Raw genomic sequence first — 72089 nt, 5'->3', positions numbered from 1 at the left:
GAATGTCTTCCAGACAGTAATTCCTGTTCGTAATTTCCGATGTGCATTGACCTTGGAGGTCGCCAGTTGACTGTTCGGAAATATGCGCTCACGTATCAGATTTGTAAAAAAGATTTGTAACATGCCAATTCTAAAGAAAATTCATAATCAAAATTTCATTTGACTGGCATATTTGCGTAATTATTACTTTCTTGCATTTATAGTACTTCTAGGCATTCATGAAACGATGTAAAACAAACGAAATATATGTAGATATTCACGTCTTTTTCCATCTTTGTATGACCATGCATATGGTCTCAGCAACCCGATTATGTTCGGCAATCATCGTTTCCATGTCTGATTATGTTCGGCGATCATCGTTCCCGTGTCCAAGTGTATGACGATTGCGTCTGAGACTGACGGTTTTTTTTTCGAATCGTTCATTGTAGGTATGCTCTCAAGCCCTTGTTTATTTTGTTGAATTTTTCATCAGATCTTAAGGATGATATTAGTTATACTGGTAGGTTTTAATTGGTGCATACTTGGATAGTTGAAAAAATGCCGTCAGTTACAATACATATAGCTGTAACTGACGGTATTTTTCATCTATCCAAGCATGCACAGATTTAGCTGGCCGACATATTCTAGAAAGAGGACTCAATTAAAATCCTGTGCCCGCATAAATGTACTTGATCTAAATGTCATCTAATATTCATTTCTTTTTTGTCGAGTTTGTGATAGATTGCACTTCAGAATTGCTATCAAAAATACTAATGCACAGCCATATTTCATGTAAATAACAGAATACACACCCCCTAGCGCTGTTGAATTTAGAGTGCGACTTGTCAGATCTTCGAATTGTCAGATATTTATGTCAACTTGTTAGATCTTTATGTCGACTTGTCAGAAAATGACCACCATTATCTTGTTATTAAAGCGTGTTAACGCCACTGACTGCCATATACTTTTCATCATAATATATCATAAGTCGACATAATTTTATGACAAGTCAACATAATTTTATGACAAGTCGACATGATTTCCTGAAAAGTCAACATGTCGACTTGTCAGATAATTATGACGACTTGCTGGTAAGTGATGTCAATTTGTCAGATGATTATGTTGACTTGTGATATCTTTATTTCTACTCGTCAGTAAAATATGTTGTCATCTGGATGGCATAAATTGGGCATGGACACGTTTTCACGTGAATCTATAAACACATGAATGACAAGTCAACAAAAAGATCTGAAAAGTCGACATAAAGATCTGACAAGTCGACATAATTATCTGACAAGTGGTGGCAGACCTCCATGTATGCAACCATAGGAACACACCCTCTCCGACTACATTTTATTTCCCTTGGCGTTTTGAATGACTCAGAAATCAAAAGCATTCCTCTCCCAATCCACCCTCTCTGTGACAAACAGACTCTGAGAATAGTCTTTATATATATTGTCTGAAACATTGTTCTGAATGCACTTGTACAAATGTATACACACGAAAGCGTGTGTTTGTAAAAGGAAAGAATTTGATGAATAGAATATAGAGAGATGTTGGTCTTTTGTTAAAGTTAATTAGAATAATTTTTATTTATTTCAAACTGCGTTGTAATAAACCTTTTCCAATTATTATCAATTGCGATTTACTAGAATTAATTCACTGTTATCAACTTCAGAATAATTTCAATTATTTAAAGAAACATCGACCAAAGGATTTCTTTTTTCCATTAAGATATCGCATATTTGCTCTATGAGTAGATCGTTTAGACGAAATCAATATTAGGGTACAAAGCAGAAAAATACGTCATATAATATTTGACAATGAGAAGAAATGTTGATCCGCCACAGAAAAAAGTATTGAAGAGGCTGTGGAGATGACAGGAAATTGTTGCGTGTTCCAGGCAGAAAGACGAGATCAACTGGCTGTTAAATGGACGGGGATCAATTTGCTGGTTGTCTGATCTGCGGCAGTGTAATGACCCGTCTCTATGGCGCTGGCCCATTTACCGTTAGCACAGGTAGAAATATATATGTGATAGATTAAATTTAATCTCTTCTGGAACAGTTCTGTATTTTTCATGTACGCAATCAATCGAGACCTTTAAGTGGAGTGACATCCGTTTGTAGTGTTTTGAGGTAGCAGAAGGAAATATCTCACATTCTCGTACAGGTAACATAATTGTCTTACTTCTTAATCTTTGACACTTCTTTGTATTTCCGACTGTCTCTTAATCACTACGCCTAACATCCGTTGTAATCCAGAAACGTTTACAAACCATTATATAGGTAGACTGTCCACCACTGAACTACTAGTATTTACCATTATAGTGTGTGTATTAGAACGTCTTGGCTGCTGTTCAGTCATTAAAATGGAATTCAAAACATTAAATTGATTTCTTAGTTTAAGTTGAAGGATGGTTATGATCTCAGAGATATTTTCATCAGATCGTTTAAATTTTTGTTGTAGGAAATCTTTAATATTGTCAAACTATTTGTAAAGAATTTGGAATAAGGCGGACAGTAAGTCAGAATCATGCGCTGTAGTAACTACGTGTAAATTTTTAAAAATGGGGGGGGGGGAGAGATTCTACATAATCAGTTACATTCAGAAAGGGTTGATTGAAATGAATTTTGTTATTGATGAGAAAGGTTCGGGGAGATATATTTTCAAGATAGTGAAATTTAATACACACAAAAGGGAGAAAGGTACTCCCCAAGCTGAATAGCTTCCAAATTATTCGCCTCAGTCTCCTGTAAAACCAGTTGCTGAACAAACCTCTGAACATATGTAGATTACATGTATTTCAATTTGCATGTAATTATTTAATTTCAATTTAATCAAACCACAGAAGAACATTTTGAAGTTTGAATTCTGTTTTAATACAATATATAGGGTGATATTCTATATTTAAATTAATGATTAACCTTTTATTTTAGAGTAGGCTTGATCTAGTGTTCATCAATATTTAATCACGATTTTCTTTTGTCATTTCAGGATTAAACAATGAATTATTCATAGACAAAACTGAAAGAAAACAGACATTTTAACAGAAAAAAAAAAACATGCCTGGGCCAGGTTTTCCTGTGGCCAATAAAATCCTTTATAAATACGAGCAGGACCGCGCCTATCGACTTCACAGACAGAAGGTAAGAGGGCAGGGTAGGGGTAAGAACTGTACCCAAAAAGCCACAAAGTTACTCTTCAAAAAGACGTGTTCAATTGATTCTTTATGTCTAGATGAATAATTAAGCCCATGCCATCAACATTAAACAACATATTTAAAGTAGTTCATTTAAAAAAAGCTGTCTGCTACAGAAGTTTTCAGGATGTATTTTATCAAATGTCGAAAAGTCCATACCCACGTATATAAGGTAAATTTTGCACAGTGATAATAGTAAATGAACACCGATTGGGATTTAAACTCGTTAAAGTAGAATTGTAATTCTACCAACAAAATGTATACAATGGAATAAATAAAGAAGTTGGTGAAGACTTTTCTAATAAGTAAGAAAAACAAACTTTTACATTTCAGTGAGGGCATTAGACGTTCTTAATGATTTATAATCATTGGAGCAGAAAGTCATATTTTAAAGAAGCTGAAAATCCTTTCAATGTATATTCGTGTAGGTGTCTCCATGTGATCTCCCAATCCATTCACACCTTACTGTAACCCATGCTGGGTAAACTAAATAAAAAGAAGCAAAATACCGAACTATAAAAGCTTGTGGAACAATTTGAATTAGTTCATTATTTTTCACAAAGTGGGGTGTAATCATTAAAGGAAATTAGCTTTTGCCGTCCTTCTTAATATCACGGAAGTTAGTTGACTTTAGCTTTTATCAACTGTTTTGAGTTGTGTGTTGTTGTTTTTTTTCTAATTATTTATTTATTTTTATGGTTTTACTCTTCAGATATATTATCATCTTTTTGACTCAATAAATTTCCCTTTCACCATAGAAATTTATGCAGAAATTGCAGATAAAAACCCCCCAATTATATATTTCTAAGATGATACCCATGTATATCCCCTTTCTGTCTGTCAACATCTGGTTGTCTGAAATTTTCACCAGGACATTCCTCACTTGCACTGGATCAAACTCGTAGTACAGTTGAGTAATGATCACCTACCAGTGATTCAAAACGCATGCTCCCTGTTTAGAATGAGCCAAACTCTTGGGTGGTTAACTGATTCAAATTTTGAATAATTATTTATTTGTTTCAAGGTCCATGGATCAAGACCAACCGTCCAGAACACAAAACCCAAAAAATACCCCCACTTAGTTCTTCAACTGAAGAAGATTCAGGTGTGTACATGCATTTTTCATGGAGTAAGATTATATTTAGAATAATTATGAATAGATTCATCATTTGCTACATGTGTATTAAGACTAGTGTTGCTATGTAGTGTCTGATGTTACTTTGAATTGGTTTAGTTGGAGGAAGAACGACAAGCAGAGGTGGATCATGAAAACCGTTTACTTTTACAAAAAATGACTAGAATCATGAAGGAGCCAGCCAAGGTTGATTCCTGGAATGAATACCATTCGAAAAGGTTTGTCGTTGTTTTCTTCTAGTGTTTCCATTCTTACATTATGAATGTGTCACCTACTAGTATACTATGTTTTGTTTAGTTTGCAAGGAATAAATAGATTTTCAGTTGCAGTATCTTCAAAATAATTCCGTTTCATTTTAAAGCCTTTCTCATCCTTGTTTCCACATGTGTCTGTTGACATGCCTATATAACCCTTCCCCCTCCCCTCTCTTTTGTTTACAAAGATATTAGCAATGGAATGAATGTAATAATTATCATTTAATTACTCGTTTTACTATACGTATGAACCAATAAGTGATTAAAAAATGTCATTATTTTGCACCTTCAATATATCTCCAAAATTGACGTTATACAGTTGTTATATACTTAGTCAATTTTGGAGATATATTGAAGGTGCAAAATAATGGCATTTTACGTGAAAATGGGTACACTTATGGTATTACTGATATTTTTGTACACTAGTGGTTATAGCTAGGTCCACTAGCACCTATATAACTTTCAGATCCTACGAACTTTATTCCGAAACCGTATTTTTCTAGCTGTGCACATTTAAGAAATGAATTTCGTGTAGGGTATGAACTGCAGCGCGTTAGCATGCCGGCGTGAAGCGTTGCAGTTCATACCCTCGTGTATTTTCAATAAAGAAGTACATTTCTTATATTTGCATTCTAATTTCATTTCTGTCGGAATTCCCAACCGTTTATTTATATCCAGATTTATATACGTACATTGTTCACAACAGCGTCGTATTCATGAAGTGATGGTATACAACTGGTAAAGATGTCAAGGTCAAAAATACTGGAAATTTAAATATAATGGTGTACTAACAGCAAGCGGAATCAACAAATAAGTGTGTATTTACCATCATCAACAAATAAGTGTGTATTTACCATCACCAACAAATAAGTGTGTATTTACCATCATCAACAAATAAGTGTGTATTTACCATCATCAACAAATAAGTGTGTATTTACCACCATCAACAAATTTTCTTCCTAAAAAATACACCAAAGAATCTTTCCTTAGTAGATCAATGCATGTAATGCAAGCGAGGTTTTTTTTTAAAGTTTCAACGCCGTACATTTTCTTGAAATGTTGATGATATCAATCTAAAATGACAAATCTATTGATCCCGAGGGAGTATATAGTACCGCGTTACCGATAATCAATGAGGTTTTATTTCCCCATAAGATCCCATTGTTATCAGGAAAATATTAAAACTCTGTAAATCTAGTACCTTGGGGATCCGGAACGGAACATGATGACAGAAAACCGAATATTATAGCCTTATTGAAACTAAATTTAAAGCCGGGGAATTTTGTATCAACCATCGGAATATGCATGAGGCTATTCGAAATCACATTTTAATCATGCGCAAATAATTCTAAATATACTGCATACATTGAAAGGAGAGGGATGTAGCATTACTCGAGAATTCATCACTGAATGTCCCGCTATTCCGTTCCACCGAGACTCCAGTTACACGCAATGGAGAATTTCAACTGACAATGGCATGCGTATTTATATAAGTATGACATAGCATATTTCAGATGCCTTGTGTAATCAAATGTAATGTTCTTAGTTTGACTTAATCCTATACCCTATACAAAATTAAATGTTTCAGATTTAATAGTAATACACCAATTGGTGTCTTATACTTTGTAGCAAACGCCGATTAGGTGCGCTGGACTGGTCATTTCTGAAACATGGATTCTGAATTTTATAAAACATCAATTGTTATTTCTTTACTTGTGTCTTATAACACAGCTAGTGCTGAAAAGTTAAACCCTTCCATGACCATCATAGATAGCAAGGCCCATGTATCGTGTATACAGATCAGCGTCATATATTCTACCCGTCCTTCTCGCTATCACATGAGACAAATGGATGAAAATCCATAGCTGAGTTTTATGTATCTAATATCTATTGAGTGTTCAGAATTCACTGGAGGTAGTAAATAAAAGAATCTAGGATGTTGAAAATGGAATGAAAATTGAGAACTATAAAAGAAATATGTCAGGAATTTCATCGGCCATAAGCAACGCGAAACAAAATGCGGATAATGCTCAAATTAGACACAGGAATGCATCCCAGTTTTGCAAATGAGAATTACAAGTCTTGAGATGAATGAAAAATATGGTGGCTGATTTGTGCCATTTTACAATTTGTCGGTTTTTTTCGTTATTTTGAGGCCACAGATCACAGAACGATGATTAGTTACTTTTCGCCCCGAAATATTGAAAAGACGACAACCCGCCATGCGAAAAGTCGATAAATCGACAAAATACATGCGAAAAGACGATAAACAGAACCAGTTGTACCTCAAAGCTGACATCAAATCTGAAATACATGCATAATTCTCATTTTATGCGTCACATTTCTTTCAGATAGCCTCGTATATAACCCTAAATGTGATTGTTATACTTAAATGATTTTCTAGCTGGACTCAATCAGTGCCTCTCCGATAGTGATGTATAGGGAATGAGAAACAAATGAAATCACCTTTCAAAACAACGTACATTGCTCTAAAATTTCTTGTTGTGGCCTTCAACTTGACATTCAGATATAACGACGACGTTTTATCTATTAACAACAATAATTTTCATTCAAATGTGTATTCGATATATCTCAGTGATTTATTCGATATATCCCAGTGAACTCGAGATAAAATACACCCCAGAGTCCTCCACGCCTGCTTCGTACTTAGAGATCTACACAGAGTCCTCCACGCCTGCTTCGTACTTAGATATTTTATTGAGGATGGATCTCGACGGCAAACTAACAACTCAACCATATGACAAACGGAATGATTTCAGCTTCTCCGTCATCACCTTTCCATATATATGTAGCAATATTCCATTATCACCTGCATATGGTGTTTATATCTCTCTACTGATCCGATACGCAAGAGCTTGTTCTGCATATGATCAGTTTTTAAATCGAAGCAGGCTACTTACAAACAAGTTGATGTTACAGGGGTTTCAACAGTCTCGTTTAAAGTCAGCATTTCGCAAATTCTATGGTCGTTACGATGATCTAGTTTTCCAACACAGCATACCATTGGGTCAAATGTCTGACTTGTTTCATACCGATCATTAGGCCGTTCTTTGCACACTGATTTTGACCACGGATTACTCCGTTTACATGATCAAGATATAGGGCTCACAGCGGGTTTGACCGGTCGACAGGGGATGTTTACTCCTCCTAGGCAATTGATTCCACCTCTAGTACATGTATATACTAGGGTCCGTGTTTGCCCAACTCTCTATCTTGTACTCCTTATAGGAGTTATGATCACTGTTCGTTATCTTCACCTTTCATAATGCACGATTCAAAATGTGCAGATGATTACATACAACCATGAAAAATATCAACTGTGTGAAAATACAGGTATTACATGCACAGTCCAAAATAGACAGTTGATTACACAAAAACATATATAAAAAGGAATTCTAGTATATAGGCGAAAATGCAGCTTTCAAGATGTGTTGTTTCTTCGAGAATTACATAATTATTTACGGTCACTTTGCATGTACGGATATACATACATGAACATATGTATTTATGGATTGAACGTGTGATATATATATATATATATATATATATTTCGATGTACACTGTAATTTCACTGAAGGAAAGAAAATTTATCACTGGTATACACGTATATATACAATTGTAATGAATTTTTAAAAAACTATTTTAAAATTTTGTATTGACAATATAGTGAACACTGCAAGAGTGGCATCTGTGCTCATATTTGAATTCATCACTGGCAATAAAAAAAATATTTGTTTGGGTTTGGACCTAAAATAGATTGTAAAGTACTGAAAGTCTATCAAATTGCAGGAAACTCTAAGTATAACAATTTTTGGTATTGAGATATACAGGCACGTAGCATCGCTTTTTAAAGTAGGTTAGGGGACAGCCGGAGTTCATTCTACATGCGCATCAAAATTCTTGACAAACAAGAAAAAATGGATATAGGCAGGCACCAATAGTCTATCATATGCACAGGTTCTCAATATTTGATTGCGTTGTCTTTAAATAATTTTCTGTAACCGCTTTTTGAGAAATGCCGCGTCCGAATGATGCTCAACGGAACAATGCGATTGGTTATTTTGTCTGAAAACCCTGATGACTTACAGCAAATGATAATCTCATTATATAAATATTCTTTGACATGGAATCTAACGGTCAAGGTACCCAAAACAAAAATTGTTGTATTTAGAAATGGCGATAAAGTGTATGATTATGAAAAATGGTATTTGAATTCTTTACTGTTTAACGTCCCTCTCGAGAACTTTTCACTCATATGGAGACGTCACCAATACCTGTGAAGGGCTTCAAATTTAGGCACCGCCGCGTGCGCCTCGGGGCGCATGCGGAAGACCGGGGTTCGTATCCCGGCAGCGACAGACATAGGTCGTTAAAACAGGTAGTGATAGTCCCATCGCCAAACGTTCAGTGCCAGGTGTGAATGTCACAGGCCCTCAGAGATTACCTTAAAAACAGATACCCCGTGTCACAGTAGGTGTTGCACGCTAAAGAACCCTCACTGCTTAATGGTCGTAAGCGCCAAGCATAGGTTTAAAATTTGAAACCTTTCACCGATATCGGTGACGTCTTCACATGGGTGAAAAATTCTCGAAAGAGACGTTAAACAAGATACAATCAATAGATCAATCTTTAGGCCTATGCTCGGCGCTTACGGCCATTGAGCAGTGAGGGTTCTTTAGCGTGCCACACCTACTGTGACACGGGACATCCGTTTTTAAGGTCATCTCCGACGACCCGTATGCCAAGCGTTTGGCAATGGAACTGTCAATACCTGTTCTGTCACGGCCTAGATTCGAACCCCGACCTTCAGCACGCGGGGCGATCGCTCTATCTTTAGACCCCCGCGGCGGTTTACAAGAAAAGAAAGAAAAACATACTGGGGTACGACATCTTTATAAGGCATTAATTATAAAGTTTATTTGCAGTCTTAACCTTCCACTGAGGGAGAAGCAACTCCGAGATATCCAGCTGGAGAACATAGGCCTAGCTAAGCGGTTAGAACACACGAGACCTGTGATAAGAGCAGAAGATATGGTATGTGTCAATTATGTAACAATCAAAAGAGTCCATTTTGTGGCCAAAGTGTTCATATGGAATAGGATTTCCAATTTCTTAACTGAGTATAAAGTCTTTATTTTTTCAGTGGAATCACTACATGTACTTTTAAGGAGGTATTTTACATCGTCATAATGGCTGACTTCCTTTTAAAACATGGATGAAAATATAAATATCAGCAATATTTGTCTTTTCATTTCAAAATCATCGCCTAGCAGAGTAACTCAGTAGGTTAGCACGTCGAATGGTGAACTGTAGTTCGCGGGTTTGAGTCCAGCAGGGATTTTAAATTTTCCCCCCAGATTGTTTTCTACTAAAACTACATTTTTGACTAAATAAAGTTTGAAAGTTTTCAATATCAAAATATTGTTGTACATATCCTTCACTTTTCATTCATATCAAATTTCTCTGGTGTAGCATACCTCCTTAAGAAGACTTAAATTCTTTTTGTCAGTGTTTAATGGTTGGTAAAATCGAATCTCTTTTCTCTTAATTGTAGATGTATTTCGTTGAATTGAAAGCATGTGTTAAAATTACAACCGAAGTATTATATGTAATAGTTTCATTTAGCTCACCTAAGCTGAAAGCTCAAGTGGGCTTTTCAGATCACTCGTTGTCTGTCGTCCGTCATTGTAAACCTTTCATATTTTCGACTTCTCCAGAACCACTAAGCCAATTTCAACCAAACTTGGCAAAAAGCATCCAAGGGTAAAGGGCTTTCAAATTGTTTATATGAAGGGTCATGTCCCCTTCAAAGGGGAGATAATCACAAGAACCACTGGGCCTGAAAAGTTTACATTTCCATGAAAGCTTCCTGACATAGTGCAGATTCAAGTTTGTTAAAAGTATGGCCCCCGAGGGTACGTTGGGGCCACAATAGGGATCAATGTTTTATATGCGAATATACAGATAGGGAAACTATTTGAATATGGGCCAAGATGAATCAGGTGAGCGATGGGGCCTATGGGTCTCTTGTTGAAAATACCAAGAGTATGAACTGCTACGCTTCACATCGGTATACCTTATGAGGCGCATTATGCCGGAGTGAAGTGTTGCAGTTCATACCCTCATGTATTTTCTAAAATGAAATTTATTATTTATATTCACATTCTACTTTCATATTTGTCGGAATTCCAAACTGTTTAAATAAATGTACTATATTTATCAATATTCCTACCGACATTTTCCACAACTGCATCACATTCATGAGGAAATGACTATCATTACAAATTATCCAAGACAAAAACATTGGAAATGTAAATATTATATAATATCTATTTGTAAGGTTTCGACTTTTTGGATGTGTACTATCAATACTTGCTCATATCCACAGACAAGGTTTTTATTAAAGGTTCAAAGGATCGATATGATTCATGTTTTTAAGTTGCCCATTTCTCACATTACTTTATTTTCAAGGAAGAGGAATATCAACAGAAAAAATACCTCCAGATGTTGTGGAATGAAAATTCTAAAGACTACGACATGGTAATTCCCCGACACCAGCGATACAGACAGCTGAGGGTAGGTTTTCAACACATTGGAAAAGTATGCTACATGTATATTGTCCCATGTAAATATAAACAATGTGATTTTCTTTCTATAGACATCAAAATAGCCTCAATGAAAACAATATTTGCTCATTAAAGGCATCCAATGAATACTGAAAATTACTAAAAATGTATCATTTGCAGAAATTGAAGGAAGAAGAACTCGCCAGAGAAAGAGAAGAAAATGCAGCTGCGGGAGAAGATGGCAAGAAGGAATCACTTCCTCCAATCGTATGTATTTACTTCCTTCTACTGTCTATATCTATTTCCTTCCATTTCCTTCTTCCTCATTCTGTATTCATTCACTTTTACTGTATGGGTATACATTGTCCTTTTGCATGTGTAAACTCCTCTTTTGGTAATTGAATCTACATTCTTTTCTTATATGTTTTCCCAAATCATTTACTTTCTTCTATCACATGATTTCCCTTTATTACATATTTACATCGCTCCCATTGTACAATGTACAGTATGCATATTGGAATGATGTGTATCAGATTTCTCCTTTAGTATGTGTTTCTTCCCCCACCCTCTCTCTCTCTTTCTTAATTTGATGTTTCGGTTTTTATGAAAAAGTGAAGATAACAAACAATGATCAATCTCATTATTCCCACAAAATCAAGAGTAGGGCAAACACGAATCCCTGCACACACTAGAGGATCAGTTGTCTATGAGGAGTAAACACCCCCTTTTGACCGGTCACACTCACCTTGAGTCCTATACCTTGACCAGGTAAAGGAGTAATCTTCAATCAAAATCAGCATATAAAGAACTGCCTAACTATTGAAATCCCTATAACATCATCTTGTTTTTGTCAGTAGGCTACCTCGATTTAAATGCTGATCATACGCAGAACATGCTCTCGCGTATCTTGAGAGACATGAACACCTAATGATATATTGCTACATAAATATGGGGAGTTGCCTTCACCCCATCGTATTTACTTCCTTCTGCTGCGTGTTCTGCTATCTGATGTTTTACCAACACACTCTGTATGAATGCATCATCTCCTATTATGTGTATTTAAAACAATCTTGCGCATTCTTGACTGGTATTCAATTTTACACTTTCCACTCTAGTCACTTCCTGATATTCATTTGTGAGCCTTCCTCTCTGGTCACTTACTGACCAGTAGTCATATATGCATTGTCCCTCGGTCACTTTTCGTATCTACCCTTTCTCCTTTAATCATCCCCAGACTGGTACCTGGTATTTTCACATTCCCCTCTCGTCACTTCTGACTAGTATTTATATTTGCACTTATCTCTCCTGTCACTTTCTGACAGGTATTTATGTTTACACTTTCCCCGTGGGGATCCGAGTTAGAATAGATCCTCAGTACCCCCTTGCTTGTCGTAGGAGGCGACTAAATGGGGAGGTCCTTTGGAGACATCAAAAACCGAGGTCACGTGTCACAGCAGGTGTGGCATGATAAAGATCCCTCCCTTTTAAAAGGCCGTAAGCGCCGAGCCTAGGCCCAAATTTTACAGCCTTTCACCGGCAATGGTGACGTCTCCATAACAGTGAAAAATTCTCAAGCGGAACGTTAAACAATATACAACCAACCAACTACCCTTTCCCATTTGGTCACTCCCGATGGTCATACCTAAACCTTTCTTTCTGGTCACTTTCGACTGGTATTTAGAACATAAACTTTCTCCTTCGGTCACTCCTGGACTGATATTTCTCTCTGGTCACTCTCTGACTAGTGATTACTGGTTCTCCTTTGATCACTTTCGACTGGTACTTTCCACTCTGGTCACTTCTACCACTTTAACCAACGGACCTTTGCACCATTCAACTCCATTCCGTCACATGCACTCCTACTGTATTTTACGTATATTCCATTTGTCATAGCAACTTTTTTCAGTTGTCCTGATATATTTCTGTATCAATTTTCTAAACTACACTACATGTGTACCAACTTTTTAAGTGATATTTATCAATAAACCTCTTCACACCTCATACTTAGAGATTCTTCTAAACAATCAAGTTATTTCTTAGCGGTTGCTTGAGCTAATCATGTAAGATATTCTTTACAGAGGAAAAACAGTGAGCCTCAGGTACATTGATACAAGCTTTTTGAAGATGCTTATTAAGGCTTACCAGCTGTGAAATTATTTATTTGCGTGAGCTGTGAAATTATTTATTTGTGTGGCGATGGTGGTATATTTTTCATTGTTTTGCGACCGGTTTATCTGCATTCACTGAACAAAAAACCCCGCTATTTGATAATGTTATATAGCATTTTTACTTCCGCTAATTATGAGAATCATACCAACATAATAATTGATTTCACAGTACATATACATGTTCATTTATTGCAGTGTACATGGAGCTATTGGGAAAATGCCTAATTTGCCTCTTTTTTAAAATTTGCTTATAGATGTTAGAGATATTTTCTGCAGAGTACTTGCATTGTTTTACAAGAAAATTTTGCTTTATGTATTTTATTTTTACTAATCATGGATAGATAAAATAAAAATGTGAATATCGTTATTATGCATTATTTATTTCCTTTCCTTTATTATGGATGAATAAAGATATGGATATAGTTTTATCTATGAAATAGATTACGCTTGATAGACGTGCTATTATTTATGTATTTATCGAGTGCACAGATTTTTATCCAAACTGAACACAGCATTTAGCTGCAGCAGCACGTCAAATACTATTTGTGAACATACTTTAAACAGTTATTGAATATTTATTGCAGACATTGATATTTCAAAGAAAACCTATAGTTTCCTGAGAGCACATCAGTGCGTGGATTTGATTTCTGAGAAAAAAATTCTTACGCTAATAGAAAACGTTCTTTATGGTTTGATAAACAATGTACAGCTATTCACACCAGTCCTGGTCATTTGACATGTTTGGATAATTTGGTATGATATTTTTCCTTTAGACCATTAGATATAATGCTGAAACATACCGTTCTACAAAAAGTGACAATGGCGATAAAGAAAGAAAGGTAATAAAGAGTATCTAGAGTACTATCAAATAGTAGTTGTTACTTTATTTGCTTATATTAATGGCTTTGATGCTTATTGCTTCGTTTGCTTGTGATTTAGACATATAATTTAATGCATGTTTGGTTTTCTTTTATTTTTTCACTTCTTTATCAAATGAAATTGTTATTCTTGGGATATAACCTATTGTTTGAAACACTTACCAGCAAATTTGTTTTTAAATTAACAAACGGAAATTGATCTAAGGCCTGTTACATACACGTACATGTACCATATTTATTTATCTTATTTTGTAATACGCACATGCCTGAACTTGCATACTAATCATAACATAATCCAATTATTTCTAGAAACAATCCAAAATCCCTGCTAGACTTTTGGATATTTAGAAAAGGGTATGTAGTTTGGTGAATACGGGACTGGATTGATCATGTTGGAAGTTGCACCAAGAAGATTTGTGGGAATCTTATTCATGGAGCACTACTGTTAGAAAGCACAAAATTGTTATATTCTTCCTTGTCAATATAAGGGTGTTTTTATGAATAGCTTCATTAACTTTTTGCTGCTTGTAAAGCCAGTAGCGTGAAACCACAGACAATTTATCACTTGGGTTCGAATTCACTATTAAAGTGGAAAGGTATAGAACTTTAACCATAGGGTACCAAAATTAGCTGATCGTGTAAAAACAATAAACCAAATGGTATAAAATTCTACTCTGTATTCTAATATATTCATACATAATCAATCTACATTACTACCAAAGATCTGCAGAAACGAATTCGGAAAATTGCCTATTATTTTCTGGTCGACTATTAGCTGGGCCCTGGTACTATACGACTAAACGGAAAGTTTGAGCATTGCGACAAGCTATTACATGGAATGTGCAGCATTATATATCATTTTTAAGTTGAATTTCTTAAGAGTTCTATATCTTTACTATTTAATAGTAAATTCGAACCCAAGCGATATAAATGCCTGTGTGTGAAACATTGAGGGTGCACTGGAATGCGACTAGAAACTGTATACATGTACATTATATATTACGCACTATATATCGTCTCTTTGTTATTCGTAATTTTATTAATGCATTTCATACTCTTTTTTTTGTTGTTTGTTAACAAGGATTAGTGCCTCTTGTAGTTAAGGGATGAATACATGTATAATGCTCATTGATATGCCCTTCCCTTTTAAGAGAAAAATGAGAAATCTGTATCAAATGTACTATGGTCGAAGGCCCCGATCCGCGGACTCCCTGCAGGTAAACACACCATCCCGCACAGTTTTTCACTGTTTTGAAAGACACACCATTCACCAAAAACAGCCTGTAAGATGGATATATAAATTCACGCATAACTCTAAAGAAAGAAAATGCAAAGCATGTTATTTTCAATGAATTCAACTTTGTACTTATGATCTATATCTGCTAGTCTAGAAGCAACACCCAGGTTTTTGATTGAAGTTTACTACCCATTTAAAAAAGTACATGGCATATTTTATGATTTGTTTAATTTGCTTTAGTTTTCCGTTTGTCTTTTAAATTAGCCGCTTTGCCTAGGTAATGGTTGAAAATGTAATTGCATGGCTAACTTTTAAGTCTTGGGGTGGAGAAACAAAATGCTATCTAGAGCAATCGTCAATTTACTGAAACAAGGAAATACTATAGTAGTAGTCCCGTATTCTGCCTTTCTAGCGGGTGAGAAGAACACAGGGAGATATATCGACAGTTTCTGCTTGTTTCTCCAACAAATTTTGATTAAATTATTGATATTCGTTATCTTGGCCAGAAAGTGAAAATAAAATCATCCAAGAATATCCCATTAAATAATTTGTCGATCTCACTTTTTCTATGGGTGTTTTACGCTAACAATTGATTAAACACATGAGACATCTGTAGCGTTGTTAAGGGAAAAACTTTGAAACTAAGCCATGATACATCAAACGTTCATAATTATTACACCAACTCCATTTCTGCAGGTATTAAAACTTTTAAAGAGGTCAAAATTATATTGTTCTCGCACCATTAGAGGTCACATTATCACAATGTCACGTGTCCCTGTGCAAGATTGTTTGTTTACCTAAATGTTTCCTTGGTTACACACTACCATGTTTGTATGTTAACTAACCTTTTGGTCATATTTACAGTAATGCAATTCAGAATATTGTTCAGTTTTGTTATTTTAATTGTTAAACTATGGAAATGAATTTTAATTTATAATTATACAATATTGCCACGTTGTTTTGTCTAGATAAGATTTAGGTGTGCGGGAGTTTAGCAATAAAGACAATCTTTTTCATACTTTAGAGTTTGTAATACATATAAAAACTTCTGAACATTGAAAATGAATGCTTTTTAAGTGGCGGTTTATGTTACAATTGTATACATGTAATGGCATTGAAAAGAAAGCGTTCATACCGACGGTGTTGTGTGTGTGTGTATTTAAATACCTCCACTGGTCTCTTCATACATATATTCTGTTTACCAGTTTCATATCTTAGAATTTCCCAATTTATATCGTAAGAAAACGTCTATATATATATATATATATATATATATATATTCGTTTTCCCTCCCCATGACCCAATAAAGTGTTACCTTGTCAATGGCCTTCTGTCAGTTATACATTATTCTTTATCCTTGGAACGTTTGAAGAGATTGATTTTGTATGCGCTCTGTCTTTCTATTATGATTGTGAGTCTAGAAATTGCAGTTACAAGTCCATTATTCATATTTTCACAAATAGTTGATAGATTCATGAATGACTTCCATTACCGATCATACAGAAAATGCTCCTGGTTATTCAGCCGGAAAAACTTTATCGATCTTGTGGCAATTGATTTCTCCATTTTATTGTTATTTCGGAGAGACATTCTTTCATTAGTTAACGGTTCTAATTACACGTATTAGCCGAGTACAATGCCACAAATTGCTATGATCCTTCTTTTAGTAAAATCAGATCAGCTACGATTAAGTTTCTTTGATGTCTTCGGAGCATCATAATTATTATTCAAGAAGTAAATGATGGTACATATATAAAAGTGCTCTCTGTTATAAAAGTTTAGAATTTGACCGGAAGTTGTTTTTATTTCATTTCATCGCCAAAGTAACAAGAGACTATTAAACAAAGTGCAAAATTCCTTTCCATCTTAAAAGTATACAAATAAATGCACGCAATCTACAACTGCAATTTGAAAGAGATTATTTCTAGGGGACCTATCAGTAGAATCTTTCATTTTGCGTATAATCGTTTCCACTGTGATGTAATCCATTCTCTGCTTTGCTGAGCTGTATTTGGTGTGCGCCTGATACCCGTATTGGTGAGAAATAATGCCTATATCAAGTGAAAGGGATATTTAGTTATTCAGTAGATTTTGCTTCAAATAGTTCCAGTTTTTAATGCAAAGCCCGTTTTTAGATAAAAGAATTAGAAAAAAATATGAAATCAGAGAACTTGCCCATGCTTATGAAATCAGATACCTGTATGTTACTGAGTATTATTAGAGTTATCGATCCTTTATAAAAAGAAAGTATTATACGCCAACAAAACGTTTACCAAATAATTTGAACAGAACGAGAATTAAATCGATATACATGTATCATGCACCAGAAGAATTTAAAAATCGCACGAAAATATGTATGGAATGTATGAAATTATATTTTTTTTTTTTAAATAAAAACTCGTTTACACATATACATGTATACGATTCTTTTCTTTGAACATTTTTTTTTCTGAAAAGATTACCTTTCCTTCCGAAGAGGAAATATTACACCCCTATATCGCAATGTCGGGCATGTCCTCTCATCATGGCACGTTCCCCGAAAAGAGCCCAGCTTGACATCCCTAAAAATGTGATTGAAATAGCTAGGACACCAAATTATACAAACTTTCCTTTACGTGTACATGTACATGGCCTTTTACGTATGATATTGAAAAGTGACAGGAATCCACATCTGGGTGCAGGATAGCATCCCTACATGAGAAGATGACAATTTACGCAAAGAATTGATATTAGGCTTGAAAAAATAAAACCAAGGTCTTTCTATTTGGTACCATTGTTGAACATGTGATATAAATGGATAGGGAATGTACCTTTTACTGTGTGCTCGAGGAATTTCGAAGATTTCTTTTCAGTGGTCCTGATTGGTATATTTAACCAGGAATCCAAATCAATATCAGTCAATGTCTTGTTTATCATTTGTACAGATAAATCATGTACACAATGCCGATTAATTAACAAACACATAAATGTACAAACCTACGAACTAATTGACAAGTGACCATGATACGTGTATAATAGATACAGTTTGGAGTAGAATAATGACCCATTAACTTCGGAACCTATATATTGCTTTTTTGTGTTTTATTCCGGATTTATTTGTATTGTGCTTTCAATACTATAATCAAAAGCCTCAAGGGCCTCAGAGTCGACTCGCCCACGATTTCCAGCAAGGGGTTGGGGTATACAGCACCATCTTATAAATAAGCTTTAATTTTGAATCTTTAAAGTATGGTAAAATGTGTATTATGCTTAGCCTTAATTAGATAGCTATGGAAATGCAACGTCACAAACTAGGCACACGACACATCGGCTAGAGGAATTTACCCATAAAAGCTTCAAAAATTGTGTGAACATATAAGTTCAAGATCAAAGGTCACTATCCATGGTACCCAGCATATCTACATGAGATGATCATTTATCGGTATTTGTATGTCAAATATCAAAAACCTACTGCAAAAGATAAATCAGTAACAGCCCGGACACAATTTGTAGCAGGTATCGATACAAATTATTCTCTTGAAGTCTTCAAATATCTTAATCGCCTCTTCGTTCTTTTTACATGAAGTATTCCCGCAAAAATGTACCACGTGCGTATGTAAATGATGTTAACTCGTTCGTCGTTTATTTATTTAAAGAAAGCAAACATAGAATTCGTTAATTCATTTCAGATATATTTTCGTCAGAATTCTGTTAGAATGTGATTAAAAACGCTGGCAATATATGAGTGTAAGGAACGATAACTCTTGGTAGAGATTACGTATTCATGCGCGTTCACGTTATCTCCAAACCATATGATAAAGAAAATATCACTGCAATTAGGAAACACTGCATTTAGATCCAAGAACACAATAACCAATACTTTGTTTAAACCAACCACTTTGATATGCACAATATTTCCCATATTTTGCCGAAATTTCAGGTTTGTACTCAAAATCCGAAGTGCAGTGCCGGTGATAACAAGGGTCTTCTGGCTATCGCGAGCCGACTCTAAAATCAGTATCGTGGGATGCTTGTTTTGTTTCATTGGTTCAAACATTGGGAGGGGTCATTATCATCGTTCCCGCGTCCATTACGTCGTTTTTAGGACCCCTTAGCAAGGTGAGGAACGAAGAATCGGGGGGGGGGGGGGGGGGGGGTAGCAGACAGGTCAACCTTTCCTCTAGCAAAGCAGTTCCCTATTTGTATCCTACCAAATAGTTTCCGTCAATTCTTCTCTCAGAAATGCATTAGAGTGCGTCAAAAACTTAGGAGGTTAGACTTGATTATATAGGATAAAAAATTTCGGACAAAGCGTCCCCGAACTTTGAATTAGGGTAAATGATTTTGGTAAAATTCTGGTCAACATGTACCGGATGCAGTCCTAATTTGTTGCGAAAACGTTCCATAATTCAAATCATTAAACACAAATGGATTTGCTATAAAATACAAATGATTGATTGAATAATTATTGTTTAACGTCCCTCTCAAGAATATTTCACTCATATGGAGACATCACCATTGCCGGTGAAGGTCCACAAAATTTAGGCCTATGCTCGGCGCTTAAGGCCTTTGAGCAGGGAGGGAACTTTATCGTGCTACACCTACTGTGACACGGGACCTCGGTTTTTGCGGTCTCAACCAAAGGACCGGCCCATTTAGTCGCCTCGTACGATAAGCAAGGGGTACTGAGGACCCATTCTAACCCGGATCCCCACGGGATGAAAATGAAACTCGGATATGTTTCAGAAATGAATTTCATTTTTTGAAAATAAATGATAAATAATATTTTCAAAAATGAAATTCATTTCTTATATTTACAATTTACTTTCATTTATGTTGGAATTCCTAGCAGTTGTTCACAATGCTTTGCATCACATTTATGAGAAAATAGCTATTGTTAGAATGGTTAAAGATATCAAAGGAAAAGACAATGGTAATGTATGGCGAAAGAAAAATTAATGAAACATAGAATACAAAAACAGTTTATCATACAATGTAAATTCAAACAATGCAATAATATTCAGTTATTTGTACCTATCTTAAAATCAGTTGTCCTACAGGTTTAATTCAATTATATTTTCAATTCATTTGGAGGTATGTACAATTGATTTGAAGATAGGTATAATAGAATTACAGATATCTATGATAGAATTACCTAGAATATTAAAATAGGTACATATACCAAGAGTTTCGTTTGTTTGTTTGTTGTGGTTTTTGTTGTTCTTTGCTTTGTTTTACTCTTTTTTTTTTATATGTCCCTTCGAGAATTTTTCACTCATACTGAGACATCACAAATTTAGACCGCGCACTCACGCTAGAGCCGTAGTAGTGAGGGTTATTTAACGTGCGTTACAACGCCAGCCGCGACACGGGACTTCCGTTAAACTTTATAAGGTCACATTCGAAAGACCCGTGATTCGCGCTTCTCAATGCGAAAGAGCAATTACTACCTATATTGACGTCTTTGGTTTAAAGCGGCCATGGCACAAGCGGGGCTCGAACTCACGACCTCCTGGTTACGAGGTTAATTCAATTTACCCTGTCTGTACATACATGTAATTGAATTAAAGATAATTCAATTACCGATAGGTGTAATTCATTTGGACTCAGGTTCATTTATCTAAAGTTTATACTTATCATTCATTTAGACCTATCTTCAATTCATTCGGAGATGATATGTTCAATAATTTGTAGATAGGTACAAATATCTAAACATGTTAATTTGGTGGTATATATGCAATGTATTAGTATATGAAACAAACAACAAAAATAAAAATTTGTACAATACAATAAAAAAATTATGTAACGCAAATAAAAAACATGCAATTCACATGGAATTTTTTTTATAAATGAAAAAAATTGAACATTGAAATGCTAATTCATATAGTTTATCAAATGTAAAACAGTCATGGAACTGACCCTCGCCCAAAGAATATTAGAGATAGTGTGTTGCATTTCAGAAATAGTTGATACCATGTTAACAGAGGATGCACAACAATCAACCCTAGTATAGCTTTACTTCATCATATATTGACGTTTTCTCGTTTCACTCATCAGATCAAATAAGAGACGTCATTAGCGTTAGGGTGGTGCTCACCGCCGTTACTGTGTTAGGTATTGTGTCAACGCCCACCGCGACACGAGTCACACGGCAGACATATGACTTCTCATAACAGGTAAAGGGACAGTCACTACCAATGTTAAACATCTTAAGGAACAGGCACTATACCTATGTTAAACATCTTAAGGAACAGTCACTACCAATGTTAAATATCTTAAGGAACAGTCACTACCAATGTTAAACATCTTAAGGAACAGTCACTACCAATGTTAAACATCTTAAGGAACAGTCACTACCTATGTTAAACATCTTAAGGAACAGTCACTACCAATATTAAACATCTTAGGTTTGACGCGGCGTTGGGATGGGGTGCCCTAACCACTACACTACCGGTCGTCAAACAATATGTAGACTGTTGCCTAGTTACATATGTATTCTGTTTGATTAGAAGTAGTTTTAGTGATAGTTGTAAGTTTGCTTTGTTCATTGCACGGTCGCGTCAACACGTAAATATAGGTAGTGATCACTCCTTCGCCAAACGTTCGGCATTTAGAAGTGAGAATCACGGGTCTTTCGGATATGAACATAAGAACGGAGGTCTCGGGAGACGGAATCGTCACTGCTACGGCCCTGATCATCAAGCACAAGTCTAACTTTGTAGTACTTCACCTACAGCTGGTGACGTCTCAATATGAGTCACAAATTCTCTACGGGGTTTAAAACAAGCAACCAACCAACCATTCTCCGTCCTAAGGAGGAGAAAAGTAGTCCCAACAATTTGACAACCGGTACTGTTCGTGTCGTTGGTTATTCTGGTGCTATATTTGATTATTCTCACTGACCTTGCTTTTATTTGATAGATCCAACACTATTGGACAAAGAACATTGTTGTGCTATAGTGAAATATTATAGGATTAAACATTCTTTTTGAAAAATTTATCGATGTGTAAACTCCGGACATTTTACTCAAAAACTGAATAAAAGTGCAAAGCACTTTTATGTTAAGTTTGTGAGTAAAATGGCCGGAGTTTACACATCGATAAATTCTTCAAAAAGAATGTTTGATTCTTATAATTCCAATTCATTCACTTCATTAACAATTGCAAAAATTTGAATAGTTTCCCCGCACTATGTTATTTGTTTTAAGGCGTGTATGAATACGTCGCGTTTTCGGATTTATTGATGTATAAACTCTTGAAATGTTCAGCTTTATTTTTGTCCAATCAAAACACTTGTAATAAATAACATTGGAATTATATACATATAAAGATGTTCACCGTTGTTGTTTTTGGCAGTCGGATGATGGCAGTACCATGGACAATAGATCACAGTTCAGTTCGCAGACTGACAACGACGCCAAGTCACTTTTTAAGGTTGCCAAGGAACTCGGTAAGACATGATATTTTATTTAAAAAATCATCATTAAACTAGATGCTAACCTCGAAACAGTAGCAGCCAGGTGCCCCTAAAAGCAGTGAAAATGTTTCAAGGTATCCTGTGCATACACGAAGAGTGAAGATAACGAACAGTGATATGGCACACTGTACCAGAACAGTCACATTGCAGATAAATATTCTATTTAATATGTGTACAGTGTAAACGTATTTATCAACCCGTAGTTCATAAAAACATGTCTTGTATCAACATTTAGTTGGTACTTTTATGTCAATATTTAGTCGATAGTTTTGTCACCATTAGTTGATATGGTTTTACGTTACAATCATATTTAATAAAATATAAGTACTTGACTAGGTTTAGATTTTCTGCTCATGATTTAAGGATAGAGAAAGGCAAATATTTTAGCCAGGACAAAGAACGAAAGAATATTAATTTTATGGTATACCAATAAGGTGATATGAGTATACCTATTGGGCGATATATATACATAGACGACGAGTTTCATTTTCTATTATTAAGCAATATTATTGTAGAAGAACAAGAGTGTTAATTGATAGTTATTTAGTACACAAAATGTTGAAAAATTGTGTAATCTGGGAAATATTTATGTTTATTGATATTCAACCTATTTCGAATATGTTGGTGCAAGAAAAACTATAATGTGTTGGTGGTGGTGGAAAGGGGTGTTACAGCCGGTGTAACGAAGAATATTGACCCGGGCTTAAAGAATGACCCGAGCTTAAAGAATGACCCGGGGTTCGAATTTCAACGTTGAATCGGTATCGGCTATACATTGTATACATCGTAAATCGGGGAATTTTTTACTGTCGATAATTTTCTAGCAATTTTGCTCAAGCAATGCTTTCGCTAAAATATTTTTCCTACAGATTAATCCAATAAAAATAAAAAGTCAGTGATATTTGTTGGAATTATAATTCACGTGTATTGCCTGCTGATTGTCGATTTTGCAATCGAAAATAATTTCAAGTTCCGTTTGAATATAAAAGTTTTAAAATGTTTTAATCCATCATCTCCTATTAAGAAACTTGGATATAATCTGTTCTTTTACACTCAAATGAACTACAGCTACCTAACATGGCTACGTAAACAATCAGAATCAGTTGAAGCTGTGGATTTTCGGGTCTTATGGGGCTTTAATGAATGTTTGAAGGTATGTTTGGACACAAGTATAGTAGGAAATTATGTTAAGATTATTTAGATAAAGGTTTTGAGACGGCAATGCAAGGATACAATGATATAAGGCCTGAACCGTGCGCATTTTTTCTGCGCCGTAAATTGCAGGTTTATATATATATATATAAGGGATGGATATTTTCCCAGAGAGCTACAGATCTGCAGCTACATGGATGTATAGAGCGCCATATCAACATAAACTCAAATAATTGAAGATATAATTAATTTTTTAAGATTATCTTTAAATTATTTATTGCACACATTGATTAAATTAAAAATATTTCTTATATACATTCAAACGGGAAGTAAGTACTGATCCTGTATGATGATAACCATTTTGCTTATTGATCCTGTTTAATAATTTTTTCCAGCACAACCTGAGGATGTCTTCATTAGAAACTTGGTTCGAAGAAAACCAGCTCAAAGAAACCAAATCAGCGAAAGATTTAAAGAAATGTACAGTCTGGTAAAGGCATTAGAACACGAATAGAGCGAGATATATAAACAAACTTCAATGCGGTCTTTAATTAATGTAGATATAAATCATAAAACCGTAAAGTTGAATTTAAGTTTAGAGCATTTTGAATTTGATTTACAATGTATGTTCACGACATGTACGATTTACTTATTAGTTACATGTTTTGTTAGAATAGTATAATATATATATATATATATATATATATTATAGAATTAAACATTCTTTTTGAAGAATTTATCGATGTGTAAACTCCGGACATTTTACTCACAAACTGAATAAAAGTGTGAAGCACTTTTATGTTAAGTTTGTGAGTAAAATGTCCGGAGTTTACACATCGATAAATTCTTCAAAAAGAATGTTTGATTCTTATAATTCCAATTCATTCACTTTACTAACAATTGCAAAAATTTTAATAGTTTCCCCTCACTATGTTATTTGTTTTCAGGCGTGTATGAATACATCGCATTTTCGGATTTATTGATGTGTAAACTCTTGTTCAGCTTTATTTTTGTCCAATCAAAACAATTGTAATAACTAACATTGGAATTATATATATATATAACTTATGACATTAGCGGTGTGCAAGTAAAATGATTATTAACATATGTAAATATAATATGATATCGCTTTGTACTTCATTTGATATCAGTGCAAATAGAAAGTTTCTTAGTTTTGTACCTCGTGATGCTATAAAATCTGGAATGAATAACTATGTTAATTATTCTAGTAAATTATGATAGGTTACAGTCTGTGTTGTGTATTCTATTAGCTCAGTTGTTTGTCAGCGAATATATAACATCAACGAAAACTGATCATACCATGCAGACCTTAATTCAAACAGATTGGCGGGGTTCTAAGCTAGGAAAATTGAACCCACGATGTTCCATACTATTTTACAAATTTGTGACAGTAAAAATAATTACTTCACTTACAGAGAAATGGTTTTGACTTAAAATGATTTATTTTGACCAAACAGGATTTAGTAACGGAGCTTCATTCAGGTCTTGGGAAGGACTGGGAATGCCTTATTGACGCTCTACTGAAAAGCAAATCCACTGGGACAGCCACGCTTCTCCATGATGCATTAGAGGTATCAGTCTCTCTCGTGTTTTCATGACTTTGTTTGTCAAACTTCATCTTTGTCTTTCAAGATCTGATGTACCAAATATGTACTACAACATTTTGTTCGGCTGTGGAAGAAGAAAACTGTTTACACTTTCGATGTGCTTGCTAAAAACAGAACATACCGTAGAAAATATTTTCTTATGTCAAGCACAGAAAACTATTTCTCACACAAAAAGAGAATAATCAAGTCTGTTTGAATAGTAGTTTAGAGATGCACAATGCATTTTGTAATGTAACATTCAACATCAACTGTTAAGCTTAACGGTAGTAGATGAAGGTAATCTGGTAAGGATAGCCGTTAATTTTATGATGGATTGCTATAACAAAGTTTTATCTATCAAATGACTTGTTAAAGTTTTTCGTATGGAGCGTGATTTCAAATCGAAAGAGTGTTACAAGTTCTCAATTATTTCATATGAATGTTTAGTTTTCTTGTAAGAATTTAAAAAATGGGTGTTTTGTTTGCAAATAAGAAATTTTAGAGTTCAAATTTCATTGTGATTTGATGCATGATACAAACACTTAATAAAAAATACTTTGAGGTCTTGGATAGACGATTTGATTTTTTAGATATTAGAATGTATATACATGAAAATTAAGAATTTCACCATTTCAATATGCAATATGTTTTTGCGTTTAGATATATTCTGAAAAGAAAAAATGAAATGGACAAAATCAAAATTTAGAAATATTACGATTTTTCAAATTTGATTCTAGATTCAATCTTTCGATAGTGAAATCAAACTCCATGGGATGCTTTAACGAGCCATTAATAAAATTTTGGTTTTGCGATCCACCTTCAGGAACGGTTTTCTGCAGAACTGATTATGAATTACTCTTTACTCGTAGGAGGGCGACTATCCCACAGCAGTAGAGATACTCTTCACATGCAAGAATGCAGACCTTGTGGAGTTAAGAGAAACTTATCGCAAAGGTCAGTAATTTTTTTTTGGTTGAATAGCAAAGTGGCTAATCCTTCAAACGAATACCATTGTAGATATTTCAATATTCATAGAACGTTAGTTCTTCAGTTCTGTGGGGGAAAAAATTATGTTTTCCTTTGATAAAGAGGGGACATATTGGTTTGCACCTAAGGAATAGAAGACCTTATAGATTCTGAGTTTACAAGGTCAGGTTCAAACTACCCCGGACGTAAGAAAATACTGCAATTGTAATATCGTGAGAACCCTTTGCTTGATAGACATCAAACTTGATATGCATTTAAACTCTACGAAATAGACAATCATTATTGATTTTGAGATTTTAAGGCCAGAGATCAAACTTTTCTACACATAAAATATGTCAATGTTTTGAGAACCCTTTGCTAGATAAACTTTTAATTTGATACAGTAATACCCTCTCAAAAGTAGATGACCCGTATTGATTTTGAGGTCACAAGGTTATATGTCACGAGCCAAATTATTCCCGACATATCAGAAGAAAATATGTTTGCGCAATATTTTGTAAACCTTGTACTTGATACACTGGTATTCCCAATTTTTCACAATCATTTTAGACATTCTAAATTCAAAGCTCAGTTTTTTCAATATTGCCACACAGGGGACAAATATGTTTCTAAAACATTCATGTCATGAAAGTAAAAGTGTTTCATATAATATGTAAATGCATGCAGTAGTTAACCAATACAAAAATTATCGTCTTTCAAATGTTATGAATGAATACCTGGTCGGCATCGTTGGGATTTTTTTTTTTGCAAATATGGCGATTTTGATACGAACGATTTGTTGTAGATTTTTCACAGAGTCTTGAAACCACAATCAATGAGAAAACAGAAGATCCCGAGAGATGCCTGCTAGCAACGCTGGCAAAGGTAACTATGCACAAAATGAATCAGTTTGATGACAATTTTATCAACCCATGAATATCTCATGTAAAACACTTAAAATATTCTTGTACAACCTCTGTCAAACTTTAAAAGGGGAAAAAACCATGTCAACTCATTTTCTCTTATGACTTTGTGTCCGATGATGTCATCAATTATGTGCAATACCGATTAATTAACCGAAAATGAAACATCATTACATGTATTCATTTATCGCATTTTCTGATGTTCTTCGCTAAATTTAGTTTATTGAGAATTGCTGTTGTGATAATTGCTATCTTGCATCTTCAACCAATCAGCTGTTTATTTCAGGGTGATCGCGATGAAACCAACAAGGTTAATGAGAAAACAGCGGAAACTGACGCGGAGGATTTGTATGAAGTAAGTCTATTTCTAGCTTCTGTTGGTTGGTTCATTTAATGATTACGCTCGAAATTCTCGTTAGAATAGTAAACAAATGTACGGTTTTAATGTTGCTATATCTGTGGCAAACAAGACGCGAAAAAAAAAAATCAATTTCTATCCATTTTTATTTGTCTTTTCTTTATTAAAGTCTGGGGAGGGCAGATGGACGAGTGATACTGGAAAATTCCTGAAATTGCTCAAGACTAGAAACAACAAACATATCATCATAGTCTTGAACCTGTATAAGATTCACAACAAAGGAACAGATGTCATAGACGACATCAAAAGGGAGTGCTCTCGAACGTATGCCGAGGCACTTATTGCTCTAAGTAAATAAAACAATGCATAAAGAATAAAAATCATTAAAACTGCAATAATATCACGCACTAGTAGTACGTTATGCTTCTTTGTGTCTTTCAATAATTTGACTCACTAATGACCATGATATGGTATAATAATGGGGAGTCTGATTTATATCACAACATATTTTTTCATTAGTAAACTGCCTCAATGGCCCAGAGAACCATTTTGCAGACCGATTATTTCGTACAATGAACCCCACAAACTCGGCATTTGTCAACTTACTGGTGGCGAGGTCTGAGGTAAGGATGTGCTGTTTGTTTTATCCATGCATTCACAATTTCTGTTAGATTGTCAGTCGGTGTTCATTATTATCATATTTATTGTTCGCTTAATCGTAAAATGAAAATGAAAGCTAAAAGATATATAATGTATATCTTATATCTTGCGCAATAAATTAAACTGAAAATTGTATTACGTATATATATATATATATATATATATATATATATATATATATACACACATATATATACATATATATATATGATATTCATAATTTGAATTGGAAGTAATTGACGAGTCTTGCTTTCTCGATATTTAGATAGATATGCCGGCTGTACGGAAAGCCTACAAGAAGAAATATGATGCCGAACTCGTGGACGATATTAAGCTTAAATGCCAGCACAAAACAACGAAAGTTTTACTGGAAATAGCCAACAAAACACCACCCAATTGGCCCAAGAGCAAGGTATTCAGTAATATATTTTTGTTTAAATTAGAACAACCACGTTGTGCTGTCAAATATTTTTCCCAGAACGTATGATTACATGCCTAAACGAACGTACACATTTGCCTGAAAATGTACCTGTCTCACAAATGCACCCAGAGACAAAAAACAAACCAAATTACAAACTTAATAGACAGAAAGACACAAACAGAACCACAAACTTAGTACACAGACACAAACAGAACCACAAACTTAGTACACAGACACAAACAGAACCACAAACTTAGTACATAGACACAAGCAGAACCACAAACTTAGTACACAGACACAAACAAAACCACAAACTTAGTACACAGACACAAACAAAACCACAATCTTAGTACACAGACACAAACAGAACCACAAACTTAGTATCCAGACACAAGCAGAACCACAAACTTAGTACACAGACACAAACAGAACCACAAACTTTGTACACAGACACAAACAGAACCACAAACTTAGTACACAGACACAAACAGAACCACAAACTTAGTACATAGACACAAACAGAACCACAAACTTAGTACAGAAACAGAACCACAAACTTAGTACACAGACACAAACAGAACCACAAACTTTGTACACAGACACAAACAGAACCACAAACTTAGTACACAGACACAAACAGAACCACAAACTTAGTACATAGACACAAACAGAACCACAAACTTAGTACAGAAACAGAACCACAAACTTAGTATACAGACACAAACAAAACCACTAACTTGCTATGACCAAACAGACCGACAGGCAGAAAAGCCAAGTGACAGGTAAATAAAGCGACTCACGAATAAACCGAACAACGGGCAAACAAACCGAACAACAGTCAAATGGTAATACGTGCAAACAAACCAAATTAAATACAGGTAGACAGATATACAAATCGACAAACAAAGCTTGTCTAATCTTAGTCTACATATATTCAATGAAGAGAGGGACAGCGGACAGACGGACAGACAGTCAGACAGACAAGCAAACACAACTTTCTTGGCGGAAGGGATTGAAATGGAGAAGAGTGTGTGTAGTCATTATTTATTGGCAAAGTTGATAAGTAATTATCACCATCCTTCTGTTTGGATGGTACTCATGAAACAATCAGCTTGTAAAAGAAATTACATGTATATGATGACGTTTGGTATTTCAGTATTTACTCATTTGAAATTTATCATACTGCATGATGTAATGTGAAAATGTTAACACAGCCGTGTTTCTGGAAGTGATCCTTCCAGTCAATATTGAACTGTTGTTTTATATTTGTATTGCATTCGCCAGAGACATGTGGATAAAAGGGTAAGATTGGCGAGTGTTGTGATGCGTCGTTCTGCCAATGATGATACATTTGATACGAAAACCCAGCAGGTGTGTTTTACGTATGCCTACTAGCATGGCTTAGACTTTCGTAGTGTTTTACATACAAAAGTTTCGAACCTCTTTCAATAGACATAACTTTTTGGGCATACACTATACAAGCCCTTCGTAATACAGCATAACCTGTTCTTGTTGCAGTATGGTATACTAGTTTAGTTCAAACAATTTTCTAACCTCTCACACTTCGCTTGTGAGCTTTAATTCTGGACTTTTATTCTAAGCTAACATCATTCTTTCTAAGTTTCCTCATTGAAAATGGAAAAAATTAAGGAGCGGTTTGTATCAGAAATATCTTATTTTTGTTATTAATGAAAATTTTACAATCAAGTAGTAAAAAACATTCTTTCTGATAAAAGACATCTACACAGAAGAAATGGAGAGGGGCAAACCCGGTACCCCAGCAATCTAAACCACCAATCAAAAGGGTCGAGCCTTCATCCTCAAGAGGAACAGATCCAAAACACCAAAAAAATCCACTGGGACAACCAAGCCTGCGCATAGCTGCAGATACGTCAATCCAAAGAAAAGAAGAGGAAAAGCTCAAACAAATGGAGAAAGAAAAACGACGAGAGGATGAGAGGCAGAAGAAAAACATAAGTGGCACAATTAAACCGTCCAATAATTTTAATCCTTCCACTGACTGTGATCGATTGCACGAAGCTCTAATAGAGACACACACTGACGAAGACGTCATAATAGAAGTACTCACCACCAGAAGTAATGGTCAGCGCCAGATATTGAAGAATAAATGGTCAACAAAGTACAAAAAGGTAAAAGAGAAAGTCTGCATTTATCAATGATTGTTAGGAGTTACTCATTAATAATAATTTTGTGGGTATTTCAATTAAATATATCATCATACAGTTTCTTGTCTGTATCTCCCTTGGAGGGTCGTGTGATATAGATAGGATATTAATGGTGTTTCCTCTCACCGTAGTACGCATTGGAAGCTAAAGTGAAGGAAAAAATGGGTGTTGATTATGAAGAAGCTATAACAGGTCTACTGATGCCACCATCCGAATATGATGTTTATTGCCTACACGAAGCTCTAAACGGATTAGGACTCTCTGATCCAGTTCTCGTTGGTATTATCTGTACAAGGGATGCTAAGGTAATCGGATTTCCTTTTTTAGAGGAAATGTGATGAGAAAGTTTGATATCATTAGTCTGGATTTTGAACAGAGTACATGAACTCAATGTAAATTCACTTGAAGAGTTTCAAAAACAGCTGATCAATTTATAATATAGGGGGAAATGATAGTGTTTTAAAACGTTGCATGGATAAAATATGCCCAAATGGGTACATCTACATATGTAGTTGATATTGACTCGTAAACATTTGAGCAAGCTCAGGATCAGGGGTTTTGCTGTGTATAATACGAATACCTCAGTGACTGTATTGTTTCCATTTTATATACATTACAAACATAAGATTGCTGTCGAAAAACATTGTGGAATACTTTTTCATATTATTTCACCACCTTTACTCTGTTCAATTTTTAAACAGGAGATGAAAGAAGTCAAGGAAATTTTTAAGAAAAGTAAGAGAATGTCTTTTTAAAGAATAAATCGAAAGCTTTGTATTTCTTTGTTTAAAAAAAAGTAATTATGTTAGAAATGTCTACTTTCTGGTCAACCATTATATAATTAGGTGATGTGTGGCTACTCTGACTTGTCATGTTGTCTGTTTTTGTTAGCGTACGGGAAAGAATTAACCCAAGAACTGACGGCTCACATTGATCCGGATTTAGCCGACTTTGTGGAACTGCTTTGTCAAGGTGAACGAGACCAGGGTAGCGAGGTCAACGCACATTTGGCCAAGAAAGACGCTGAAAGAATGAGTAAGGTAACAAGAAACCATTACCCTTATCAATCCAGAGCTGAATGAGCAACAATTGATGATACAGAAAGAGCTAAATTTAAGACATAATCTGAAATATGGCAATCTCTAGCCATGTGAAGATAGAAATGTACAGGTAAGATAAAATTGTGTATATTGATGAAGATGGAAAATTTCTATATTTACCAGAATGGCAAGGTGGATGTTGTTGACAAAGCTTTTCGTGACATTGTCTTGAAGAAAAACCATGCTCAAGTTAAACTGACATTCGAGGAGTTCGAAAAAGTAAGTAAAGCGCACCAGGCCGTAGTTCTCAATCAGCAGGCATGTTCACAAAACTTCTAAGCTTTGTCCTAAGATTAGTCGTAAGATATGACTTACATGTAGGAAAAGGGTTAGGAATATCCTAAGATCAACTTTGGACATATATTGGGACGTATATCGATGATATCTTAGGAACTTCTTAAGTTAGGATATCCCCAGTACTTAGGAGCATTCTTATTTCTTCACATTTATTTCAATATATACTGCTTGTGACATATTTGCAGTTTTTAAAACAATTGAAAGATCTACATACATTTATAGAGAAAATAAATATACACAGTGCTATACTACGTCAAGTGATTTGGTTTAAAATCAAAAGAATATACCTTGATTTACTTATGTCAAGACCATTATAAAAACAAGTGAATAATTTTTCCGTTTGGTCTGAATTTGTTTTGTGAGTAGTCTCATTATTGTGTCATCATAAATAAGGATGGTCATAGGACAAGGTTTATGTTGTCTTAAAGTTAGGACGAACTTATGGTGAGGCCTTAGATTGGGGAAAGGTTTCGAGAAACCGACATAGGATTAAGATGTGTCCTAAGGCATGCTTAGGATCTATCTTGTGTCTAAAGACATACTTAAGGCTCATCTTAGTCCTAAGGTAGCTTTGTTAGCACGCCTGTGGGATTCTGAATTAATTTTGAATTCTCTTTCATCTCGATTTATGAGCTAATAGATTTCATTTATATCATTTCAGTTGACAGGAAGTGATATTTACCAATCCATTGCAGATACCGTAGTTGGCGAAACTGAAGACGTGTATATTTCTTTGGGTACTGTTAACATCTACTCAAGAAAAGACAATTTGTATTTTTTTTCATGTGCGATATGGCCATATTTCTTATATTTAGGAAATATTATTATACCATATAAGGTTTCAAGTGGGAAAGGACTATCCTCCTGTAAAACTCCAAATTTTAAAGTTTTAAAGTATTGTTTGTATTCTTAATTTCATAAAAACAGAATGTCCATTAATGTTTCACATTATTTTTCTCTGATATTTACTGTCATTTGGAGTACATAGCATCTAAGGTGACGCAATTTCTAAAATTTTAATCAAATCTAGTCTAAAATGGTAATTTCTATTTTAGAAAACATAGGACGCAGCTTTAGATAAACTTGTCACATCGTGTACGGGGAAGATATATTTATTGTATGAATCTAAAGTTTTTTTCCAAACCTGTGCTCAGTTTTTTCGAGAAGAAAACCCATCGTAAAACTAACTGTTTTATGTCAAAATATCTAAAAATAACGGCAAAACCTGGGGTTTTTATCATAAATATAAAAAGTAATAGCTTCATATTAAAGCCATTTTGAACAAATTTTAAAGAGTAGCAACTAATTGCATGGTAATTTTACATTAAATACAGTTACTTTGAAAGAAAAGCTTTGATGAACAAACAACCTTTATCGTATATGATTCTATCTTACCATTTCAAGGAGCTGCCAAAAGGTCAACTCTTTTAATTTTCCCTGTAAAACCCTGTAAATTGGCAACCAAATTGAATTTGATGTATTTCCTAAATACAATAGAATGCCCTTCCTCCGGCACTTACCAGACATTTTAACCCCCCAAAAAATCGAAGTTTAACAGCCTCAAGAAAAACTTATACATTGTCTGAATCTGTATTTCTAGTGAAAGCGATTGAAGATCCAGCCAAATTCTATGCAGAAAAGTTGTTTTCTTCTTTTGGTGGACTAGGCACAAATGAATGCAGCGTCACAAGGATGATCATATCACGATCAGAGGTAGGAGAAATATATATATATATATATATATATATATATATATATATATATATATACATTTGATTATGAATCCAATCGTTACTATGTTTTCTTGATTTTATACTTGGATTTTTCAGATTGATTTGCGGGACATTAAAGTAAAATTTCAGCAGCAAAACCAGAAATCAGTATCGACCTTGTTGAATGCAGAGTATCCTGGTGGCAATAAAAAACTCTTACTAGCCATCTTGGGTGATAATTGACCGTTTCATTGTACAAACTTACCCAAGACTGTGGTCATCGGTGTAAATTACCAGCTTGATGTCTTGTTTCTCTTGCCTTCGGAAATGTTATGTTGCGGGGTTCTTTTGATTTGTATTGTTTATTCTAAGGATCTTATTGATCACTTACATTCTTGTCCAAATTATTTAAATCTTATTTATTTCTCCACAATTTATATTTATCAGAAATATGTACACAATTTAGTGAAACTGTACACTGTAGATGCTGAACATTTGCCCATTCACTGAAATAATTTACTTTTCAACAACCGTTAGAAATTAGTTTATAATGCTTGCTATCGCAGTAAGTATTCAATGCAATGTCTATTGTATATCTTTGAAAACAATGCATTTTAACGGATCTTCTAAATATATTCGGAAATAACTTAATTCAGGGAGTGATGTAATGCAGTGTTCACTGACCAATTCTTGCGGATATGATTAGTATTTTTAATTCTGTGCGAAAAGAGAGCGCAATAAAATGGACATGTTAAAAAAGAATACTTAATAACAAAAATCATTATGACCCCTTTTCCATTTTTTGGCAGATAGCTGTTATTTCAATATTTGATAATGTTATCAATAAAAATCTAGCTCCCATGTTGCTTATTCATGCTTCTTATAAGGTTAAATATTTCTATTTCATTTCCTACGGACTCTCCAAAGAATTCACAAAATTTAGTTGTATTGGGAGAAAATATAGTTCTGTTGAGGTTCGAACCCCTCTTCATAGTTCATTTGTACGTGTCTGCTTTACCACAGGGCTACGTTGTCAGTTATATTTAGATTTCACTTTCATTTCTGTCAGAATTCTCATTCGTTAAAATAAACGTACTATATTTATTGAAATTCACACGCGCATTGTTCACAGCTAGAGCACGATCACGAGGAAATGGCTATTATTCAATTTGTAAAGATATCTAAGGCAAAAACATTGGAAATGTAAATATTGCTATATACTCTCTTTTACGGGCGTTTTTTTTTTTTTACTACTGGCGTGTTGTGCTTAACCAGAATGTTCAAAATGTCGAGATTTTGTGATACAACTCGTAAAACAATTGCGAAGTGATTGCCATTTTTATCAAATTTTTAGAATTTATTCATTCTTGCTTTTGGATTCGACTTTGTTCATCATAAACTTGATAAATTGAAAAACAAAAGCCATTTGAGTTGATTTACAAACACCTAATTTCAATACAATTCATTATCAGTTTTTGGTTTAGAGTCGATAAAAAAAGAATACGATAGTGTGTCAAAGATTTACACAAGGCTGTCTCATAGTCAAGATCATAATAACCAAAATGAATTCGTTTCACATAAAAACTGTAAATATTTGAATATACTAAAGTAACTCTTAATTGTGTTTTTATTCACGTTCACTTTAGAATTAATGCTTTAATTTAGAGATTATCCACGAAAATCACCACGAGCACACACTCTCGTATGCACTATGGAATAACCGGGTATTGTCCGTAAAATGCATTGTTTGTTGTGAAATTGCATTACATTTATGTAAACGTATTATACAATTATAATACATGTAATGTTGTTGCTGATTATAAGCACTACAATATCGTTAACAAAGTGTACGTGTTTGAAACAAAAAGTGGCATTTCACATTTCCATTTTATTTACTTCATTATTTCTTTGGTTTTCAGGGCAGATGTAATATTATCAAATCGATATTCATTTATCTTTTACATTTTTTCTGCATTATCTGTTTTCTGGTGTAAGAATTTCGTGATTTCACTATTGTAAAACCATATTACCATTTGGCGGTGCTAGGAGGTGATAGTCTGTGATATAAATAGTCTGTTGATTAAAGAATTTCTTCTCTTTTAATGGTTTACTTCCATTAATTATTGTAAAGGTATTCACTACATACAAGTTTTACATTCATTATTGTAAAGGAATGCGCTACATGCAAGCTTTACAATCATTTATATTCACTACAGTTTAATTTCGCCATTTTCACTGTAGGTGAAATTTGTGAATTTAAAACTGCAGTGAATATAAATCTGCCGTGACATTTATATAAAATGAATTCAAAACTATTTAAAAATGGATGTTGAAAAGAAATCATGAAAATAGCAGTAGCGATTGCATCTGTGTGAGAATTTTTTTTTATTACCGACAAGAAGTTTAACTCGCTTTATGATATGTTTCCGATTATTAAAAAACAAAACAAACAAGAGGCCCACATGCTTTATCGGTCATCTGAGCTAAAAGTATCACTAGTTCCAAGGGCTATGAAATCTAGAGAGAGAAAAATCTGTTCTGAATGTCTAAGCTAAATTCTGATATTCAGCAAAAGTATAAAACAAAATGCCTCGAAAGTACCTATACTGATGTGAGGCTTTACATAATATAATACTGAAAATTGGTCAATTTTTGGCATTTTAGCCCCACCCCTAAGACACAAAGAGTCCTGAAATTTACAATTTGTCACCCTTGTTTCAAAGATGCTTCATACCAAATCTGGCCCCGCCCTGGAGTCAGAACCTCAACCTCGACGATCGTGAAATTTACAAGTTTGGTAAAAGTCTTCCTGCTCTACATCACTATGCATTTAGTTTTTCTTAGAGATATGTGGTTTGCAGAGAAGAATTGTTTTTGAAAAATTGTCAATTTTTGGCAGTTTTTGTCTCGCTCCTAAGGCCCCAGGAGTCCTGAAATTTATGCCCCCCTTGTCCCATAACTGTTTCATATCTTTGAAAAGAATTGTAATAGTGGTTATTAAGAAGTTAAAAATGTTCAATTGTTAACACATTTAAGATACCAAACCCCTACCCCTGAGATTAGGAAATTTACAAGTTGGTAAAGGGCTACCTGCTCATTCTAAATAATGATTATGTTTGAATTTAGTATTAGTAACATAAAGAAGGTGTTTTTAAAATGTTATACACATAAATACTATTTACTAAGTTTGGCTCCGCCCTGGATTCAGAACCTCTACCCTGGGGATCATGAAATTTACAAATTTGGTAGAGACCTTCCCGCTCTACATCACTATGCGTTTAGTTTTTCTTACACATGTGCGGTTGTAAACAAGATTTTTGAAAATTGGTCAATTGTTGGCAGTTTTTGTCCCGCTCTTAAGGTCCCTGGGGTGTAAGAGTCCCGAAATTTTACAATTTATGTCACCCTTGTTTCAAAGATGCTTCATACCAAATCTGAAAAGAATTGGAATTGTAGTTATCAAGAAGAACTAAAAATGTTCAATTGTTAACGGACGACACCGGACGCAGATCAATTGCAATAAATGTAGGTTACCCATGTGACCTAAAAACAAAAGAAAAAGAACAAAACAAAGAACAAAACAGCACGGAACAATTTATCTAAAATCATGTATACCGAGGGATATCATAATAATGTCTATCAACATGTGGGTCTTCCCTGGAATTGTTTTGTAATTCAGCATTCTGCATTGTAACACCAGTACTCTGACAATGAAGAAACATCCAGGGTTTTTGAAAGATGTTTATTGTTAAAGAATATTCAATTCAAATAATGCTTACGCGTATATATTTCTATATTTGAATAAATTTGATTCTAAAATGATATGAAAAGAAACCAACAGACATATCACTTTTCTTTAGTGCTTGCACTTGCACAAAAATTTCCTGGATTTGCGTACGTAGAACTTCGAAAAATAAATAAATTCAACTTAGTAATTCTAAATAATGTTAATGAATCCAAATATCAAAATGCAGTGCATTTGAATTACTAGTTTGGCATACGTTTGATCACTCCTAGTGCACAAACTAGTTCTACACGTCGGTTTGCCCATAATACTATGCAGAACCATTTTTTGACAATGAACGCGATTTAGATATATACTTGTACTTATATACGCATCTCTTGTTCGATCATTTATTGTAATACTGATTTATATTCTATCGAATTCATTTGACTTTCAATATTTCTGGGATGATAAATATATGTATTTCATTAACAACAACATTAACAACAACAAATAACAACAAAAAATAAATCTTCAAAATTTCTGTTTAGACATTTTCAATAACATTGGTGAGTACTAATAATTGACATTTAAGAATTGTAAAGTATGAGAGAACTTGACCTCTGCATTATACAAGAAATATTCTGTGCGCCTTCAAATATAAGTTATTACATTTCTTTCGGGAAAGTAGGAATCTTAAATATGGCCAAAATTGGAGTAGGCACAATGTTGTTTTCTAATTTTCTCTAATCCGTATATTCTGTTATGGACAACAGCTCTAAAGAACATCAACAATCATTTTATGCCTTTTTCATGGCGGCATGGATTCTTTTGACTTTGTAAAGCTTGGCATGCTTTTGTTCATTCTCGACCTGCTTGTCATATGGCGCCTCCTTGGTACCATGAAGAATCAAGGTCCATTCAAAAAAGGTTCCCGTGTCCATGGCGTTGTTTTTACCAGGGGCCATTGATATTTGCAGCTTCCAGAGGCCTCTTGGGTTCTCTGCCCATGTATGGGTAGTCATGAAAGGCCATCGAGTGAAACCATTCTTGTGGTCATCATCATTGGGTCGCTGGCTCAGAACCATAGTTCTGGAAGAAAGCCATGTTTAGATAAGTGGGATTTATAGATTGTTATGCAAGATAAGGCTTAAAGGAACTTGATTACTTCCAATGGATTGGTAAAAAGAGTTTTGATAAAAAATCAATATTGTCCATTATGAATAACGATAACGATAAAGAAAGAGATGTTGGGGGATCCAAGTTATTTTACATTTCCCACCATATCTCGTATATCCAACGCTTGATATTTTACTTGGCTTCAGGACTGTAGCTTCTTGAGAAAATAATTAGGACAGATCAGAGAGCTACAGATCCATCTCTTAAAAACCTTCGATTTATGGCGCAGAAAATAAATGCGCACGGTTGAGGCCTTATATCAGTGTATTCTTGTATCGCCGTCTCATAAATTTAATATAAAAAATTTCTAACATATTTTCCTACCATACTTGAGTCCAAACATACCTTCGAATATTCATTAAAGCCTCATACGACCTATAAACTTACTGCTAAGTGCTTCATGTCGTAGCCATATACAATGTAAGGTACCCAGTCAATTAGAACTCCGTTGCTATTTGTATATATTCATAATATTCTATACGAGTTATGTATTAGATCTTCAATTATTCTAAATACGAATAATTAATAGAAATTTAAAAATGTCTAATTTGAATAAGTATTGAGTATTAAAAATGCTACAAAAGTCTAATTTGGTCCATTACACTCTAATTAAAAACCGAGGGGACCAGACTAATGAAAGCCGTGAGTTTAGTTCAATATTCAAACCCATGTGAATAATTATTATTAAACTAAACTAGTATGAGTTCATCCATTATATTTCACTAAAAATATTTGTGGGGACATTAGCTCACACAGACATTGTTTCAAAAAGAGTATGAGTATGGAAATGAACGGGGTTAAAATTGACTGGCTACCCAATATGGCTACGTTAACAAACGAAATCATTTGAAGCTACGAGTTTCCGGGGCTTTAATGAATATGGGGAGGAATGTTTGGACCTGTAGCTCTCTGATCTGTCCCAATATTTCCTCAGAGGGCTACAGTTCTGCAGCTAGATATACTAAACCCTCGTTAATTAAGTGATTTTAAGAACACAGTGTTTGATAACGAAAGAGTAACTTTATTAACATTATATGTATGGAGACAATTCAAAATCTTCTAAAAAGAAAAAGCTATTATCCAAATTTACTCTTCATATGGTCATTATATACATTTGTGATTTTGAGTGATTATTTCTTTATTTAGCCCCAATTATGTCGCTCACTAGACAGTATCACTTCGAGCAAATGACTTCACAAACGTCCCCCTGTTCCTGGGTATAAAGCGTCATTGGAGCTCTGAACTATCAATTATTAACTTTGCCACCGTGTCTCGAGGGTTACTAAATACAAAATACCGGATATTGATTCTGCTTGCGTAGCATTCTAATTGTATCTTATTCCCTTTAGAACCACCTATTGCTTAGATATTGCTAGTGACGTTTTCTTGTTACATGAAATCACACGAGATTACCAGTGGGTGCTCATCAGTCCTTTTATGAACAATCTTTCCAATGCGGGACCTTTATTTACAATTTATACGAAGTATGCCGTTATGATGCGTTGAAGTTCATAACCTCATGAATTTTCAAAAATGAAAATTTATTTCTTATCTTCACATTCTATTTTCATTTCTGTCGGAATCCTCAACTGTTGAAATTTATAAATATTCATACGCCTATTGTTCACAACTGCATCGCATTCATGGGGATATGACTATCATCACAATGTTTTAAGACATCAAAATCAAAAGCATTGGATATATACTTATGATGAATCATTAAATTTTCAAATTCTAGTACAGTACATATTACAGAATACGATGATAAACTTACGTTGTATTCATTGGTGACGTCACAAACATGACAACATTTCCTCTGTATGAGGATTTCAATGTAACAAACACTTGTACATGTTCCAGGTAGTTCACTTCATTCTCAGTTCCGGTGCAGGCGTCAGTGTCGATTTTTAATTCTATGGGTTGTTCTGTGCCAAATTTCCTATATGAAGTTAATATACAATTACAAAGTTTTTCCTTACATCATTGTCAGACTTCGAGTAAGTCCAAAATTGAAAGTACTGGTTTGCTCTGATATAAAGGAAATTTAATGTAAAAGACATGTTTTAACATCATTCTCAGTTTATATGTGAACTTGATGAAGATAAATATTACACTTCTCTCTTGACGCTTCCAGCTGTGCAGTGGAATCGCTCCGGAAGCGGTTTCCATTTCTGTGCCAAATCCACCATGCCACCAGCATCTAGTACTCCGTAACCAAACAAATGGTTGAACTCCAGGCCTGCCCCGTTATACTTCCAGTGATGCTTCAGATAGGGATCAAAGAGCCTATTCCTCTTTGACGTTAATACTGTCAGGTGCTGCATATCTCTCCAAGTCAGTTTAGGACTACAATGTTAAATCAGGCACACTATTCATTGAACTGATTTACTTTGGAATTCTATTATTATTCATTACAGATTTTAAAACACATAGAAACCGCCTCCGAGCAGGGATATTCATGCAAGCTTGCAATGGCTTTTCTATGGTTAAAACATATTCATAATCTATTAGAAGCGTAATTCTAAGCGTTGTCGGGGTTTGTTGTGGGTAATAGAAGGATTTCTCAATTACGAAATTGACTGGGGTCAAGCTGAGGTCACTATCATATTTCTTGGATTGATTAATCCTAATTTGTAAGAAGACAAAATTCGGCCACTGTTTTAATAACAAAGTTATTTTTACAAAATTGACAATGTTCACTGCCATGAAATATCACAATCCCAACGACGTACAATAAACGGCAACATTGACTTCATAATATCAAAGAAGGCATTCAGGTACAATATTATGGGAGTACTTGAGGATAATATAACAACCCGTACGAGTAAATAAAAAATTTAGCTGATTACATGCGATTGTAGGGATTTATCGAAATGAATTACGTGGTTACAGCCAACGAAATGACAGCAATATATCCAGTCACATGAAAACCCGACACTTTCAACAACCGTATGCATCCCACAGATAGAGATGGGGTGTTATTGTGTAAAATAAAGTGTCTATTCATTGCGTTTTAAACCAAAATTTAACATAATCAAGTAGTGCTATATGTCATGCTTAATGCTAGACGTTCCTTCTTAGCTGAGCTCTGAGCAAAATCTCACAATTTGTCTTCCAGGAGTATATGGTGGAAATGATTAGTTTTGAATTAAGTACTCGTTAAAGAGCTGGGTGTGGTTAGCATCAAAATCGATCCTGTCTTCATTTCATCAAATGAACTACGTAAGGTGTCCACAGTGTGCCACTGGTCTACCATTAGTCAAAACAGATTAATTTTTTCTTATATTTCATCATTGTTGACAAGCAAGAAGATTACTTGAAAATGTTTCTTTGGTGCAGATAGTCAATGGTTTACATAAATGTATCTACCTTTTCAATTAAATTGGTTAGATTATTCCAATCCTAAACGGAATTGAAAGAAATCTATAAGATAAAGGAAAATTTTGTATGTTTTTAATAGTGGAATTAAAACTTAGAATACTATTTAATCAAACACAAAAGAAAATGACTTAACCATCCGTGCATTTACTCCAACTGGACTGCGACGCCCTTCCTCAAAAATACATTAAAAGGAAGTTTAAAAGCTATCAATTTTAGGACTAGGGGTTTTTTTTATTAGCAAAGCTATATTCATGACCACCAGGAAAATGGGAGGGGGGGGGGGACTAGCAGGGGTCCTCATTTGTTTGGTCAGAGATTCATAGTTTTCATGAATATGCATGACCACCAGAAAGATGGGGGGACTAGCGGGGGTCCTCATTTGTTTGGTCAGAGGTTCATAGTTTTCATGAGTATCCGCCATGGTTACCGATCTTACGGGAAATTTCGTTTTGTTTTCTCTGTAAAAATTGAAATCTACAGTTGGAAGAGAGAATATCTTCTTTCTCTACTGACAGCGAAAAGCGTGTCCCCAGAATGTCCACGCGCTGTGCTTTGAGAGAGAGAGAAAGAGAGAGAAGCGTGTCCCCAGAATGTCCACACGATGTGCTTTAGTATGAAATCTTTCAGTTTTGTCCGGCGTTAAAAAGTTAACAAGGATAAAACTCTGGACCATCTCCAGACATTCTTATTCTAAACCAATATTCAACACAATCTAAAAAGAAAACTCTTTATCTTTTTAGCAGTTCACATTTATCATTCAATCTTTAAGATTTGATTAACATAATGATATGAATGGCGGATGCGATAGGCTGTATACAGGTAGGAAGCTGACATGTTCTTCTTTGATAATATGGACATTGTCTTGGTTGTCAGATCTCTGTAGGAAACTATATAGGGGAGGGTGAAAAGGTACACATTGGCAAAAAACTGTACATGATAGAGGGATCCAGATACCAAGAAGCTCAATCTAATTAAAATCATCTGTCCGGGTTCTGTCTACTGCGTGACTAACGTAGTAAGTGGAACCCCAACAGATGATTTTAATTAGATTGCTGAGAGGGTTGTTTTTTCTAGCTTAGATTTCTTCAGAAATTTCATTTCAGGTCAGGTCTGTAAGGAGTGCTTTACATAACCACTGTAAAGAAACTGAGGAAATTCGGTAAATCAAATTCAAACTTCCACATTCCTTCGCTACAATACTTAGTATAAGAAAAACTATCTCTTGCCACCTCTTACACAGCAAACTATAGACGGAGTGGCTGATCGAGGAAAAGTAATATACAGAGTATAATTGAAAGGACAAACATAATTTAATAATGGTTAAATGAAATGCACGGTAGCATTGAATGCGTTACATGGTTATACAAAAGATTAGCATTTGACTGTGAACATATCAAAAACAAAAGTTGTTATTTTTAGAATGGGGGCATTATAAAGAATAATGAAAAATGGGTTCATGATAATCAGAATATTGAAGTTGTTAATAATTTTAACTATTTGTGAATGTTGTTTAACTATAATGGAAATTTTTTACAAACACAAGAGCATGTGGCAGAACAAGGGCGAAAGGCGTTGTTTGCAATATCTAATACATTGAAAAGCCATTACTTTAATGTAGAAACACAATGTTCTGTATTTGATACTTATGTACATAACATTCTTTCATATGCATGCGAAATTTGGGGTTTTCACAAGGCACCTGGTGTTGAAAAGGTTCATTTTATGTTTTGTAAAAAGTTATTGGGAGTGAGTAAGTGTACAAATAATAATGTTATTTATTGTGAATTAGGACGGTTACCTCTATATGTCAGAAGAAAAATGTGCATTTTTAAATACTGGTTAAAAAATTTTAAAAAACAAATAACTGTATTTTATAAGAATGTTTTGATTATGTGATTTTAGATAACGACAGTTGGGTTACAAGTATAAAACAAGAATTGTCCGACTTGGGATTAACATATTTATGGGAAGAATCAGGAAGTGGCCAGAATACATATAAGGTAATTGAACAAAAATTGTTAGATACATGTATATATAAGCAAAATATTTTTTCGTATTTTTTAAATTCACCAAATTTTTTTTTATATCAACACTGATCATTTTTGTTTACAGTTTTATCATAAAAAGCCAATTGATCCTAATGGAAAGAAATATATAACAAAATTTCGGACGTCTTCACACTCTTTGAACATTGAGATGGGCAGGCATAAGAATATTTCAAGAAGTAATAGGATTTGTACATTTTGTAACCTAAACGAGTTAGAAGACGAATTTCATTTTATTTCAAAATGTCCTTTTTATAACGGCTTAAGAATTAAATATATCAAAAAAAATATTACAAGAAACCCAGCGTCTTCAAATTAGTAAAGCTTCTTAGTGTAAATAATACAAAAGAACTCAATAATTTAGGAAAGTTCCTACAACAGGCTACAAAGTCACAATCTTCATGTAATTTATGAAATGCTGTACTTGGAACGACATATCATTCACGTGTATTGTTATATGTACGTTGAGATGCACTGCTTTTATATCCTCAAAATTGTATTTGTATGTCTACTCACCCTCTACTGTCTTATTTGTATATATTTGTAAATAGTTTGTACTTATGATCAATGAGCTGTATAGTTTAAGGAAATAAAGAATCTGAATACGCTGTTAAAATCACGCAGCCCTACTTCCAGCGAGTACAATAGTGCTGTCAAAATAATAGCATCAGTTCCTTATCAGTAAAACACATAATGGTCTAATGGTATTCTCTTCTCAACATTGCATTACACACCGAGAGGAAGGTCCTACAGGTGAAACCCGATATATTTTGTCTCTAATCAAGAGCATGTTGTATTCTAATTGCAATAACTCTAAATGTCACAGGAAAAACAAGAAGCAACAATTTTCACTTCATCAGCAGAACATATTGACCATTTCCACTCTAATGTGGCAAATTTGTGTACTCAGCATTGGTCGATGACAGTTCCCCGTGCAGATTGAAAGATCGATTTAACCCACGTACGTAGGCTATTTGTTTTCCAGAGAGATATTAAAGGCGTCTTTAATAGGTTGCCTTTCATTTTCAACTTAGCCATTTGTCACTTGCTATGTTTCTACTATGATTATCACTGTAGCAAATTCATGCAATATAGTTGTTTGATGTACAACTTACTTTGCTTCCAGCGCCAAGGCAAAAACACCAGCAGCTTCCGGTGCGGCTGCAGATGTTCCTGAGTGAGTTGTGGTACAATTATTGTACAAATCCGTTGTCGCCTTTACAAACAAAGATGATGTACTTAGGAAAGCAGCAAAACGAAGGAAAAAAACTTAATTCTAAAATAATTTGAATTACTAGAAATCAAAGCGGCCTTACCACGCCGGCGTCTCTTAAAGTACTCTTGCCATTGCTAAATGTGGACGCTAGAGTGGAGGAACAGGATTCGTCATATCCGGCTGTTTGGCCGTCGTTGGTGGCGGAGTTGATGGATATCGTCCACATACTGGCGGCATACCCATCGCAGTTACAGTCGTCATCCGCGCCCCCGTCCCCAGAGGCCCACACGTAAATGTTTCCCAGTCCATGCCGCCCCTAAAAAGAAAGACTATGTTACCCTGTCAAACTACAAATACATGTATATATTACTTAATTTTGTTTCTGTTTGCAGAGAAAAGATCTCCAGATATCAGTTTTAAAAACTAAAATTGAATTTCACCTAAAGGACAATATGGAAAGTTGGCCTCAGCACTACCTTTCAAAAATAGATATACCCTGTCAAGGGTTTATACGGGTACTTTTGATTTATTTTTATTACTTTTTTGTTAAACAGCATTTTGCTGTCATATATTAAGCATAACGTATATTACGCACCTCGTTCACGCCTTGCACGATGGCTCTCATGGTCATGTTGCGAGGTCCGTCTACAGTTTTGCCATCGTCCGTGGGTCCCCAGCTGGCACTATATATATCAATGTCGTTTGGCATATGACCCATGGCATTAGCTTCTATGAGATCAGTCATAAAGGGTTGATCTAACATTCTTAGACCTAGAAAACAAGATGCAATTCTTTAATGTGTCTTATACACTTTTCAATTTACACATACTGTGTAGTTCTAAATTTTAATAAGTATACTTCATGTCAAACATTTGTTATACATGTATATGCTCGTAACTTCTAAAAAAGAGTAACACAGCTTTGAGAGACTAATTCGTTGTTTGTGTTGATGAGATAATAAAAACGAGGTCCAGCAGGCGTTTGTATGATAAAAAAACCCTTATTGCTACAGCTCTGAGTGCTAAGCATAGGTCTAAATTTGTGGTACTTCAACTACAGCTGGTGACGTCTCAATAGGAATGAAAAATTCTTAAAGAGACATAAAACAAACAAACCCTCTATGCCTACAAATCTTTCACTACAAAACGTGATAGGCATTGGTTTACAGTTTATCCGTTGAAACTGTGAAAATGACAAACTAAGAATATAACTATGTTTTCTAAACTTAAAACAAGACGATTATACAAATATATATCTACTTTTAAAAGACAATTTGCTAATCTCTGAAATGTACATGAAGTATGTGGAGTGAAAATCCAGATCTAACGGATACATTTTTAAAACCAAATGATCAATGGATTTCATAAAATTAAGTAAATTAAAACATAATTTTGACTTCCATTGCGCTGGGTAGAATTTCATGTATGTAGATAATTGAAATTGAAGAATATAATTTTCTGTAATTTTAAAACTTTTGTATTAGTAGTAATTAGTTATCTGCAAACCTGTCTTGGATAAAATCTATTTTCTATTGATACACGTATAAATTGTTGAACCTCAATCATGCGTTTTATTTCATTGATATTCTGTTTTCCGCTGTGCCGAACGACAATTCTATTTCCATTCTATAGGTCAATAGCTGTTCGGTCTTTGTGTCGCTAACAGCAAAACAACAAACGCAGAATTGATTGTCATACTTTTGTTAGAATGATGCCTAGATAAAATGATGAGAATAAAATTATTTACTTTTTTTTCATCGGAAGAATAACATTTGCACTTCTAACTACTTCTAAGTATTTGTTGTCCATGTCTCAAAAGGACTTTTACCTCTGCACGCAAATGTGAGCCTCAAAATGTAAATATGCTGCAATTTGATTGTTAATCAAATTCCATGATAAATTCCCAATTAAATACGCCGTGTGCACGAAAATAATGGTAGTCGTCTGGAAGAGCAAATCTGACTGTTGGTGTTATATAGCTAAAGTATAACGAAACATGCATGTATGTCCACTGACTGTGTGGGGTTGTTCTTTTACCATACCCTCGATTAAGTGTATATTTATTCTACTCCCACGTCTGTTGAATAATTCATGTTATTTCTTTGTATTCCTTATAGGAGTTATCAGATTGATCACTGTTCGTTATCTTCTACGGATTATATTAGGTTCAGTCCAAACAAAATCAAAGTATGTTTAAAAATCGTTATAACAAACTAATTCTGAGGAAAACATCCTGACAGCTAATCTTAGGCTGAAGTGAAAATGTCACAATATCACGCTGGAATGACATCACTATTTGAATTGTTATGACAGAAAACTGGAAAAATTATCGTCATTGGTAAAAGGAATTCACACGCGACTCGGCGAGTTCCCGCAAAATCAATATTCCTTGCGGAAACTGAACTGCATACAAAGACCCCAGAATTACATTAACTCATCAAACAAAATTTGTGTCCAGGTTTGATCATTTGTGATGACTTTTCATTCTTTTGAATAGCATACAAACCAACTTCATTGACAAAGTAAACTGAAATATAAAATCATTGACAAAGTTCGCTGAAATAACAGAAAAATCATGGCCACTTCGTGGGATGGTGATTTTACGAATCATATACTTCAACATGAAGTAGTTCACGTAATTATATGTGTTGTATTTAACAGATAATTGAAAATTGCATAAGGATTCTCAAAGAAATAGTCGGAAGGGTTTAAACGTGATACTCATCCACTCACCAAATACAGATAAGATTCGGAGTCCGTGAGAATTGTTCGTGGTGCAGTTTATTACTGTTTTGTAGGTAAGATCGGTTAATGTTGATTTGCCTTTGCTAGGTAATAATACTATTTGACAAATTCAGAGAATCGAAACCGGCGAGCTTTGAAAGCGTTTTTCAGTTGTGGGCTAGCAAGTTTATATGTGGGGACACCTACACGGCACTACACGTTTAAGGAGCCCATAGGCATATCTAGATTTTGATTTGATAAAGTTTAAACCCTGAACTCGAATTTTGTCTCAGTGAGTCCAGTTTTTTAAAGTTACCAGTGCTTTTTTTAAAAAGTTGACATCATACAGTTTTCTAAAGTACATAATCAGTTTGGTATCATATCTATAACCAATCTAATCAAACATTGAATAACTGCATTGAAATCACTTACTAAAGCTTACGTTTTTTTTTCAAATACTTTAAAATGATATAGTGTTTTCCGTCCTTTCTTTATGTTTTGATGAACATGACGTCATCAAAAGATTACATTTTTAGTAAATTCATTGCATGTATACTAAGTAAATGATGTAATTTCATTGCCCGAATTCTCAACAACTAGTGTAAGTTCATAATACGGATTCTAAGTGACTAGTGTAAGTTCATAGTACGGATTCTAAGTGATTAGTGTAAGTTCATAGTACGGATTCTAAGTGACTAGTGTAAGTTCATAATACGGATTTTAAGTGACTAGTGTAAGTTCACAGTACGGATTCTAAGTGACTAGTGTAAGTTCATTGAACGGATTCTAAGTGACTTGTGTAAGTTTATAGTACGGATTCTAAGTGACTAGTGTAAGTTCATAGTACGGATTCTAAGTGACTGGTGTAAGTTCATTGAACGGATTCTAAGTAACTGGTGTAAGTTCAATGAACGGAATCTAAGTGACTAGTGTAAGTTCATAGTACGGATTCTAAGTGACTAGTGTAAATTCATTGAACGGATTCTAAGTAACTGGTGTAAGTTTGAGAAATGGTATCATACTAGCCGTTCCAAGGTCCTTTACATGCAGTAAACGTATACCCCAGCTGCTCAAGTGTTACTAGTGTTTTCGGAATTGGTATTAGACTTTGTTTATTTTGTAGAATAGAACATAACAATATATGTTTTTGAAAATCATTGATACATAGAAATGTATATTTCCGTATTGAAAGTAAACTGCAATTTCAGAGTGCTTTACATAATACTACGTGTTTGTGTTAATTCTATACATGATTTATGTTCGTTTGAATGAAAAGAACTAAAACATAAAAATAAATTGTGATTAGAGAAAAATATAAGGTTAGAACTCGGTAATTGGAAAAGTCTGGAATTAGATGTATTGTTATCACGCATGCGCATGGTCGTTGAGAGAGTTTGAGGAAGGTTTGGTTATCAAAGTCTTTTTACACCGTGTTTTGTCTATGGTTATAACAAAGTTCACGGGCGTTCTTTATAGAAATAAACTGAATACATGTATAGGTATTGGGCTTACTTTTCACACAAATTGGATAGCACAGATATATGTGCATGATCTCAAAATGTGGCAACGTATAGATATATTTTGATTGATTGAATAATTTGTCTTGCACAATGTGTTATTGTTTTTATCATATAATAATGTTAATAAAACTACATCAGATTAATCATTAAGTACTTTGTAATTAGTAAATGATATATTCATCATATGCCACCGATCCTTGTGTGAATAGTGTTTAAAGTTTTCGTAACGGGCTCAGCAAAAAATTAGCCAGGTACATGCAGTTTGATCTTCCTTTGATTCTAAATCTCTTTTTAAGGAACATTCAAGGGTAGCCCATCAAGGTAAACAATATAAAACAGAAAGACGTTGCGAAAGTCAATTTTTTTTTTCCATTTTGGCTTTCTTTTTCGGCTCCTTGAGGATACCATCCCCTCACTACCCTTGCCTTATTTTAAAATTCATCAGAAATGCAAGGCACACCGTATGTAACTGACCATTATATATTTGTAAGATGCTTAGTTTCTGTTTCTTTTTTCTTTAGCTTACGGAAAATGCTACATGGAGAGCGAATCATCGTCATGAATTTCTTGGATATCGCAGTTTTGTATAAAAGCATTTGCGATCAGATTCTGTCACTCCCAGATATGCTTTACATGATACTTGTGCTATACTGTCATTCAATGATACTTAAGTTAAAAAAGTATTACATATAAGGCACTGTTATTTACTGGCTATACAATTTTGTATATTGGAACCAACCTGACACGCGCGAGTCGTAAGCTACTCCTACTCCACATATATTATTGTCTCTGGCGGCTGCAACTTCCCCAGCACACCGAGTGCCGTGACTGAAAAAACAAAAACAAAGTAAGTATATTACTATAGGGAAAAGTGGACAAATGGGCGCCCAAGAATAATCACAAAGCGAACAATCTGCTCACTGAGCCATGACAACACATCTCGTGACATTCAATGACAAATCTTAGATTTTTTGTTCTTGAATAAAGTTATTTTAAAGTTTTTCCCGATATGTTTTCAAAAATGTAAAATGTTTTGACACACTGATTCTAAGACAATTTGAAATTCACAAAACAGAATATGTATTGTAAAGATAACACGGAACCAAAAATCCCTTAAAGAATAAAAAATTAAGAGCAGGGCAAAGCTGAACCGTGGACACATGACAGGTGGGACTAGGTGCCCAGAAGGAGCAAGCACCTCCTGTTGATCGGTTACACCCGCCGCGAGCTCTCTATCTCGATCGGGCAAACAGAAAAATCCGGGGTTAAAACCAGCACTTAAAGAACGACCTAACAACCGGAAAGAAACACGCCAGACAGCACCCGACCCAACAACGGGCTGTATCTCTAAACAAGACTACTACAACGACCACAGAATCATCGAAACGCTGACCTCAAACGAGACGGCCGATACCCCTTCAACATCAAGTTGTTGGTCAGCAGCTGTTTATAAAATTTATCATACGCAGAATATGCTCTCGCGTATCGAATCCAGATTTGAGACACAAACAGCATAATATACAGGCAACAATGGAATACCGCTATACAAATATGGAAACCCGACGATGGAAAAGTTTAATCCATTCCGCCTGTCACAAAGCTGAGCCGTCCTTCCGTCGCCAACATTCATGTTCAATAAAATATCAAAACATGAAACAGATATGGAAGACTCTGTGGTATCCCCCATCCCGAGTTCACTAGAACACATCGAATCAACATACAAACGGAAAAAAACCACCGTCAACAAATAACACGTCGTAGACATATATGTATCTAAATGAAGGCCACATCAATAGGCTTTTTCTTCTCATGCAGAATCCCTTGAACAAACCCTGTCCCATTAGAACTTAAAAACAGGTCGGCCAATAGAGGAGCACACACACACACACACCCCTCGGGAACCCCAACAGACCGCTGGAAGACCCGATCCCTAATGACCATGCAGATACCGTCAATGAGAAACACCAGCATCTTTCTAACTACAGAGTACTTCTGCGCAGAATCACAGTGGTGGTTGACTACGTATTTGTTAATGACCGACCACAAGACATGAACACTTCCAACGAAAAACGGCTGTCCACGATGCCAAAAAGCCCAGCCCCCCTCCCCTACCGATTGCAAAGTGCCGAAAAGCCACACGCTCCGACGCGTTCGATTTACATTAAATTTTTATCACTTTCGGCCTTACGGTTCCAGAGAAAATATTTGATATGACCCCATATTATGTTAATTTTTTTTATCTCCTCTCGCAAAAGAACTTGATACATTAGTATTCCTTTTATCGATATATAGATTTTTGCTGAAATGGTTCAGCGTTCTGAAGCCGTTAATAAGGGTATGTGTACCATACAGGGTAGCCTGCTTAACACACAGAATTGGATGAGAAAGTGCCACCTAGGAACAAAATATTGCTAATCAATAAGAAATAAGTAAACAGATCACATACTTTCTATAGAAATGTAAAATTATTCTAGAAAAATAAGTCTCGAGAGAAAACTACAGAAGGGATTCGATTTCTATAACGCCGATTCAACTTCCCGTATGTGTAATATGAATTATTGGAGCACCATTTAAATGAAATACTTCGGGGATATTATCACTGAAAGATACAGGAAACTGCCCAGAGACAAAATGACGCAAGCTTCAATTGGTATAACTTCCCACGAAATTACGTGGTATGTACTTTAATTCTATGTAAAATTGATGAAACAATTATTGAGTGAATGCGTTGGAGAGCAGTGACGTGAGAATCAAGTAACACATCCTGTGAAACGGTTGAACGACCTGAGGGAAAACTCGCATTAATTAATAATTACTATTCCATTATAAATGAGCATGTCTTTTAATGAAATCATTAATGCTATACGTAGTTTGAAATATCGACATCATTAATGGAATTAGGCAGCAATTATTATGTACAACCATATATGAAAAATATCCTTGTCCACAGCCCCCTCTGTGTCGTAGAAAGAACACTGGGAATCGGCGTGGTATTTTAGGCAAGAATCATGAATGGTGTGAGCCTAATTTGCCCCTCTAAAATGACTTTAGATTTTTTCTGTACAGGTAGACAGTAAAGTTGAAGTCGATCCCTATACCTCTCAAAGATAGTTCAATGATAGAGACACAAAATCTATTTCTTCAATTTTTTGTTTGTTTGTTTTTGGTTTTTTACATTTTCAAAGATAAAAAGTTGACTCAACAAACAAATAGAGTGCTTCATTTCTGACGCTAAATTACAAGAAATGGCGCGAAACTGGTCGTTAAAATGTGTATTATTATGGTTTTACCATACAAAAATTGAAGTTCAAATTTCAAAGATTTCACATGAATTTTGAAAATGTTAGGGACTAAATCTGGTCCTTGTCATATTTAATTTTGTAACTGAAGAACAAAATTCACAAAATATGCGGTTAAATTAATGACACATGTTGAAACTAATGGGTATTTGCATTCCAAATACTTCATTATTAGTAGCGCGCAGAGCATTGATGGAAAGGTTTTCTTTTCAACTTTTCCTATGATACCGCCATCAAGAAATAGTAAAACAAATAGTTTCTCTCATAAAAAATATTAATTAACGTTTTTGAAATGTCGCATAGGAATACATACATGAAAGCAACAACACTAAATTCAAAATGGCTGTGCGTTCAGGTCAGGTAGAGTTACTGAGCAGAATTATGGACGCCAAATTAAAGATGCAATGGTAAAAAGATGAATTAGATACGAAGGAAGAGGACAAGCGGTGACAATAAATAGCGCTAAAATTAGAACGGGAAAGATGCATTCCAGAGAAAAGTAGCCCCGAGTGCTTAGTGCAGATGAACTCCCGGACCAATGTTTTTTATACATGTACTAAGAAATCACACGAATTTTTCATCCAATCAGCATTGTTGTTAAGTCGTCGCTTTACAAGTTATTAAATGATATCTGCATCAGTACTTTACGCCAACAGTTCAAACTTCGTGATTATTCAAAATGAGAATAATAAAGGTTTATCCTATACTGAATCTAATATACTTTCCCTCACAAACAAAATGTGTGTAAACTTTGATGGGAAACAAATATTACATAACTGATCACATCAATCAATGACGAGATTCTTTCTATCCACGATATATATACATACATCAATTTCTTGAATGTCAGGAATCTTCTATTTCATTGTCATTTTTCAGTCTCCGGATATAATTTCCCCCAGACAACTTATATTTTCAGAAACAACGCAGTAATGATTTAAACAACTCTGTAATATTAGTCTATTGTATTTTTTTTTATCTGATTGACTTTTGTTTGGCTTTGTATTATATAAACATCAGGGTCGCAGATAAAGCTGTGTTAGTGATTTAATGTATGGTCAACAGGGGATGCTTACTCCTCCCAGGCACCCGACCCCCACCTCTGTTATGTCTAGTAGTCCGCGTTTGCCTTTCTCTTAATTTTGTATTCTGTATAGAATTTATGAGTTTGATCACTATTCGTTGCCTACACTTGATTAAGTCAAACGCTGTAGGGAAATTATATAAAACGAAGCATATCAAAAAGATACTTATTCTGGTAGAATTTTAAAGTTCATTGCACTTATCCAAAAATAACATTGTACGTGTATCAGAGACTAACATTGTACGTGTATCAGAGACTAACATTGTACGTGTATCAGAAACTAACATTGTACGTATATCAGAGACTAACATTGTACGTGTATCAGACTAACATTGTACGTGTATCAGAGGCTAACATTGTACGTGTATCGGACTAACATTGTACGTGTATCAGAGGCCTAAGTTTGAGTTCATTGTTTTACTTCTCTTCCAAAGCACGTGATCTTTAGATAATAAAAAAATGAAGGTAATAAACAGCGATCAATCTCAAAAATCCTATAAGATGAAATTGAGAATATAGCAAACACAGGCCCTTGGAAAGACCACAGGCGGGAGCAGGTGCCTACATAAGGTAAACGGAGTAATCCGCAATCAAAATCAGTTTGATAAAAACGGTCTAGCAGTTGGTATGAAACACGTCGAAGTACATTCGACCTGATGACAGGTTGTGTTTGCAAATTAGATCAATATAACGACCGAAGAGTTTGCCAAACGCTGACCTTTAAACGAGACTATTGAAACCCTTGAAACATCAACTTATTTGTCAGTACCCTGTCTCGATTTTAAAATTGATCATTCGCGGACCATTTTCTCTCGTATCGAATCACTAAAGAGACATAAAACCATATGCAAGTTGTAATGGAATATTGCTACATACATGTAGAATGAGAAGTTGACAATAGCGAAGCTGTCGTCTTCTCGTTTGTCATAAAGTTGAGCTGTTAGTTTGCCGTTAACGTCTATGTTCCATAAAATATCCAAATATGAAGCAGATATGGAAGACCCTGTGATGTGTCTTATTTTGATATTCGATAAACTGCTGTAATTCCATTGGTTTACCAAGAAAATCCACATATATAAATCCCCTTAATCGCATGTCAGTCGTCCAAATCCGTTGATAATACGTTTGGATTGCTATACCACTAGAACGTGCTTACATGAAATTGTAACGGTTGCCTTCGGGGTTATGATTGGTTTCACTAGCATCATGACTTTAAATCTTATTGTTCATTGTGATGCCAACGCAATCGTTATCTTAGCACTGTAACATTACTCAGACTCGAAGTGCTGGATTTTTAAAGTTTCTTGGAATAATCAAGAAGAAAATTTAGAAATGTAAATATTGCCATATGATGAAACAATCAGTGTCTTTTGATTTGGTTAATGTAAGAAATTATGAATCCAAGAAAATGATAATGACCTCGACTTCGCCTTCGTCAATAACATGTTTCTTGAATTCATTATTCCGTTTCCATATGATTGAATACTTTTGAGCTTTCAAATTGGCCGAGATCCTACAAACTAAAAAAAAGAACGCTATATTCAATTCCACATGCAATTGACGTGAATATAACATTTAATTTTTCCAAAATTATTAATGGATGTGATTGGTTATTATTTTTGTTGATGCAATGAAAACTCGCGTCTCTAATCACATTTGATTAGGTATTGCACTCTAGCTGGAAACAAAGATGGCCGACCAGGTGTTATTTCGTACGCTCTAGTATCCGAAGTCGATGTTTTGAGTTATTCTAACATATGATAAAACAATAATTGACTTTTTTCGGTCAATACGATGCTGAAGAACATCGAAGTGAATTATCCACCTTTCCCTCTGGACTCTATGAATATTGTACTTTTAGGTCGCTAAAGTATCATATTGGCCTCCAAAATATCAAAGATTGTATGATATCAACCTCAACAAAAGTCAATATAACATCCTGTCATGACTCCAAAATGCATTTACTTATTCGACAAGCTGCATGAAATTTACTTGCCTGTTGAACCACGTGTCGGTGTAGCGTGGGTAGGGGTAGGGGTCATTACTGCTGAAATCATAACTAGCTTTGGCATTCTGAAATACAACAGAAAACATGAGAAATGGAAATGTTTTAGCTAAAGTGCAATGATAGTGATTTTTTCTTTTTAAATTTACATTCATCAAAATGATTAATAGTTCAAGTATGAATAAGAATATGTAATATCAAAATTGTTGTTAAAACAATATATTCATATAACAAAGAAAGCGTACATAACTGTGACGAAGATCCTCATGCAGGTAGTCGATTCCTGGAAATTGAAATTTATAGTTAGTCTGGTGAAATGTCAGTACGGGTAAATATTCCAAGTGTTGAATATAGAATCCATGTGGCAGGTTTGAAAATATCCTATATAAATAAGTTAATGCCCTCCGTGCTCACATAACACATCAACCCGCAGGACTTCCGACAGATACCATTAAGTGGACACAAACACACAGAACTAGTATTCAAAGACGAGAAAAACGAAAAACATTTTATTCGCACTTTAAAACCAAAATTAAAACCTCAATTTGATGTCCAAATTATACTATGCATACTTATGTGATAATTGTATGATACTGTACGTTTATTTAAATAAAAACCTTGACTTGATCCAGCGTAGGACTGATTAGTTCGGTTTAGTCTTGCCGCTTGATGGAAACAAACTTTTCTATTGCCACATACTACACTCGATAATTTTAATATGTAGACGTTTTGTTTGTTATAAGCTTTTGTAGTTTAGTTATAGTTTTAGTTTCCTTAGTTTTCTATGTAAATATTCTATCGTCCTGAAGAAGGAACAGGTCGTCCCGAAAATTTGACAATTCACTGTTGTTCGTGTCGTTGGTCATTTTTAGTGCTTTTTATATCCTTTTTTATTTGACCTCGTATCTACTATTAGATCCGATACTTCGGATGTTGAGTGTTGTTGGATTATAGTGCTTTATATATATATATATATATATATATATATATATATATATATATATATATATATATATATAGATATAGATATATATATAAATGACAACTTTTCATAATTCAGAAGTCTAATGTTATCGTATATTGTCAGAAACTGTTTCTAATTCAGCATACTATCTCGTATTTTAATCTAAAATTTGACTGCTTCCTTACACGCATAAGGTTATTACCCAATCCTTGATGAGAAGTAACGACATATCTGTGGAATATAATTTGTGATTTTTTTCAGCTTTAAGCAACAGATATTGGAATAGACTGTTTGTAATGAAAATTGATGTGAGCTAATGTTACCCAAGTAATACTGATTTGTCAAAGATGACTGTTCGGGAAATCTTCCAAATTACTACGAGTGCTTGGAGTGGGCGGAAGAAAAATTATATTGTGATTGTCACGGAATTTTGTTAAAACAATGCCAAGGATGGTATATAAACCCTTCATACAAAAGATCTACTTATATCACACGGAATCTTATTTTGTAATAATGTATGTAAATAGGTTATATCATTACTTAGTGCGGATTACTAGCTCAGACTAAGAAGCAAACTATAAAAAGCGTAATTTGTGGCATTTATTTCGTTGCAATATTTTATAATCTTGTAATTAATATTCTTTATACCCTGTGATTTTATTCTATAATATTTCTGTATTCAATAAATTTGTGATTATAGTGTCCTTTCTGTTGCAGATTTTGTTTGTAAAACTGAAATATGTCAGAAAGGACAGTAGTAGGTATCTTGATTCAAATTCAGTATATCGTGATTTAAATTCAATTCATCATGATCTATATTCAATAATCTTGTGATTCATATTCATTATCTTGTGATTCATATTCTACATAATGTTATCTATATTTCTTACCTTACTATGCTATATCACGCGACTTATACTCAATAATCTTGTGATTCATATTCAATAGCATGTGATTTATACTGGATATCTTGTGATCTATATTTAGATATTTAGATATAACGAAGACGTTTTATCTATTAACAATAATCATTTTCATTTATATGTTGATTCGAAATATCCCAGTGAACTAGAAATAAAAGACACCAAAGAGTCCTCCACATCCCAAATCTGCTTTGTACTTAGATATTTTATTTTATTAACGGCAAACAAGGAACTCAATTTTATGACAAACGGGATGATTTCAGCTTCCCCATTGTCAACTTCCCTTATTTATGTAGTAATATTCCATTTTCACCTGCATATGGTGTTTATATTTCTCAACGGATTCAATACGCAAGAGCTTGTTCTGCGTATGATCAGTTTTAAATCGAAGCAGGCTACTGACAAACAAGTTGATGTTACAGAGGTATCAACAGTCTCGTTTAAAGTCAGCATTTCGCAAATTCTATCGTCGTTATAGCGATCTAGTTGTCAGTACAACCCGACATGGGGTCAAATGCTGTATGACGTGTTTCATACCAATTATCAGGCCGTTCTTCATTCTCTCACCAGAGGGCGCGTTACGCAAGCTTCTCTTACACCTCTTCTGTCAACGCTTGGAATCACGTGGCAATATCATCACATGATATAGACAGTAATTCTCGTTTCTTTCCCCTTTAAAAGTTCTGGCAACAGATGATACCTCAGGCTCTTTTCACAGCCCTACATTTTCACCATTTAGCTGTTTGTCTCTTATTTTACAAGTTTTATCGTATTTTTTACAGCCTTTCTTACTTTTGATTCCATGTTTACATTAAATCTCCACCACGTGAATGTCCTACATTCATACGCATATTACGAAGTATTTCTAAATTTAGGATCAGAAAACAGCGATTTTGAAAAATTGATTTACAGTAAACATCAATTTAATTGCACCAAAAGCATTTCATAGTATGACTAAATATTTAGTTCAAAACATTAATTTGATATTAGAAATTTTTACAAGATTTCTGTAAAATAGCCGTTGACAGAGGTGCGAGTAGCGCACGGAATTCTGGGTAGAGAATGGCCGTTCTTGGTACACTGATTTTGACTACGTTTTACTCTATTTCTCTGATCAAGATATAGGGTTCACGGCGGGTGTGACCGGTTGACAGGGGTATGTTTACTTCTTCTAGGCACCTGATTCCACCTCTGGTATATCCAGGGGTCCGTGTTTACCCAACTCTCTATTTTGTATTCCTTATAGGAGTTACGAGAATGATCACTGTTCGTTGTCTTCTTCACCTTTTGATATTCTATATTATGTTATTTATATTTAATATTTTTGTATGCAATATCAGGTGATTTATATTTCATAATCACGTGGTCTACTTTCCATATTCAACACCTTGCAATTAAATTTTATATTCAGTAATCATCTGGTTTGTATTCAGTATCGTGTGATCTATGTTTTACATCTTGTTACATTTTTGTGTGACATTCATCCTAAACTATTCTTAAAATCGGACAGATTATCAAGTGCTATATTGGTATAGCAAAGTATGTTATTAGTTGGATTTCCAAAGCGTGTATTCGTTGGTATACTCAAGGAGAGACTCGTGGGCTACACAGCTCACCTCAACAGGAACTATATCGCTCAACCGAGCAAACATTTACTATACATATCTTCGAAAACCTTTTGTTTCTATTATAGTCCCTCTCTGGGCAGCAGGGTTTACAATTTGGAGGAAAAAAAACTTGAAACAACATTCCATTAGAATATTACCGTATTCATAAAACATTTTCAACAACTTAAATGCTATCATCTTTCTATTGTGGTCCCGTCTTGGACACTAGGGAGGGGGAATTAGGGGTGTTAAACATGGTTTGAACAATTTTGAATTTTTGTGAAATTAACACGATTTCATATTTATTTAAAAATGTTTCTATTATCTCCTCTTAGAAGGAGATGCAATCCTTCATTTGAATAAGCTTGAATTCCTGTTACTGAAGGCTACTAAATGCTAAGTTTGGTTAAAATTGGCCATGCGGTTCTGGAGAAGATTTTTAAAACATTTTCCATTTATATTCCTACGCGGAACTTTGCACCCCTCCTATGGCCCCATTATTGATCCGGGGATCAAGTTTGAACAAACTGGAATTACATCGGAGTTTGTTTGTTTTTTGTTTTGTTGTTGTTGTTGTAAATATTGGCAGGTTCATGAGAAGAAGATAGAGACTCAAACACCAATATTCGGTTTCTTTTAATCGTCTCTCTTTCAAAATGAATCTCGTCATTTGAATCCCCTTTACCTCATGTATTTTCAAAATTCAAGTTCATTTTGTATTATTTACATTCAACTTTCATTTCTCTTGGAATTCCCAGTTGTATATTGTTCACAACTACATGTATGTACAGCAAATTCACAGTGAATGGAACTCATTACAATTGGTAACGATATCAAAGGCTAAAAACATTGGAAAAATAAATATTTATAATTTGAAAATGTTTGAATAATACAAAACAATACATGTACAGTATATATGTATCTATCGGGTTTGTATTCATGAAAGTTGATGTAATACGAATCGATAAGCATTTCAGCATGTTTAAGAATATTCTAAATTGGAGTTCTAATATCTATTAACACTATATACTGTTCAAAGAGTCTTACATAAAAATCAATGGTATAAAGATGTGTGTGCTTACCATCGTCCATGATAGCCGTTGTGATGCCTTTGCCTGTAAATCCCCGGGCCCATGCTGCCTCCACATTCAGATCTAACCCAGGAATACCACCAGATTGCCCCACATTTTTCTAAGTAAAATTTAAAAGAAAACACATCATATTACACCTTGCTATGTTATGGATATGTATTCCGGATTTGCATATTGTGACCTTTTTGATTCTATATTTTATATTCCTTTCATTTTGTCTTCTGGTTGATTAAACAGGTGTTTTCATGATATACATGCGTGTTAGCGCTGTGTGGAATAACCTTTCAATTTTCAGTTAAGAATGATTACAATGATGCGTTACCATGTATTCGTTATTTGGTTTTTGTTTTATTTATTAATATTTATTTTGGTTGGGTAGTTTGGGTCTTTGTTTGCTTTTTGGGTGGTGGGTTGTTTTGTTTTATTCTAATATTTAAAACGTAAAGTATGATGTGGGATATTCTTAACATTACTTTCCATCCCATAGAACAATATCTAAAGTAGATAATTTTCTCTTATGTTAAATCTCTATGAACTTCGGACCTCTTGCTGATACTCACAAATCCATTAATTAATCAATGTCAATTTAAAATAAGAATATTATACCAACATCTAACAAGAAAAATAATTATGCCGAGTCGTTGCATGTTTTGATCGTTTTTGCTATCCTTGAATTATACTTAAAGGCCTATTGCTTTATCATATATTTCCTGCACCTCAAAGCAAAACATGAACATATTTTATGTTTTCTTTTGTTCGTTATAAAAGACTTCGGGAATTTTTACTCATATCGAGAAGCCATCAGCTGTAGTTGTGGTATTATGCGTGACGCTTAGGATCGTAGCAGTGAAAGTCCTCTAACGTGTCAACGCCTGCCGTGACATGAAACCTCAGTCTTTAAGGTCATATCCGAAAGACCCGCGACTCTCACTTCTACAAGCGTTGAGAAAGGAGCAACAGCCCCTACACATTTTTACGTCTTGAGTTTGACGCAAACAAAGTTACGAGCGACGATCGAACACACGATCTCCCAGTCACGAAGCAAACACTTCAACCACTGCGCCAACGCGAACCGGTGTTTCATGTTACCGTAACCTATACCATGATAAGTTATCAACTATTTTCATTCATTATTATTTAATTTATTATTAAAGGAGCAAACTTTCCGGTATGGCACGGAAGCAGAAAGCCAAGAACAGTTCCATTGGCAAAAATATTCTCGCAATCGGAACACAGGGGCTTTTTGTACGTTTTTGTATCATAGGCCAAAGAACCATTTTCTTGGTAATATAAACCTTACTGGTGCCAACGGGGAAATTCTTCATCCTTAAGTGCAGTCCAAACGTCTGTTTCACTTCCTGATGTGTTCATGGATCGGTATAATTAAAAATCAATTATATGATACTGTTTCATTTATTGATCGTCAAGGGAATTATCTCCCTAAGACTTCTCAGTGAGAGAAAAGATATAGTTCTTCCGCAGCGGAACGATTCCAGTAAACGTCTGAGGACTTATTTTGTCCCGTATCGATCAAAATCGAAAGATAGTTGATATTTCAGATTTTAGGAAACTATTTTTCCTAAACATCCCAAATGACTATGTTTGGATTTCATCTGCATTATCTTTAATGGTCTCAAGGCAATTTTCTCTGGCACAAAGGCTCAAGAAAAATGGCAAATGTCACTTTTGTAAGTATTTTTTTCCCGTCCCTGTCTTGGACAATAAATATGTATATGACTTTATCAGTTCAAGTAACATCCCCTGAACATTAAGTTAACAATTGATAGATGACTAACAACGTAGAATCATAAAATAATATTGTGTCATAAAAATGAATTACGACTGAGCTGAAAACGGGTATTCTTACTCCAGGAAAGGTGCCTTGTCTATGTGAGTGTATTGTGCTTGTAATGTCTTGAGATTGAAAAATAATATGTACCTTAAATGACAGACAATGCTTACCAAATACCACTCTTTTTCGAACAATGGATCCGTTGGACTCTTGTTATCAATGTTAACGTTTACATCTTTGAAATTGTCGTCGTTCAGGGACTGGAGTTTGAGCTTGATCTCTGAAACAGGAACTCCAGTGATTCTAGTCTTGAATCCCCTCTTCACTCGAAGGTACCCTGTTTGCTGAACAGCGCGCTTTACCTGAAAAGCAAACAGTCTTTACACAGATTACCTTTTGCAGACAATTTCTAATTCATACATTGCGCTGAAGATGCTTTAACAGTCCCTTCTGTGACAAAAAAATGTTATTGTGAGTAATATTCATGAAGTGGTGAATTGATTTGATGCACCATTAGATAAGGGAAAGCATTGACATTTGTATATCGATATTCACTAGGAATCAATGATTAAGAGGATGAAATTGTTATCAAACGTGACAGTGTTACAGCTACTGGCAATGTTTTAATACCATACCAATCTCGTATGACAAAATACCTGAGGATGAGCTTTAAGCAATCTCGTATGTCCAATACTTCTTTTTATCCTGATGTTTGGCACAGCGGAATGCACAAAATGAAATTCATTTGAAGAACCTAAAACCTGTTATAAAAAAAAACAAGGAAACTCATCAATAGTTAGCACTTATCGGTGATGGCTTTGTGATCGATCACGGTGCACGAAATAATGCCATTTTATTGATATAGAAGTGTTCTAGTTTTGCTTACAAATGGAACATAGCCGCCCACTGCTAAAAAAAACATGTCCTAATTATCAATACAGGTCCATGCGTGATTTCCACACAGAAACATGTCCTAATTATCAATACAGGCCCATGCGTGAATATCCACAAAGTTTGATTGTTTAGTCATTGACATCCCGCAAATTTCGAGCAAAAAATATTCATCCCACAATTCGAGGCCATCCTCCATTTATATTCATTTGGGGGTTGGGCGTCTGTGGTCTACCGCATGTTGCAATTGAATTTTAGAAACTTTTTTGTGAAGGACAGAATAACCCATGAACCATTGATGCAAACTGATATGTAAGAAGTAAATATTAAAATGATTTGATGACACAAGATCGGATCACAGGATTCAATGCTATAACATTCGTTACTGCGATGTTTTTCTATAGATTTTCTTTTCTGCTTTTATGAAAGAACTGGGAGCCGATGATTCCATTCTACTTCAAACGCATTTCAAGCATCATCCAGTACAATTTTCCAGACGTTCTCGATAAGGATTTTAAAGATTGCACAGTCTGCGTTTTGTTGATGTTCAGTTACGAACAATACCGAGCTTGTTAATTGCGATTCCCCCATATAGTGGGTAGCGATTATGTGGGAGTTCTGTCGTTTTAATGAAAGATCGAAGACGTTCAAAAGCCCGAGATGTTGCTCTGTTTCCTGCGTCCCAACAATTTTATCTCGACATTCGTACTGAAAATAGCAATATATAAATACACCGAGCACTTTTTTTTAATCTGTAATCATCCCTTTGTGTGGACGAAAATGTATAAATATGTCCAAGAGTCATTGATCTAGACCATTCTCTCTCTCTCTCTCTCTCTCTCTCTCTCTCTCTCTCTCTCTCTCTCTCTCTCCCTCTCTCTCTCTCTCTCTCTCTCTCTCTCTCCAATTATAAATATAAAACATGAAATCTTTAAATTGAACATATTTGATGGGTTTTTTTTCCCCAAGGAATGAATACTATATCACAATATTAAGCCCTAAAAGCACATTTTGCTTGGGTTGTATAATTATTTCAGATGTTATCCCAAATAGAAGGATGATTACATACTTTGCAATGTTATCGATCTGAATATATACAAGACGACAAAGTGCTAATCTCAGACTTCCTCCAGAGAATCTGTCACTGTCAAGACGGACCGTTAGAATTCCGGCAACCGGAAAACCCACGGATTGGGGGGACATATACATGTATATTATTTCCATTTGACTGATACGGGCATTGGATTCAGTGTTTGCCCATTGATTAATTGTGTTTAAATTGGTCTATTTCAATAATTAAGACACATGTGAAATGTATCAATTATCTAAAAAAAAAATCATGAAAGAAAAATGCGAATCAACATCTTTTAGCAATGTTGAGCAAAAATACAAATCAAACAACTTATAAACTAAGTGGTTTCTGATGTAATAAGTTTTAATTTAAGTTTTAAAAACTGAGGATATATACAAAAATATTTTGAAATTGAAAACTTTCAAATTTACGTTATTAAATTTTAAAACATTACAGTTTTGGTAGAAAATCATTTTTATCTTATCTTATCTTCTTTTTTTTTAACTTTTTTTTTTGTTTTTGGTTTTATTTATTTATTTATTTTTTTATTTTTTTTTAGTTTATTTGGGTTTTTGTTGTTGTTGTTTTTTTTTTGTTTTTGTTTTTTTTTTTTATTATAAAAATTCTGATTTGGTTTTTTAAAAATCTGCAGTAACGAATTAAATATCTGAACAAAACGCTGTTATGATACTTAACGCTATATGCTTTAAAACGCTTAGTTTTGATTGGTCGATAAAAAATGTTAGCAAATCTATGGTTGGTCAAGAAGGAAATCCTGTATAAACCTTCCAGGTTAATATTGAGGTAAATTCAAGAGAGAAAAAAAGCATATTTAATGATTTCCTTTTATATCTTAATAATTATTATTTATTAGAAAGGATATTGCACTGTGAGGATTTGTTTGAAAATAGATGGCCAAATTGGAGGTGCCTCTTATCAAATATTGCCTAAGGCTATATTGCTATGTATTTTGTCTTTAAATATTCTTTTTCTTGTATACATGTGCAAACAGTTATGATATATAACCCCTTCCGTCTGTATGTGTGGAAGCTTGATAGTATGTGTACATGTGTAACTGATGTTGGAAAATAATAATTTAAAAAAAAAAATATGTACACATCAGAAAAGTTCGTCTGAATCAATTAAAGGGCATCAAAATTCCTGGATCATTTATTGTTTGTTTGTTTTACACCCCTTCGAGAAATTTTCACTCACAACGAGACATCAGATGTAGGTGAAGTCCCACAAAAAACCTATGCTTAGCACTCAGGACCGTAACAGTGAGGGTTCTTTAACATGCAAACGCCTGTCGCGACACGGGACCTCCGTTTTTAAGGTCATATCCGAAAGACCCGTTAATCTCATTTCTAGATACCGAGCGTTTGGCGAAGGAATGATCACTTCCTATATTTACGTCTTGACGTGGCCATGGCACGAACGGGGCTCGAACTGACAAACTCCCAGTTACAAAGTGAACAGTCTAAATGGGAATTATAGTAGAAAAGAGAAGAAAACTGACTTTTAAAAAAATCCGAAAGCAAGAACAACTAATGAAGTGATTAAATGTTTGTGGGCAATAGCTCTTCAGTCAATGCATTCAACGAACAGCTCAAGAAAAAGAACAGTTGTAGGTTTACCTACATGAGGATGGGACACATGTAACATCTAAAGCTGATCTATATTGAATTAAAAATCATGAATAATTCACTGTTCTAGGATTTCTAGACACTTTTTTGTTGGAAATATCAATTTACATGTACATAGAATTTAATCCTTGTTGATTGTCGACATAAAATCACTCGCCAATGTGCGTTACCTGGGGATAGGCTAGATACGGTTACCAATGGCAGTAGACTGTCGTGCACGAACGTACTTATATACGTGGTTGTCGTCTAGCAGATGGAATTACGAAGGACTAGTTTCACTGATAGCCGGTGTATGCATCATCACCAATGGCTGACTAACCCGATATTGAGTGGCACAAAAGATGTGTGCAGTTTCAATATTAATTTCATGAAGGATAATGATAATGAATATCGTATCGGGGTTTTTTTTGTTTTTTGTTTTGCTACTTGTAATTAGTGCAAAAGGGGTAGATACATGTCAGTTATTGCTTACGTTGCTTTTCAGAACAATACATGTATGTAAAACATGACTTTATAGAAAATTAAAGTTTTTGAAAAAATTAAAATTGATAATAAGTCTTGTTCCATTCATTTCGAATTTAACACGTAAGAAGGAAATCGTGTTCAAATTTATGATAAAATGCTTTTGTAATAGGGGGTTTAAAAAAACGAAAACCTGACAGGTTCTATAAAAGAAACCATGTGCAACCCCAACAATCCCGTGGGTATCCGGGTAAGAATAGGTCCTCAGTACCCCTTGCTTGTAAAAGGTGACTAAAAGGGGTGGTCCTTCGGATGAGATCGCAAAAACCGAGGTCACGTGTCACAGCAGGTGTGGCACGATAAAGATCCCTCCCTACCTAGTGCCCATAAGCGCCGAGCATAGGCCTAAATTTTGCAGCCCTTCACCGGCAGTGATGACGTCTCCACATGAGTGAAAGATTCTCGAGAGGAACGTTAAACAATATACGATTAATCATTCAACCAACAGCTTGAGTTGGCTTCTTTCGTACAAAGCTCGCATGCGGTTCGCACACCAGTTTCTCTTGAAGCATGTCTGGAGTCTTTTCCGTTTTTAAAGAAGCACGGAATGTGTAGAAATGTATTGTAAAAGACTATCTTAGGCACTAGCAGTGTGTTCCGAGGTCAGATAAACAGCTTGGTAACTCCCATCGTGTGATAACGTCCCTCAAATTCGTTCACAAGACAATCCTTTTGTGGACCATTGCCGTCTATAAATAGCCATTTCCCCGCAGTCCCCACACGGAGTCTTACAATAGGATGAATAATTTTGTCTTGATATCTTAACGTAATCAGGTAACAATGAATATGATGCTGTTGATTTGATTTACACATATTTTAACGTTAATTAGACAAAAGGATTGGATACAAGTTCCAAAACTTAGATAATCCTCTTCTTCAGAGAACATACAATCACACTGCTGTTCACCCTTATAGCCAGGACAACTTTTTTACCCAAACCACTAATCCACTATTTCCATGGTCAAACTCGGAAACGGTGTAAGCATTTTGTATGCCAAACTTTCACAAACTAAACTCGCATCTTAGTAAAATTAAACAACGGTGCGGTTTTTTTTTTATACTGTGGAGCACATTACAAATTTTCACTGGCTTTTTAAGTTCATTTCAATTATTTGTGCAAAAATTCGACCAGTTACACCTCTGAATTCAAAACCAAGTGTCTCGTTGCACACCAAAGCCGTTGTCCGTATGCTGCTTTAGTGACCGGTGTTTGCGGGATGTTATATACTTTGGTCGTTCTTATCATGTCTTTCCTTTGGGTTTTTTGTCTTCTGAGACAAATTTCAGTAGACACTGATTTTTAAAAAAATATATCTCCAAATGGCTTTGCAAAAAGAATAGGAATGAATATACGAGCTGAGAACAGGCATGGACAACCAGCTAACGCCATTTTTATTCTAATGGGAGATTAGTACAAATCAACTTGTCTGTTGTACTCCCATGCCCCAAATCAGTTTGTTACTGGGGTCACATTATTTCTATTTTGCAACATGTAAAGTATGAAATAAATGAAACAAGTATTATCGAATCTGCAACTTTTTTAAAAGAAATTTTAAAAGTAGCCATTACGTTATCCTTATATTTCACAGCAGTCAACAATATTTCTGCTCCTGAGATTACAAGTACATGTACAAACTTATTAAGCTTATATTGAAATGTGCCCCAAACATATCAGTGGTTCTCCGATTACAGCATCGGTTACAAAGTGATACATGAAATCTTTTACGATTGATATCGGAGTTATGACGTAAGAATATATGGTCACCTAAAGGGCCAGATTATTAGAATTCAGTCTACTGGATCAATAAATTGAGAGCAAATACCAAATATGAGCATCTGTGTCGTCACTAACTTATCGGATTATCTCAGAAGGGTGTGCGCAGCTAACGCAATTTAGTAAATACGTTGGGTTTTGCAATCTTTGGAACAATTTGAACTAATGTAATATCAATATAGATGGTTACTTACAGTTTAGTGCTTAAAAGTCATACAATCCATCTGAAAAGCAATAAATAGTCTATCTGAAATCGAAGCTCATCATTGATGTACTTACCGGTCCTAAGTATGTAAACCCCGTCCTTTTGGCCACCTGTTTTGCCGATTCTATCCCTCCATCACCATCTAATTCCACATACCAATGATTTGTCAAAACCTCCTTACTCCATGTCGATGAGACACCCAGAAATAAAAACCCTAAAACCACTTTAGAGAGTACGTTACGATTCCATGTCCTATTTGTCATTTCACCAACGTCCAAAATAAAGAATTTGTATTCTCCGTGAGCTTGTTAGTACCCGTCTCGTTTCCCGTGATTCTTTTAGTTCCTTCAAAATAGAGCACCGATCATTGATGTGTTTATGTCACTGGAACTGAATATCGGAGAATCATTCACGTGATATGTGACGTCACTGATAGCCTTCCTTTCAGAATATATTTTCCAATAACAACAGTAGACCTCGCTTTCGTATTGGAAAAATGGTAAACTCTCTTCCTCAGCTCTGTTTCCATGGACAGCGGAGAGAAATATCGATTGAAAGTATCGTCATACTGATCGAGAACTAGCGAACACCATGCATAGTTCAATATTTACATATGACGTTCAATCCATGTTCAACTAATGGCGTGATTGCTCATCGCTAGCAAGATTTGTTTAGAAAACAAATGCACCAATGTAAAGCACAAAATGTTAATCGACTAGATATTCTAATCAAAGACGAGGGAAAAAATAATTTAATGATTCATTCTGCACGAAAATCATTTACAAAAGAGTTATCGAATTTGATATATTTGATGATACAGAGTATCTAAAAACGCAAATTTGGATTTAAACAAAATATCATTCTAAAGAAAACAAACAAAAATTAAAAGAGAGACCTATAGATGGGAAATTCTATTTTCCTCATAAAACTTTATATCCCCATTCCGGTTCCGCCCCATGAATAATCTGAAATCATTACATGGCGATGTTATGCTTGCGTATCCACTTGATAAATTGTACCCGTGCGGTTCTTGAAAATAAGTTGAGTATTTACTTTCATCTATTCATTATTATTATCTTTTTATGCTTCCGAGATCGAAGATCGGGGGGCATATTGTTTTTGTCCTGTCTGTTATTCTGTCATTCTGTCTGAAACTTTAACCTTGCTAATAACTTTTGAGCAGTAAGTGCTAGAGCTTTGATATTTCACATGCGTATTCCTTGTGATAAGATCTTTCCGGGGGTACTAAACCTTTTGACCTTGGCATTTGACCTATTTTTATAAAATTTGACATTGGTCCTAACTTCTAAATGGTAAATATTAGAGTTTTCATATTGTACATGAGCATTTCTTGTGACAAGATCTTTCTACTGGTACAAAGATATTTGTCCTTGTGACCTTAACCATCTTTGGAATTGGCCATTATCGGGGGCATTTGTGTTTCACAAACACATCTTGTTTATACATATTCCTATCTAGAACTTTAAAACATATATTTATGTTCCCCTGTCCCCAGTTCTCTCATTCGACGTGGGATATAAGGTCAGAACAAGCCCACTTTATTCTTTGTCATATTTTGAGGTTGTCCTCAGGTATAGTCCATCCTCTGCAACTCTGCCAGGACTATTATTCTCCTACGGTTCTGGTTCTGCCTGTTTTTCCGAGTCTTTTCCCAGTGATGTTCAGTTTAGAGCTACTTTTGATATTTTTCAAAACATGACAAAAAAACCTCTGAATCGTCGTCAGGTCTGAATGCACTCCCTCCCAAGGTGTGCAGTTTATATATTATATTTTCAATTTCTGTGTTGTATTTGATAAGTACTATATATGTACACACCAATGTTTCTCGCAATTCCATAAATGCGAATGAAGGACTGATAACTAACATTTGTATGATCAGTCGATCATAACATTTTATAAATCTTATCAGGTTGAGAGACATATTGGTCGTAGTTTGACAAAAAATACGCAAAATCTTTTGGAAGGACAGATTATACAATAACTATGTGCACTTTTAGATGGTTTTAAAATTTGATAAAAGGATCCACAGCGGTCTCTATTTTCGGAAGATCGCTTCAAATAATGTCATATAGTTATAACATTGAATTGTTGTTGAATATCGTTATTTTAGTCTATATGCTATAGTTATAACATTGAATTGTTGTTGAATATCGTTATTTTAGTCTATATACTGTAGTTATAACATTGAATTGTTGTTGAATATCGTTATTTTAGTCTATATACTGTAGTTATAACATTGAATTGTTGTTGAATATCGTTATTTTAGTCTATATACTGTAGTTATAACTTATAAACCGGATGAAATTTTGAAAATGCTGCTCAAGCTTACAGTAGTTATGTACTCTTTGAAGTAGTCATCTGGTTGTGGAGTCTTCTGGTGGTGGAGTCTTCTGGTTGTGGAAATGAAGTAGTTTTCTGGTTGTGGAGTCTTCTGGTGGTGGAGTCTTCTTGTTGTGGAGTCTTCTGGTTGTGGAAATGAAGTAGTTTTCTGGTTGTGGAAATGAAGTAGTCTTCTGGTTGTGGAAATGAAGTAGTCTTCTGGTTGTGGAAAGGAAGTAGTCTTCTGGTTGTGGAAATGAAGTAGTCTTCTGGCTGTGGAGTCTTCTGGTTGTGGAAATGAAGTAGTCTTCTGGTTGTGGAAATGAAGTAGTCTTCTGGTTGTAGAAATGATGTAGTCTTCTGGTTGTGGAAATGATGTAGTCTTCTGGTTGTGGAAATGAAGTAGTCTTCTGGTTGTGGAAATACAAAGTGTAAAGTAGTCTTCTGGTTGTGGAAATACAAAGTGTAAGTTTTTAGAATGGCTAAATCTTGATGCTGCTGTTTATCTTTGACTGTGACTAATGGTCATGAATAACAGCATACATCGTTGTCAGACATTAATTCAAACGTTTCGGAGATACTGTTCCCTGTCATGACATTTCATGAAGATTTGAACGAGTGAACGTTTTAAAGATTTCTAGATCATGCAATGTTTTGTTCAGTGATGTTCTGTATGCGGCCCTCTTTGCATGGCTCGGGAAATAAAAATTTACCCCTCTCCGGTTCCATCACGTCTAGTACACACCACAGGCAATTGCATCGCTTGAGGTCGAATTTACTATATAAAGAGTAAAGGTATAGAACTCTA

The 72089-nt window shown here is 34.7% G+C and overlaps 2 protein-coding genes across 5 annotated transcripts; one reads left to right on the top strand and one right to left on the bottom strand.

Annotated features, from left to right (window-relative positions):
• The first annotated feature begins 1455 nt into the window (after positions 1-1455).
• Positions 1456-36381, top strand: LOC125649574 (annexin A6-like). 4 transcript variants are annotated; one of them, XM_048877199.2, is made up of 27 exons: positions 1456-1999; positions 2977-3128; positions 4206-4286; positions 4416-4534; positions 9517-9625; positions 11063-11167; positions 11338-11424; positions 13236-13256; positions 14099-14164; positions 22776-22869; positions 24444-24538; positions 25527-25640; positions 26525-26609; positions 27427-27506; positions 27831-27899; positions 28072-28252; positions 28422-28525; positions 28828-28974; positions 30268-30354; positions 30720-31133; positions 31301-31474; positions 31871-31904; positions 32061-32209; positions 32393-32488; positions 33228-33303; positions 34167-34279; positions 34396-36381. In XM_048877199.2, exons 2-27 carry the CDS (start codon positions 3045-3047, stop codon positions 34519-34521), a joined length of 2910 nt encoding a protein of 969 aa, XP_048733156.2. In that variant the 5' UTR covers positions 1456-1999; positions 2977-3044; the 3' UTR covers positions 34522-36381. The 4 variants fall into 4 exon arrangements, with proteins under 4 accessions (XP_048733156.2, XP_048733155.2, XP_048733158.2 ...); XM_048877198.2 differs by having other exon boundaries at positions 1833-2151; XM_048877201.2 differs by lacking the exon at positions 30268-30354 and having other exon boundaries at positions 1833-2151.
• Positions 36382-38001: 1620 nt separating this feature from the next.
• Positions 38002-69393, bottom strand: LOC125649577 (neuroendocrine convertase 2-like). The gene is made up of 13 exons (XM_048877215.2): positions 69016-69393; positions 63488-63592; positions 63002-63193; positions 61031-61139; positions 56700-56737; positions 56446-56522; positions 50806-50894; positions 46419-46594; positions 45924-46139; positions 45723-45823; positions 41294-41527; positions 40956-41120; positions 38002-39094 (listed from the first exon to the last, which is right to left on the bottom strand). The coding sequence occupies exons 1-13, from the start codon at positions 69202-69204 to the stop codon at positions 38803-38805; spliced, it is 1983 nt and encodes a 660-aa protein (XP_048733172.1). The 5' UTR covers positions 69205-69393; the 3' UTR covers positions 38002-38802.
• Between the last annotated feature and the right edge of the window lie 2696 nt (positions 69394-72089).

The sequence above is a fragment of the Ostrea edulis genome, chromosome 5 (assembly GCF_947568905.1).
Source record: "Ostrea edulis chromosome 5, xbOstEdul1.1, whole genome shotgun sequence".
In the NCBI taxonomy this organism is placed as follows: domain Eukaryota; kingdom Metazoa; phylum Mollusca; class Bivalvia; order Ostreida; family Ostreidae; genus Ostrea; species Ostrea edulis.
Note: the sequence above shows the minus strand (reverse complement) of the source record. Positions and strands in the feature narration are given on the sequence as shown.

What these genes read in the sequence shown, in the direction of transcription:
- LOC125649574 (XM_048877199.2), top strand. Translation starts at nt 3,045, where the DNA reads ATGCCTGGGCCAGGTTTTCCTGTGGCCAATAAAATCCTTTATAAATAC. An exon ending in ATGGCGATAAAGAAAGAAAG is followed by an intron (nt 14,165 to 22,775) that starts GTAATAAAGAGT and finishes TGTTTTTGGCAG; the next exon opens with TCGGATGATGGCAGTACCAT. An exon ending in TCTGTACAAGGGATGCTAAG is followed by an intron (nt 31,475 to 31,870) that starts GTAATCGGATTT and finishes ATTTTTAAACAG; the next exon opens with GAGATGAAAGAAGTCAAGGA.
- LOC125649577 (XM_048877215.2), bottom strand. Translation starts at nt 69,204, where the DNA reads ATGACAAATAGGACATGGAATCGTAACGTACTCTCTAAAGTGGTTTTA. An exon ending in ACCGACACGTGGTTCAACAG is followed by an intron (nt 50,895 to 56,445) that starts GCAAGTAAATTT and finishes TTGTTTTTTCAG; the next exon opens with TCACGGCACTCGGTGTGCTG. An exon ending in TCGTGCAAGGCGTGAACGAG is followed by an intron (nt 46,140 to 46,418) that starts GTGCGTAATATA and finishes CTTTCTTTTTAG; the next exon opens with GGGCGGCATGGACTGGGAAA.